This window comes from Eschrichtius robustus, chromosome 6 (assembly GCF_028021215.1).
Source record: "Eschrichtius robustus isolate mEscRob2 chromosome 6, mEscRob2.pri, whole genome shotgun sequence".
Lineage (NCBI taxonomy): Eukaryota > Metazoa > Chordata > Mammalia > Artiodactyla > Eschrichtiidae > Eschrichtius > Eschrichtius robustus.
The window spans coordinates 82,654,219-82,726,307 of record NC_090829.1 but is presented as its reverse complement, the minus strand read 5'-3'; positions in this window follow the sequence as shown (position 1 = coordinate 82,726,307).

The window sequence follows — 72,089 nt, the reverse complement described above, 5'->3', positions numbered from 1 at the left end:
TTCTTTGGAAAGATAGATATGTATGTGTTTGTTTGTGTGGGTGTATGTGTGATTGTATATATATATATATATATATATATATATATATATATATATTTATATATTTATATATTTATATACATATATATATATCTGTGTACACACACACAATTTTTTATTATGAAAATCTAAATTTTCCAAGAAATTTAGACTTTTAGAAGAAAATCTTGTCTCTTATGTGAAATTTAATGGTTGAATTCTCACTTAGTTTTATTTTAGATTTACGTCCACACGAACCACTAATGCCCCCTTCTATCAATCCAGAATAAAATCTGGCTTTAGCATACTCATTCCAATGAGACACAGTTAAAAGATATGGGTGACAGAGACAGAGATAAAAGAAATCGAGGATCACTCCTGTAAGAGTTTCCAGAAAGGAAAACAACCATGGAAGAAAAAAGTGGGAGAGGAATAGGTAGGCCAGCAGAGTTTTGCTTTCTATGCGACATCGGGTACTTATTATTCACATGAGGACTAATTTATAAACCCGGATAGCGTTTATAAACTCCACCGTCCTAATGGAAATGGAAGCATTAATACAACCAGGGGATTCTATACTTTTCAGGTTTTAATTAAAATCACAGGCGTTACAAAGCAAAAGTGTCTTCGTGGAATACAAGTCTAATGAAGTATTTCCTTGCCTAGCACAGAGCTCTGTGTGCACTTCCAGCTTCCTGACACAGCCATTTGAAAATTCGACCCCCAGCTAACCTGGAGAGCTCTCTCTGAAGATTAGAAAGGCAAATTACACCACTTTTTTTTTTCAAATATATACAGTTGCCAAGTCACAGTCAGGAAAAATAATAGCTAGTCATAAGGAAAACACACACACACACACACACACACACACACACACACACACACACAGCCTTACAACATGATATCTTAATTGACTAATGAGAGGACTATAGGCAAATTCGTTTGTTCTATATGCAGAGTAGAAAACTTGAAAGAGCAAGAGAAAAGGGATAGGTTTGGACATAGGAAATGTGGGAATACGGCAAAGGAAATCTAAGAGGGGAGAGAGAAAGGGAAAAAAGGAAAAGAATCGTTCAGAGAAAAATCACACCAGCATAGAATGACTGCACACTAGTTTTGCTACAAATGATGGAGGAAAAAATACACCAAGTTCTAGGAAACAACTTGGACTAAAATGCCCACCAAGTGACTGTTACTCGGCCCACACACACTTCTTTTTATCTCTTAAAGGTATCTCCCAGTTTACACATAAACAAATTAGGGTCGTGGCAAAATTAAACTGGCTTCCCTGTCAGTGAGGCTGCAAAAAGGAACAGTCAGGCTATATCCACAGTCAGATTCCCTCTGCTCTGTTGAGTGATGGCGATGGTTTATGATGATGACGGTATATGCACTTATTAAACGTGAATGTTGTGTTCAGCTATGTGTTTGGTATTTTACAAAGATCTTTTCTAATTCATACAACATGTCTGGGAGGTAGGTGTGTTATTAACCCTTTAGTAGTATATACATATAAACTGCTTCAAATTACACAACTTTTGAGTGAAAGAGCTGTGTTTGAAAGGAGGGCTTGAAAAGAATAGGAGTTTTTTAAAACAGTATTTTTGTTGTCCCTGAAGGCCAAGACACACACACATACACTAATTTTATACAAACACACACACACACACACACACACACATCTATTTCTATGTATATGTGCATGTGTTTAGGGGATAAATGTGAGAATAAACTAACATTTATGAAATGCTGGCTCTTTTGAAGGCATCTGCTGAGTTCATATTTTATCTAAATTCTCACAACGCCTTATAAGATATGATTTTAGCATTCTTTATTGGTGTTTATAGGCTACTGAAGCTCTGAATGGTTAAGAAGTTTTGACTAAATTCAGCAGGAAAGGGCAGAAGCAGTATTTAAATCTAAGTCAGTCTGACCCGAGAAGAGCACTCCACCAAGGAAATATAATGTAGGCTATATATGTCATTTAAACCTTTCTAGAGGCCATATTTTAAAACAGTAAAAACGAACAAGTCCTGGTATACACAGCCATCACAACCTCAGTCACCTGTTGCCTTCTCTTGCTTCCTGCATTGGCCCAGTTTTGAGGATTTTATTTTCCTATGTCTCTGGATATAATACCTCAGGAAAACCCTATGACAGCCCCAAGTAAGTAGTGGAGTAGGGAGTGAGTTTTGGGAGTTGCTACTGCACTTTCTATAGCTACACACACAACTCCAAACCTGGCACGGTCTCAGGCAGAGCAACTATACCCACAGGAACAGACTTCCTCTTTACCAGCCTAAACGTGTGAAGGTATCTCCCTGTCAGTTTATTATACCTTAGTTTAAACGCTCCAATTGGAGAAATAAAATTCCTATGAGAAGCCAGGATATGGAGAGTGAAAAATATATACATATGCCAACTACACTGATTTAAAAATGCAGTGTGAAAATTAAGAGTTGGTGCCACAAAAATATGCAACAATGGCTATGATGATGCAGCTTAATAACAAGCATTTCTCACCTCAACACTGTAACTGTATTCCTAGATATGCTTATTTTAAAAACCATATGGATACACACTGTGATGTGTGTTTTTAGAATGTGAACATTGGCCCCTGATATACTTGTAAAGTGTCCCATGCTGGATTTTCTTAAAGTGGGGTCCATCCTCTAAGGCGTATGTAGGCAAAAGATGGATTTATCCCAGTATCTTTAATTGACTGTAGGCAAGCAGAATATAGAGTAATTAATTACTTATCCATTAGTCCAGCAAAGTTGTTGAAAGGATTGAAATATCCAGTCATTCTTAAACTTGACCACAGACAGACATAGTTTCAGATAAATGGACAGAATAGAAAGTTTATTCGAACACACCCACAGTGGGTTTCACGCCGTGTGTCATGCATACAAAGAGGTGGTCCTTGTCTTTATGGGTTTTCCATTTAAAAACAGACACAGTGATGATGAAAACATTGAAACATACAAAATAATAAATAGTAAATATGAATGATTTTCTTTTCATATTCATATTCTGTGCAGACATGTTCACAAATTGTCTAGCCAATCCTACTCTAAATTTACCTACAGACCATAAAATGAGTGAGTCACTCTTCTTTACTGCCCACCCAGCATATGCTTTATGAGTCTAATTAGCTCTAAATAATAGAACTGAATTCTTAACCAAGCAGATATTTCTCTAGTCAAATCAGGACCCGTTATATTATGCATGTTTTATACCCTTTTTAAAAAATCACTTGATAATTTCACATTTCTCTTTTGATAGTGATTTTAAAAAATCTATTATACATTCTTTGGAATTTTCAGTGATTAAAAATGTCATTTTTTTAAGGTGTAGAATCTGGCACTTATTTAACTCCTACTATATATTAAGCACTATACTAAGTTTGTAAGATATATTGCATCACATCATTTAATCCTTGAGCATCCTAAAACATAGATATCGCTATTGCCATTTCACAGATGAAAAAACTGGGAATCAGAGATATTAACCGATAAACCAACTGACCGAAGAACACACAACTGGTAAGTGGTTGAGCCACGATATAAATCTCAGAACTCTCTGACCTCCATAACCAGAATGTTCTTATGATAAGAAAAAAATAATCTTGAATCAAGCCATAAATAAACTGTGATTGTTCAATCTGGGTAATACTATATGGGCCAAAACTAAAGGCTGATTTTAAAATAATCAGATTGATTCCCTGTGTGATCCTTAACATAATTATACTCCTCCAAAAACAATTTCCGTAGTATGAGCAATAACAACGTTACTAGAATAGTGACCTGGAAATCTACAATAGTCATTTCTATGTATATGTTTTAGTTTACTTATTCAAGCCTTAATCTCATTATTTTATAGTCTTAACTTCTAATTGTCTGGGCTGGGAAGAGGCTGAGAGTAAAATCTATAATTCCTGAAGGTGGATCCAACAGACATTAGCCCTTGAGTGTTTTCCAAAAGGATGACTACAGCATTAATAGAGTAGGCACACCATGCTTGAAGAGCTAAAGGGGTAGCAGACGGTAAAGGCATCACTGCATAACAGCTGAGTCAGTAGGCAAGCTCGCATCAGAAGAAGCCATTGCTATGTTTTTAGCCCATGACCAGGGGTCACTTTCCATGTGTGTAAGGTAAAACTAATAACTCCCAATTCATGCAGATATTATAAAGATCAAAAGAAAATACTATTAGTCATTGTCTGACTGATAGCAAGCATTCAGTGTGAGTACCTCCCCTTCCACCTCACTGAAGCTCACCCATGTCTTGTTCAGCAGGAAAAATTCTCTGAGAGTAAAGACAAATGCAAAATCTACAAATAGCTCATCTACACTGAAGAGTCGCCCTGCCCAGATTGAGAATTCCTATCAATCTGTGAGATTAGTATATTTGTGGTCTCTAATTTAGGGAAAAGTGAAAATGGAACCAAGGACTAGGTTGAAGAAAAGGGATGGTGTCTTGACAGAGTGACTTCATCATTTCGTTCTAAGTGGTACAAAGTGGTATGATGTTCCTTCACAGCTGATATAACCACAATTAAATGGAAACATACATGCTCTCCCTCGCACATTTCAAATGTGAAACCGTGTGATCTGGTAACCACTCCGTGTGCCTGAACGCTATGCTACTGAGCCCCTTGGAGAAGGAACGATGTCAGCAGAAGACTTTGCTACAAAAGTTTTCGTTATATACAAAGATGCCTCTCTTCTCTCCACTACGTCTCTCCAGATGTGTCTTCCCAGAGAAGGATCCAGCCTAAGGAGCGAGGGGGGAGGAAGAGACCGAACAGGAGACACATTAAGAGTGAGACCCAGAACAGATGACAGATATAAACGGCTTCAGGAAGCACCCTTCTTCATCTTTCCACTTCACACTTGGACGGCTGCAACATTTTTAGGAACCCTCCCACCCCCTACCCCACCTCCTGTTAAGGTTTTATGTAACGTCGGCCTATCACTTGTGTGGGCACGATGAACAGGATGGGCACGCTGCCAGCACTCGCCCCGAGGAGGGGCTGGCAAGGCCGGAGCTCGAGAGAATGACTGGCATCATGGAAACACACTTTTCCTAAGGTAAACTGCAATAGAAACATCAGACAGTAAGATCCCGACTCTCAGACGTTTCGTGCAGGGGCTGAATATACCGTTGCTTCTGAAAAGACTGTGGACCAGGGACTGCCTGTCACAGTTCCTGACTCTCTGGTGGGCGGGATGGAGGTAGGAGTGACAGAGCCACACATCAGCCACAATGGACATGATGGATGAGCCAGAAAAACCAGGCAGCGAAGCCCAGCCTCTCCTGCGAATCCATTTGTTATTTCCGGTCTCTCTCTGTCTCTCTCCTACTGCAGCTAATCAGTAGTGATAGATGAGGGTACGGATTCACTCCTTCCTTCAGGCACCCAATTGCATTTTCTCTCCTTTGTCAAAGGTCTCTCATCCATTTCTCAATGAGTCCTTTATTCAAATAAGAAAGGAGCAGAGCCTTCTCCTAAAATTGACTGTTGATGCAAGAGTCCCGGTGTGTTGAAAAAAAAAGGTAGGAAAGGAAGGCAGGATCAAAGGGTTTCATTGTTTGGCTCATAAAGGGACAGAGAGAAAGCATTTCCAGGAGGAGTGCACTGAGTAATTAGGGTTGAATGTTGAAAAGGAAGTTCAAATAAAAACGCAGCAAAATTAGAGGGCCGGGAGTAGCATGATTTGGCAAAAGTCTAGACCTCAGCCCTGTGTCCCTGTTTGAATTGGATGTAGTCATTCCAATTGACCCATTAAGGCAGCCCAGTCACAAGAGTGGCTGATGTTTACAGGACCTTGTCATTTGCACGGCTGTACTGACGACCCACTTAAATAGAAATGGACAAATTGCCAGACATATCTCATTTTTATTTACCATCTTCAACAAGTATGAGCCAGTGAGCACAGCTGAAATGAAGACCATGGCTGACTCTGTATAAATGTGGTGGGGCCAGAACATTCAGTGCCTCACATTGGCGGAGATTCATCTTTAGAACCAAGCCACATGGTGGATACTCAAAACATTGGACCCGGCATCTGCATGTGAGGCCAAAACAGCCTCTCAAGAAACAGCTAGACTGGCTATTTTGATCCTAATAGATTTGGCTGTGCACATGGGGATCATTTTTAATCATGAGATCTAAGGTCTGAGGATGGTGATGGTGCTGAAAATAATAACAGTGATGACAAAAAGATCACCATGTTAATTATGACAACCACGATGGAGACAGACTCGGAAAACAGGGTATATCAGGGCCTCCTCTTCCTCAGTGAACTTTTCTAAATGGATTTAAAGAATTTAGTGGCCACCTTTCCTAAAAAGGACTCTGGTTTATACCTCCAAACCTTAGAAAACAGTGCCTCCTGATAACTAAACTAAAATCTGTGACCTCTTTGCAAATCTATCTTTTCAATAAACACTTCCGGATTCTGCGTCGCCACTGGACAGTAGTCTTCCCACGTTAAAAGCAGGTGGTCTTCCGTTTATATATAAACATTGTTGAATGAAACATGGAAAAATAATTTGGCCATCCTAATTGGCACCACCTTCTTAAGGTCATCTCATAAAAGCCACACAGAGACGTCCCTCCTGTATATGAATGCGTTGATATTATTATCAGATTATCAAGAAGACCGAATTTGCAAACGTTTTTATCTGAATAAAACTAAAATCCAGAAAACCATTTTTTATGTTCTTGCCTTGTACAAAATTAAAATATAAATTCTGGAATATGGAAATTACATAATACATCTGTTTATATATAGATTATATTTCTGTAATCATAATGTATGTCTTTTATTATAATAGGAATCCTGATGGTTAAATAGACAAAGATGCTAGGAATAGATACGTGGTGTCCGCTCATGCCTAGCACTATTTCTAAACTTAAATTGCATTGTTCTCTGTAGTATATAAAATACTCAAACTGGTTCCCCTGATAACTATGATACTTCTGTTCACTTCAACTGTCAATTTGGCAGCATTAATATTGCTTTACAAATAATACTTTAAAAAAATACACTGATCTTATTAGGAAAGTAATACTGGAAAAAATCAATTCAGTGCCATAAATTAGAAGAATGAATGAAGCCTTTTGGAAACTGAAATCATCAGCACCTGACTATCCCTTAGCCTAGAGTCAACATCACCTTCTTTACCCAGTTATCAAATAGGTGCTGCAAACATTACCCTGAAAATAGGTATGACTATGCAGTTGAAAGAACTAGATAATGTTCCCTTCAGTACAGTTATTTAAATTGCTTTGGCAGCCACATTTTCAGCCCAAATTATTTTGTAGCAATCGACCTTTATAAAAGAGGAAAAAGAACCAACTATGAAGCTGACAATTTGATTACCACCTTAGACTATATAATCCATGTTCATGAGTGACCTGGAATTCTCATATAAATTGACTCTTTAGATTGAGAATTCTATTTGTGTTTTTTTTTTTTCTTTCATTCAAGCCATAAATTTATAAACAGGTAATTTAACATTCAGGCCCTTGATTGTCAAATGAGTTTCCAATTCTTAATTCAGTGGATTAATATGCAACCCTAAATGTTGCTTTAATTACACAGAATACATTCTGAGAATTATTTCTATGAATGAGGTTTCAGGAATTGCTGCCATGCAGTGATTTTCTTTCCTTGTTCTATCAGAGTGGCCCTCTCTCCTGGGAAGAGCAGATAACCTACCCAAGCAGCACCGACCTATGAAGGCACCATCCCTCAGCTGTTGTACCCTGAAGGCACAAATGTTTGGCTAAGTATCGACATTTCCCCCTTCATCAATGCTAAAATTTAGCGCTGAGTTTCTACAATAAAGGCTTATGTCTTTGGCCTTTTTCTTATTAATCCTATTACGCTTGTCTTTATGAGCTCTCCTAGTTTCTTTCGCTCCCTCCAGGGCTTAGCTGCAAATGAGATTTCACATCTCAGTATAAAATAACCCGAACATTTTTCTAGAAAATTAAATAAAAGTCCTCCACCCTGGCAGTACATGCCTAGAATCCAATTTCTGGAACCGATGTCTTTCCCAATGCCTCACTGTCTTCTTGCCATCTCACTCTTCTTGGCACTGAGGAGCATCTTTTTGCTTTTGCGTTCAGATGATCTACCACTGCAGGAAGGAGGAGAGGGCAGGGTGGCATGGTGAAAGTAGGGTAGTGGAAGGCAGAAGCAGGGAGTTCCGGGACCACGTTTCTGAAGACGTCTCATGAGTAGGAGTCAAAGCCGGTTATCTCCTGCAGCTTATGCAGCTCATAAGCCACCTGTTCTCCTTTATCCCTTTACACAGGCTCTGCTTCTCTCTGCCAGCCTGTGCCGTGCTTTCAGTGTGAACTAGCCACAAAAAAAAAAATCCTTCAAAGTTTCTCCTTGAAAAGGCATTAGAGTTTCTCAAGAAGAAGGCAACTCAGAGGGAAACAAAAAGTCCTGGGCACACACTGAAAGGTGTAGCCCTTTCAAGGAGTCTCAAGTACCAGAAGCTTCACATCCTAATGGAATTAGGTCTAATCACACAAGTCAACCAAATGTCAGACATCTCAGGAGCCCCTCAAAGCATTCCAGCCAGTGCATCCAGGTGTGATTAGAGGTAAAGAGAACTGTTAACTTTCTTTTTCTAATTCCAGGTAGAATCAATTTCTTATAAATAGTAACAATTTTTAAAAATAACAAAAGAAAATGACTTATTTAAATATTTTGCAGCACCTTCAGGATCTCGCTTCGATTTAGATGGCAGGTGCAATGTTAATAAAATGCAACTTTCGTAAGTTTCCTTATGTATAAGTTGGCAATGGATGGCAATGAATTATGCACATGAAAAATATCAAGTAAATCATAGTGTGGTGAAGGGTATGTAAGATCGTCATCCTAGATACATTCGGAGCCAAGTAGAGACTCCATATTTTTAGATTTCAGAAATTACTTTGGAGGAGATCTTTCACACCCTCTCAGCCTAATATTTTTAATCACTTAAAAAAAAGAAGAGAATCTCTACAGAGACACAAATACAAACTCTTTCACAGTAGGTACCGTCAGGTAGGAAGCAGCTGGGTGAAAGGTGGCAGGGCGTGTTCAGGACTGAAGTAAACCAGACTGTATCCTTACATCTAACCTAAAGACATTTATATACTCGAGCAGAATAATATAAAATTCATGGCAAACAACTTGTGGCTGCTGGCCACCTGTTAGGAAACCTTGGAAGCAATGAAGCCTAAAGCTTCTTCTAACATTCTATGATTCTACTATAACTTATTTCTTCTGGAATTGAGAAATAACTGGTGAACAGGGACTAGGTGATATAAATATTAGACGGCCCTAAAAAGTTTCAATGGAATTAAAATAACCCACTAATATCGGGCAAGGCTTACTAGATTCTTCTTCCTTGGGAGTTCAATCCAAAATTGTTGGATAATTGCTGGTTGGATTAAAAAAAAAAATGCTTCTTACTGCAAAGAATTCTCTTCTGTAGAAAACAGAATCTTACTGGGAAAAGTGTCATCATTAATTAGAAATATTCTAGCCATGATGACTTCATATGAAGGAGGCTGAATGTATATTTAATTCAAGTTCTAAAAGAGGGGTTGACTGCAGATATGGAAGGCTCAGAAAGAGTACTTGGAAATATAAATGTGCATATATGCTACCGATATTTTCTATATCATATTATAAACAAAGTGAAGTACATTGAGAATCCATTCTGGAGAAGCTGCTTTGTAACTGACCATGTTATATAGCAAATCTAGCATATTAAGCAGCAAATGTATTTTGATGACACAACTTCCAGAGAATTTGTTCAGGCAAATACATAGAGAATACATCAGGCCTAAAATTGAGGCACGTCCAATCAATAGTAATCATTTTCAAAGCATCATAGCCAAAGTGTTTCTAGGCTTCATTGATGGAATGGCATAATTACATCACCTTTTGGAATTTCAAAGACAGTTTTTTTAAAAGGCTTAGGTAAAAAAATATTTTACTGTCCCCTTCCTTTGGTATTTCTCCTAGAATGAACAAGAAGCCCCTAAGACTCCTGGTGGATTTACAAAACGTTCAGTGATTACTGTACTGGCCTATCATGACTCTATGTCCCTTCACAGAACAGAAGACACTACGTTGATTTGGCCTCTGTATAAAAGAGAGGTCACTTTGGGATCTTAAGCCTAAAACTCATGTGTCAAGCAAGTGTAAACATGAGTTCACATCTCAAAACTGACAGTTTATACTGTTTCTGGGTGAATCCCTACTTTCTACGTGCCAGCTCTCTAATGACAAGTAGAATATTCAGGAGCTTCTGGTCAACTGGCACACGAAATCGAACTGCTTTGCCCAACCTTTTTATAAGTCTTCTATCATCTGACCTTATCCTATCCACCTTCTAAAGAAATCAGGTTCAGGTTCTCACCTTCTGTGGCGCACAGCTAACTATAGCCCAAAACCTTTCCTCACACTTTTCCTCTTGCTAATCATTCCCTTTCTTGTCCTTCACCCAATGAAATACCAGCCATCCTTTAGCTCAAGCTCAAGTTCACTCTCCCATGAAGGCTGAGCTGACAGCCCTAACCTCACCTGATCTCCCCGGCATTTCCACAGGACATAGAATTTACATGTCCCAAACTAACTATAAAGTATATTCTCTCTCTTTGAATATTTTAATCTTTTCTCCCCAAGTATATTGTGATCTCCTTGCCATCTGGGCTCACATTTTATAATTCTTTGAAATGTCTCACTGTGTTTAGTAGGACTCTAATTATATAGCAGGTTTTCAATATGAACTGAATGAAAAAGATGGTCACTGAACATGAAATGATGAATATTTTAGGAAACCGATGTTGCCAAACAATTAGAAAAGAATATGTCTGTTTATGGTAAGATATGGAGCTGTTCAACTTTCAAGAGATGTTAAAAGTATACAACTGGCTTGCTTGGAATGGCAGCAGTGTGAGAGCTGGCAGGCTGAGCCATCTTTGGACTGACGGACCCCTGGAACCTTTCCTAACTAGGGATGGTCACCTCCTTAGAAAGGATTGATATGAGCAACTAAAATCAGAGTAGACTTAGAACTATGAGGCAGCAACCACTGTCCCAGATATAGTTTACACTATATTGAGACACTCCCCTTTCTTTGATTGTAAAACACCTGGGAAATTAACAAAGTGAATATTAATAATAGATACGCAAGACCAAGGTCCTTTCTTGACTGAAGTAGAAAGTGAAAAGATCTGAACCCCTCACATTCCTCAAAATGAACCGTTACTCCTGTGTAGACACTAACATGACTCCTATTTCTTTTGTAATTATATCCAGTTCTGATAAAGGTTTCAAGGTTTATTACTCAGGTTTAAAACATAAAACTGTACATTCACCAAATTTATCAAAAGAACACAAGTACCAAAATAAACACATTTTAGGGTTTGCAAATAAAAATGTTTTAAAATTACGTTTCTGAACTTCCATCTTGCTTTGGAGAAAAAAAAAAAAAAAGCACCTTCTTAGATTATGTGACCTCCTGGGTCTCTGTGTTAATGAAGCCTGGAGACTCCTCGTCTCACTGGGATGGCTATATGCCTTCCTGCTGAATAAAGATTTCCTCAACATAATTATCATATGAGGAAGCCCTGATACTGAAACAAAAAGGATAAGGTGATATTGGTTAAGCCATCCCTGTTGAGGGGTGGGGGGGTGGTCTTTGAAACTTGCTGCTGCTAACATACAACCATCTTGAACAGAAGCCAGACCCCGTTTAACTAATTTTACATTTAGGTATTAATAATGCATAATAAGCCATGTCTGATGTGACAAATTACAATAACTATTAAACCATTTGCCCATCCAATATACTTGATTAATCATGACACACCATGTGACAAAGACAAACCTCTCAATTTTTTTAAAAGAAAGGTAAGTGAATTGAAAGCTAGACTAAACCCAGTATTTCTCATTGGTATTAATGAAGCTGATTCCAGCTTCCCGTATTGCCTTGATAGGGAGAGCAGAAGAAATCCGGTTATTTCCTTCCTTCAATTCTCCTGTGTGCTCCTCTAGCTCCTGAGCGAAAGGCAATGCTATCTTACAATCATTTCTGTGTTGGAGGCACTTTTCTCCATGAATGCAGGGAGCTGAAAAGACCGCGCCTCAAAAGTCCCAGAGGAAAAGCAAGTGTAGTCTGTCAGTGGTTTCACCCTTAAGAATATCCCCTATACTGGGTCTCACTAGAAGAGTTCCACGGGAACAAACGGAGAATGAATCCTCAAGCATTCAAAGTAGTATCTAAAATGCTACCCAGGGTTGTCAAAAGCAAAGCGCCTAACTGCTCACGCTGCAGCAGTGGGAAACAGCCTGGACACAATATCCTAAGTCTGTACCTTTTCTCCTTATACTCTGCTGTAGCTACACTGGAATTTGCCACTGAAACATCTACACGTGCACTTGAGCGCACATGCCCCCTGTGGTCCCCAATGTTATCTTGCCACTCATGCCTGTATGTATAAAAATAGTTTGCTTATTTAAAAAAGATATATGCTACTTTCCAGTCTATTCGATATTTCTAGGAGAGCTTAGCTATTTGGACAATGAAATAATAAAGTACACTCAGCTGCTTAGTCAAGGCTTCCCTACCTGTACATGAAATAGAAAAATATAAAGTTTCCACAAGGCAAGTTTTAGAAACCCAAACACAGAAAGATAAAAAAATATTCTTATTCTGTGTAATCTTGGACAATTTACCAGTCGTCTTTTTGACTCACTTCTCATTGACAAACTAAAGATATTAATAGTATTATATACATTTATCAATATTAAAAAGTGCTGTCACAAAGTGAAGGTCCATAAATATTATCCATTATTAATACTATTGTGGTGAATAGACCCAAAGGTGACCCAATAATCCTGCCTACTGGTGTTCACACATTTGCATAATCCTCTTTCCTTGAGTTTAGGCAGGACCTGCAACTTGGTTCTAACAGAACATGGCAAAAATGATGGGATGTCATTCCTGTGATTAGGTTGTATTACATAGCAAAGGTTATGAGAAAGGTCACTTCCATGATTATGTCACATTATCTAAGACCCCATTTTAGGACACTGATGCTAGAGACTCCTCGGGGGCGAGATGAAGCAAGCAGTCATGCTGGGAAAGCCCACATGGCAAGGAACTGCAGACAGCCACTAGGAAATGAGGGCAGGCTCCAGTCAATAGTCAGCAAAAGGTTGGGGCCCTTAGTGCTCTGTGATGACCTAGATGGGTGGGATAGGGGTGGGGGAGGGAGGTCTAAGAGGGAGGGGATATAGGTATACATACAGCTGATTCACTTCATTGTACAACAGAAAGTAACACAACATTGTGAAGAAATTATACTCCGATAAAAAAAATGTCTTTAACAAACAAACAAACAAACAAAAGGAAATGAATTCTGCCAACAACCTAAAAAAGCTTGAATATGGTGGATTCTTTCCCAGTTGAGCCTCCAGAGAGAGCACAACCCATGCGGCAAAGTGATTGTAGTCTCTTGAGATCCAAAATAGGGGACCCAACTAATCCAGGCCCAGTCTTCTTAGCCACAGAAACTGTGAGATAATAAATGTGTTGTTCTAAACTGCTACATCTGTGGTGATTCATTACACAGCAATAGATAGCTAGTATAATGAAGGCAAAATGATAGGCAACATGAAAAACATTCTTCTTACATAAAGAAAACACTGCCTAAGACTTTTGAATAGATATTAAGCAGGGTTGAGAAATCTTGAATTCTCTTAAACATTTCACAGAACTTCAAGGTGGAAGGGATGCATCTTAGAAGTGATCTGGTCTAACCCCTCTCCTCCATCATCTTTCAAGTAAAACCTCCAGCCTCTAAAATGGTTATATAACTGGCTCAAAGTCATGTGACCAGCTAACTGTAGAGCTGGAACTTGAACCCAAGTCTTGTGACCTAATGTTTCATATCACCACACTGTTGCCAAAGCTATGATTTCCCATTTTGGTGAGAATTTGTTGATTCTGTGTTAGTAGCATTTAAATCAAACAAAGAGCAAAGATCAATGCTGACTAGATCTTAGATGATCATTTGACTTAATAGTTATGCAACTTCATCTGCAGTTCACTTACTATCATTCTGATATGGCTCGTTTTCAAGGTAACATTGGATTGATGTGCTACCTGTCAAACTCCAACCGTAGAAGAAACACAGTAAAAATCCAGTAAATGCAGAGCAACCAAGGCTCTGTCAGAGAGTATAAAAGCATTGAGATAAAGGGTAAAAGGTTCAGTTAATACATGAAAATGTCACCATACACTTGGGATCTTCGCCTGAAGGTTAAGTGTCACAGACTATTGTCAGATGGTGCCAGCAGCCAGAATGGCTAAATCCACCTGGGTGATGAGTGTGGTAACAGGTGCTATAATCACATTGCCTGTATGCTCAAGTCAGATGATGTGACCATATTACAATCAGAATGTAATTCCAAGCAGCAATATTTTGTCCTAATTTTTATAGTGGTTGGTTAATCAGATTCTCCCTATCAAAATTAAAAAGGTTCAACATGTCTCCATTTCCCCTTGACCAACATCTCCCCAGATGGAGATGTTCTGGATATCTAATGCACAACAATGTGACTTGTTAATACTGTACTGTATACTTGAAGTTTGCTAAAAGGGTCGATCCTAAATGTTCTCACCATGGGAAAAAAGAAAAAGGTAAGTATGTGAGGTGATGCAAATGTAAATTAGCTTAATTATGGTGATTATTTCACTATGTATATGTATATCAAAACATCAACTTGCACTCATTAAACACATATATCTCTTTTTAATTGTCAATTATACCTTAACAAAGCTGGGTAAAAGGTTCAAGAGATATTATATCCAGACTACATCTGCGAATTTTTACATAGAACATTTTTTAAAAATATAATTGAATATGTATTCTGACAACGGGGCAGCATTTTAGAACTCAGGATTATTCTGAGTGACATCCGTGTCGTGTGTCTGTTTTTCCTTCTCTTCTAACTATTCCCTGTACTAGTTTGAATCACAATGATTTTACTTACTATCTGGGTAATTTTGAAGAGTTATTTTACCACCCCAACTTTGAACCTCTTCATGTACATATATGCTTGCTGGAAGATGGCTTTTTGGTATAAATAGAGTCATATATATGTAAAATATTTAGCATAGTATTTATTGCATAAATTGTTGCCTTTGCCTTTTCTTCTAACTTTCCCCATGGAAAGCAACTTTCTATTTCCCTGAAGTCTTCTGGACCTTTGAACAGAAGAGCACAGCAATCCCAAACTTTATAAGGTATATTTACATTTTTTGTATAGAGAAGCATTTGCTATTATGGTGAAAGGTTCAAGTTCAATCTAGCTATGTCTTAAGGTTTACATGGTGCCTATATGGACAGCACTGAGTCAAGCATGGACCTACAATGTGTGTTTTGTCCAAGCATGGTAAAGGGCAAAGATCCATTCCATGCTTTAAGACAGCCAACCTTTTAGCAAATGAAGGGGAAAATTGAATTTAAGTCAGAAAGGGGAAACAAATCCTCCTGTCCAGTAAACTTCTTTAATCAACAAAGTGCTTTTTCAAGACTCTCATTCAATCTCACAAAGCTCGCTAAGTCTCCCCACCCCACCCAGGTACACAAGGTCACAGCAAGTTCTTATTTCAGAAAAATCCAGAATAGAACCTCTTAGGAAGAAAGATAGAAAATTACACTGGCAAAAGAATTTGCCAAGATAGCATAAAGGTGTTTAAAAATATTTAACATACCCTCATTTATCTTTAAATCAAGTTTAGAATAGAAACAGAATCAATACAAAAGAAATATTATTAGTAGACTTGTCAACTATTAAGAACTGCACTTACTGTAATTCTCTGGCTCTCTCCCATGGTCCAACTATATGAATGTTTGAAAAAAATAGGGTAAAAGCACATGTAATTTACCCAGTGATGTATCACAGCTTGCTCTGCTAGGAAAGGTAAGTAAATGAGCAAACCTGTCAGTAAGCCCAGCATGAAATGAGGGTGGAGCTGGGATTACAAAGTAGTTATGTGGCATTCAAACACTTTAAGAAAAATACTGGTAATACACAAATTTAAGTCTGAAAAATAAAGAGCTTCTATTCACATATTTTATTTTTTATCCTATTTTCTTTTTATACATTTCCTAATATTCTTTTTAGGTTTTCTTTTACACTGTGTCTGTACAATACTCAGACATTTGAATGAAGATTAAACTGATAATTTAAATATGTGAGTGTATTACCTATTCAACCCTAAGCATGTAGATATTCTGAAATATCTTAATATTCAGAAATATCCAGCTATTTCATGACATTTAGAAGAAACAATCATGTATTAAACTAAAATTTAAACATCAGTATCATATACTTAAGTAAATACTTCTATTTGTACATTTACTTTTGAGGTTTTCTTTTTTTTCCATAAGCTAGTGGTCAATTTCCTACTTATAATTTATAATATATATTTTTAAATTTTCTAGATTAAAAACTATCTTCTCCACCATTACCTTGATTATCTTTTTAATTATTTTGGCAACTACTGTTTCCTCTTCTTTCCCTACTCTGCTTCCAGATCTTGTTCTCTAAATTTGCCCACTGAGTATGTTGTTTAGTCTCTTTCTCTTTTGGAAAAAATTCTCAGAAAGCAGTATTTTCTTTCTATAACTGTTATTGTAAGACTGGGAAGGAGAAAAAGGCAAAAGGGCATATACCTCTCAGCAATCAGTATTGCTGACATCTTTAGGGGATGTTTCTCCCTTTTCTTTAGCAGGAAGTGAGGGTGGGGTGGGCATGACCAGGGCAGGCAACATTATGGCCCATCCACAGAGCTATACAATTGGTGTTTTGTTTCTCTTTTACACGCAGATGTAAGAGTTCCATAGACAGCAGAGGAGTTTACCTAGTCCATGGCGCAAAAGTAATGGGATTGCATCATTTATGTGACATTTTAATAAACTAGCTGTTTGTTTATAGACTATATAAACAGACATAAATCTATATTTTCTAATTGATTAGGTAATTAAACACAATTCATGAGTAAATGACTATTTTATATGAAGTGTGATTTCTGTAAACTTTATTTTTCAGAGTATGGCCTCCTCGCATTAAACTTTCTCCAATGGATTTTCACAAACCTCCAGACTCTGAAGCATAAATCAGAAATCTGTTCTTCTGGCCCAATGCTTGAAGAACACTCTGTGACTGTCAGATTTCTCTGCTAGCAGCTTTAGTTACCATAGCTTCTCAAGCCATTATTTTTTTTTTTCATGTTCCCCCACAGAGAAATGTACAACAGACCCTCTGTTCTCTTTTCTGCTCCATCACTGATTTAAGGTTGACCTACAAAATACTAAAAGTTTAATTCTGAGTCAACTGCTAAGTGCATGTTTAAGGGAGAGGTGAGTCCAACTCGACATGCATGTTGGCTGAGTCTACACATGTAAAATGAAGGGAAGGAATGAGACAGCATCTAGACATATTAAGGCAAAAACATATGTCTGAACCATCTTGAGGACTGAGGCCAGACTTTGTAAAATGTTACTTTTGGGTAGGACTAAAATGCATATGGATTTTCCATTTCACTTTGCATGAGAAGAGGAAACCTATGATAATGATTTGCTTGTATCTATTACTTTCTTTCTTTATAGAACTCAAAAGATTTAAAAGACACTGTTTAATCATGTCAAGTACGTTCTTTTTTATTTGTCTCTCAATTGTCACTCAAACTTTTAAAAACTGTAAAATTAATTTTTCATTAAACTGATTTTGACACTAGACTTAAAGTAGTAAAATTCCATAGTAGTAAAAATATAGAAGACATTAGTAGAAGTTCGTTGTATAATCAGAACCAGTCCTGCTGGGTACACTGGTGACCTAAATATTAGTATGCCTCTATCTCCTAGTCGGCATTTTACTTGGTGATTTCTCTTAAACCCCTATCCCCTAACACACACACATGCTTATACACACAGGTACACACACACACCCCTCTCTAGTACTTATGCCTTAGGCTCTCTGAATTTCTGCGTCCCAATCAAAACAAAGGGATAAATTAGGAGTTTGGGATTAACATATACACACTACTATATATAAAATAGATAAACAGCAAGGACCTACTATGGATGGATGGATGGATGGATAGATGGATAGACAGACAGGTAGATAGACAGATAAACTGAATTACTTTATATATATATGTATATATATACATATATATATAAATAAACTGAATCACTTTGTTGCACAACTGAAACTAATACAACATTGCAAATCAACTATACTCCAATAAAAAAAAAGCACTGTTCTAAAAAAATAAAAAGTAATATGTAAATAATGCTAAAAAATAAAAAAGTGATTTCATAATGAAAAATAAAAACAAAGTTCAGGAAAATGTTTTGATAAATCCACTTACACTGAGGTTAAATGGCTGATCATATTTAACTCACTTTACTAGGGTAAACTCTTAGGTATCTCCAAATCTGGTTTTAAAAATGTTAGTATAGGGTGAAAGGTAGATAGGAATTTTTCAGGTGCTTAAGATAATATCACTTATCTTTTCCATCTTAGATCCAGGTTTTTGCTCAGAGTTTAATTTGTTTTGAGCAATGTAAAATTCTTTATGCTATACCTTTATAAAAGAGATTATGATGACTTAATCTCTATATAAGTAATCATACATCCTCATTGGCATCTGTAATTTCTAATACTTTATTAATAATATCTTGTTTCACTCTAAATAGTACCCCATATTGGACAATAAATTAAATGTCAACCTATGAATAAGAGAAAAATTTAGTTGCTATATGTAGTCATCCGATGCCTTTCCCCTACCCTCTTTCTCTCTCTTGCATAAAAATGGGAGTTTTTTTTTGAGGAAATGCCTCACACCTCTCATATCACTTCTTATAACCATAGAACCCCTTCCCATTTTATTCCCTGGTTACTACACTCTTCCATCTCATGCTAGATATTCTCACCTCTCATTTCCTCCTCTTAGTCACAAACAACCAGGGCGAAATAAAAGGCAGGCAAAGAGGTTCACAGAGAAGACTTGGCACTAAGAAACTCTAAAGTAACTCAAAACTTAACAGGCATCTGTTCCTACCCTATCCTGTTTGGTACCCAGTATTCTACTCCCAAACAAATCTGCTTTCAAAACAGTATCTAAGACAAATAATTTCTCTTATCACTGTCCTTAAGTACCAGACACTGTCTGTAAGTAAATGAGGGTGGAGTTCATAGTTGTGTGGCATGTAATAAGGGCTTCAAAACGTATATACGTATATATAAACATACCAAGTATACCCATATTTGGTTACTTCTGTGCCAATTAAAATAACATTCAAAGAGTAAGAAAGACCTTTCATTTTCAGCTTATCCTATTTTCTACTGCTTTGATTTAATACAGGAAAAGTTAGAGAAAGTAAGAAAGTACTTTAAGGCTGATGTCAAAAGCTGGGGAGAAGCATTTTCTATTCCTTATTATAAATAGTCACAACTGGGGAGAAAAGATAAAGTAAACCAAGGTATAGTCCTATTCCTTAATATTCAGGCAAGCTTACCTTGTCCTGAAATACTTCTAAAGGTAGAAAGGGGAATCCCAGCCAAATCACTGTTTCATCCCTAGAAGCTATACATGCTGACCATAATAATACCAGGCATAAGACACCTGCCATTTCCATTGTACCTTACAAATTGTATCTGAGTCTATTTCTACATCCTCTTGGTTGGTTCCCAATGAGGACCAACTATCACCTTATTTGTAAACCCTCTACTGAGAGTAGAAATCCTTTAAATTTTATTTACCCTGAGTGAATGACTTTTCTGATGTTATGAACCATATGTAAAATTACTAATTGTCAACAATTGGAAAAGAGAGACCTCAAGTTTCCACCCCCCCAAAAAAAAGATGGAGTGCTTTTGGCTTTACAGAATAGTGCAGGTTCCAGGATAGGAAGGGGTAAACATTTAGGGAAAATCAGATGAGGACATCAGAACCTGAGAGGACAACTATAATACATAGATTTGGCAGAAGGGATGCAGAGAAGTGGGCATTCTTTCATTTATCTATTAGTTATTGAGTAGTCTGTGCTCAGCATTTTTCTAGATGATGGGGATTCACCAGTGAATAAGATCGGCACAGATCCACGGGAAGAGTCAGACAACAAAAATAACGTCAAGTGGCAATAAATTCTATGAAGACACTAAACAAGAATGATAGGATAAAAAGTGCTGGAGTCATTTTGATTAGTTGGTTAAAAAAGGCCTCTCAGAAGGTGGTATTTGAGTTGAAACCAAAATGACAAAAAAAAGAATCAGTCATAAGAAGATCCAGGTACAGACTTCCCTGGTGGCACAGTGGTTAACAATACACCTGCCAATGCAGGGGACATGGGTTCGAGCCCTGGTCCGGGAAGATCCCACATGCCACGGAGCAACTAAGCCCGTGTGCCACAACTACTGAGCCCGTGAGCCACAACTACTGAGCCCACGTGCCACAACTACTGAAGCCCGTGGTCCTAGAGCCCGTGCTTCCCAACGAGAAGCCACTGCAATGAAAAGCCTGCGCACCACAACGGAGAGTAGCCCCCGCTCGCCGCAACTAGAGGAAGCCTGCACGCAGCAACGAAGACCCAACGCAGCCAAAAATAAATAAATTTATTAAAAAAAAAAAAAAAAAGAAGATCCAGGTAAATATTTAGGGCAGAAAAACAAACAGCAGAAAAGAAAGAGGATGCAGGGTACATAGGGGTCCAAGCACAGGAATCCCTCATAGATGTTGACCATTCTTGGCATCTAGACAGACCCAGCTAGATCAAGGGCCTTCATTAGGTTCAGTATACTAAGATGAACAAAACTAGTTGCCTAAACTTTACATTGCCAAGTCCAAGAAAAACAAAAGCAAAACAAAACAAGAAGTAAATTATTCTGATTGCCTTTAAAAAGACTGACTTGAAGACTTACTTCAAAGAGATTTGGACAGATAAGGATATGGACTGATTTTGAGGCTATCACTAACTGGAGCAAATGTCAAATCCTTGGGTAGCAGCAGGAAGCAGTGTTTTGACTGCTCTTCAGGAGGAAGAGCTGCAGCTAGACCCCATCCCCTGGATGACCCTAGGTTTCCCATCTGCCTCCTTTCTGACCACTTTCTCCTCCCAGGACTTTTCTCACTCTTTCATTCTCTAGCAGGCTGCTCTAACGTTTCTCTTTTCTCCAGGCCTACTCCTGCCCCACCAAGCTTGCTTGTCATAAAGGTTTACTATTTACATATTCAGGAACTTTTGAAAACATCTGTTTTACAGTAGTTTTCTTTCCAAAAGATTGTTTTTATCCATATCAGCGAAATAGACTATATAAGGGCTGTCAGGAGGATTTGGAAATAGTCTTATTATACAAAACCAGATGTTAAAATGGCATTTGTGAAAATTGAATTTTACCTGTGTAGAATTTATTATGCATTCTTTCTTCATATAATATTATCTTATTTTCTCATTTTTATATGTGTTCTTTTACTGAATGGGTATGTTCAAATGCAGCCGACTACAGGGTACCAAAAGATTTAATTCATCCATTACTTTCGAGTTATACTTCTCCAAAAGAAGAAATATACTTCTAATTGTTGGCTACTGACATTTATTGCCCAGCACAGATGAAGAGAACCCACTTTTTGGTCCTGACATATGTGACTGCTTATACGTGAGGATGGCCTTCTCCTCAACTCATTTGAAGACCCAGGGATAAATAAATGCTCAGCCTTTCATTGCCCAAGGTGTATTACCTCCAAATGCCATAAAAATCAGTAATTCCTATAAACGAAATAGAAGGAAAAGGAGAAAACTGAAGTGTCCCAACTCATTAAATTAGAAAACAGTGCTCTCTTCAATGTATATGGCAACAAATTGGGCTCTAGAAGCTCCTCAGCCTACCAAGTTTATCAGACATAATCTTATCCATGGTGGTTAATTAGAGTAAACTGTTGAAATAGTAAGACATTACTGGTACCATGCTTCAGATTCATATCTGTATAAACATGATTTTGTGGAAACTGAATGTGGAATATTATTCTGATGGCAAAATGTATTCCAAGTTCCAAACTGCCTTCCAAATTAATTTGTGCTGTGAAATGGATCTGCAAATTAGAAGCTTACAAGGACAGAATGTGTCTTAGTTTTTCCTCCTATTAAGAGCAGGTAGAAAATACTTTACACATAACAAGGGTTCAGTGTGTACCTACTCTGTGTTCTGTACAAGTGTCTGTGGGGAGTAAATAACACAGGCTGATATAGTTTCTCTCCTGAAAAAATACAACTTGAGAAAACAGTATACACATATTTAACATAATGAGAGGATAATACAATGTTGTACATAATTAAATGCTAACAAAATCATTGTCCATTCTTAACAGAACTCCACTGAAATCACACTAACCTGATGTTAGCAAGTGGTTAAATATGCCAAGCTCAAAATACCTTTTACAGTCAACTCATGTCTTTGCAAGCTTGGCTAATTTCACTCTGTCTGATTCTCCATGGCTGCCCATACAATTGCACTACCGGGACTAGAAAATGCCCCAGGTGACTGAAAGAAACACTCTCTGCATCCCTAGGTATTATCTCCCCACATTGCTAGATAGACTTAGCTAAATTTAACCACTTAGGATGAGTTGGCGGAAGTGCAGAGAGAACGGTTTCAAGCAAAGCTGAGGATGCTTTGGAAAAAGAAGAGTCCTTCTCAAGGCATCGTGAAGACAGGAAGCAGCTGGCCAATGGTACTTCTTGGGGAGCAGGGACAGACCTATTGTGTCCAATCCCCAGGTGTTCTCCTCTATCTTTCCGAGCACAAAAGGGAGTGGTTTTACGCTCTCTTCCCTTCTCTGTTCTGAAAGGTTCCTGTTGAATGGTGCCCCCTGGAGCCGGGGAATGGGGCAGTGCAGCAGGTGCTCTTTACTCAGAAGGACAGGTCAAGTTCAGGGTTTGTTTTGAATTTTTATGTTAGTTTTCCTCTTCATACCAAACACTGACCTGTTTTCCATGATAATGTGCCCTGTGGATCATTCTGTCAACAGTGATAATGTATGACAGTGAGTCAACAGCACCACTGCAAGGACACCACAGCCTTGTTGTCAGGCACATTAAGAAGCACCTGATGGGAATCTGGAAAGCAGTCTGGGCACATAGAAAAGAGTCTCTACCTTAGAAGGATAACTTAATCTTATTTTCAAAGAGAAGAACCTCTGCCTTCTTAGCCAATAATCAAAACAATGAAGACACTGAAAATAGCACCGAAGGAAAGGAGGTCCATGACACAGATAGAAACAACCTCAGCTACTATTTTTACTTGAAGCTTGGTGATTGAGCAGTCTTTTCTTACACATTATTTAAGGGCATTCTTTTCTCTGTAAGTTCGTCAAGTGCAATATTGACTCATCATAAATTCTTTTCAAGTCTTCCTGACTCTCTTTAAAATTTCTCAGTTTACTAAAGCAAAACAGAGGAGTGAGACTTTGAGATGATTCATGTCCATTTCTGTTCTGGGAGCTAAGGATTCTCAAATTGCACGTCGGCTTCCTAATTTTCTGCAGAGCTAAAATATTTCCTAACTATATCCAACTACCTTTGCTACTAACTCCTCGTTTGGCCTACTCCACATGACCATAATTGCAAACTACAGGGCTAATGTGCCTCACTAATCACTTAGATGAACTATAATTTCTTATCCTAGGCAAGAGTCCATCAAACTAGGTTAGGGATGGTAAATAAGTTTGAGTTAGCATGCCAATAGGTGGTGATTGCCTAGAGAGATGAGTTGAGAAGAATTCAGAGGCCAAGTCCCAGTGCAGAGGAAATAGGTACTAGTAGTAGTACCGGTGAACAAGGGAATTGCACTGGATTCCCATTGAGTCTCCTCAACACCAAGATAACCAGTTTTATTTAAACAAATAAAACAAGAAAATTGATCAAAAACTTATTTGGAATTATGAATATGAAAAATAGACTTTAATACTATTTCTTTTTTCATTTAGCAGTAAAGACTTGTAAAGACTTGGCAAATATCTGAGTGAGGGTAGATCTTGCTTAGACAACAGAAGTCAGAAATAGAGCAGACACATCTCTCAGATCATTCTATTCACTCGAAAACTAAGTTAAGATCTTAGTGAAACGATATGTATCTTCAATTCACCTTACTAAAAATTAATATAACAGGGAAAAACAAATATAAAAAAACTTTTGGCAGATATCTGAAGTATTAAATATGAATTCACAATTTAAAAGTATATTTATACACACACACACTAAGTTATGTTCATTGAAAGTTTCTGGAAGCAATGGCTTCCAGGCAGCAGTGGACACATCTAGCATCCATATCTTGCTTTCTAAATACCATTCATCAATAGAAGGAAACATGGCTCCTTGGATAAATGACTGATTCCAGATCAGGATTAGGGAAAGTGCAACATAAACCCAGAATCTTGTGCTGGAAAGCGAGAAAGTTCTCAGAGATCAACAGAGATGCATGGAAAAGACATAGGAGCCAGTTTTAAGAGGCTCTCAACTGTTCAAACAATTTGGTCATCAAAAAGAATAATGGCCATAATGGACTATATGACACTAATTAGAAAGTTTGTGTCCATTTTGCTACTACAGATAAAGAGAGAACATAAAATTAACACACATAAAATATATTCTATACTTAGAGGTGACTTTTACACCAATTTCATGCTCTGAAAATTTATATTTGAATGGAAAGAATCAAACAGTTATCCTACTTTTATAGTAAGGAGCAGAGTTCATCCCTATCATGTTGAGGGAAAAACATAATTAGAGAAAAATGCCAGAGATCAATGTAGAAGAAATGATAAAATGAGAAAACCACCACTCAGCAACCATGAATGAAATAACTGATTCAGAAAGCCAGAATGATCAATGAGTATAAAAACCACTATGTCAAAATTTGATAATGCTAAAGCATCAACCCAAAGTTTGCTTGCTAATATTGAAGAGGGAATATATAATAAGAGATCTCCTAGACATCATCTCAACCAATTGAACAAATTTAGTGTCACTGAAATTAGGACAATCTGACATCATCTATTTCTTACATGTATATGTAATATGAAGTACTCAGCATTATTTATAAAGTATTTTTGCCAAATATGTTTTATATGAGTTTGATTAAACTTTGATATTAAGTTTGATACAAGCTTTGATTTATAGGCAGTACAGAGGATAAAGGGACAAGTTAAAAATCACCACCAGAAAACAGACAAATGAAGAATGTGGTACATGTCACAACAAAATTGATCTAGTTTCCTAAAAACATAAAGTCAGGAAAGAAAATAAAAACAAACTTGGAGCTCTTTCAGAGATTAAAAGAAACAAAACAAATCAAAGATCAGAAAATTGCTTGGCTATTAGTTGAAAAAATTTATAAAAAATATTGACAATTGGGAGAATGAATAAATATACAATATAGATGTTATAAAGAATAACTATTTCTTTTCTTAGGTGTGATAATAGTATTGTAGATATATATGAATCTGCCATTCTTGAGAGATGTCTAGTAAGTACTTAGTGGTATCTATTTGGAAAAGCAACATTAGTGGTAATTGTGTCCAAATGTTAGCAACTTCTAAATTTTGGTGGTGAGTCCACAGGTGATCATTATTCCATTCTCTCAACTATTCTGTATTTGGGGAAAACTAAAAAGTAAAAAAAAAAAAAAATCAATATAATGTTAGCTTCCTAAAGTGGATAAAAAGCCTGAAGCACAAAGAAAAATGGTGACTCACAGAGGCCTTTTATCGTCTCAGCAGAACACAGAGCCCCATATATGGCACTAGGCTTCTTTTGCATTCTCGACTCCTTGATGATTTCTTCCATCTATATGCTAGTGATAAAATATTAGGGGCTTTGATTCTTGACTCATTAAATACAGCATATTCTCACTTCACTGTGACCTGTGCTAGGGCCAGTTTAAGGAACAATCTGTCGTCAGATCATTAATACAGCAACTGGCTAGGAAGGTGAAGATATTCATCTAAAATTAATTTCTTGACCTTTTCCACGAGGACGTAGAAGGGAATATTTTAGCGTTCGTAACTGGGGGAGCAGCTCCACTTATACCCTGTGTTTCCTAAATGTGGTAATTAGAGAAACAGAGCCAAGAAGTAGGGACGCATGGGGCAATCAATGTTTCAGGAACCCTCTTGTTGAGAGAATGCCTCAGGCTACCTGCGAAGGGTCAGTTTGGAGAGAAGCAAAGGAGGTTACTCACTCACCAACAGCTAACCTAACGTATGGCCTTAGCCAACTCTACGAGGCTAGAGAGAGGACAGGCAGAAATAAAATCCAATGGAAACAGGCTGTGGCTGCAAAACATCTCAGAAGACTCAAGCTGCTGTAGGGGTCAGTGTCAAATGATTCAACCTTAATCCAGCACAGCCAAGAGCTATCTAATAAATGAGACAATGCCTTACTTTCATCATAGTCAAAGACAAATATGAATACAAAGCCAAACATCTAGCAAATGCCAGTAAACTCTGAGTCAGGAACGCAAATCCTCAGATTCATGAGTAACCTTTACGGGGAACTCAGCGATGCCATTTCCAAGGTGAAATAGATATAATAAGAAATCCTCTGATCCTCAGAGAAACACATTTAAAAATGAAAACCAACACTTATCTGCTCTCCCCTCTCATCTCTTTGTAATCTCCAAGTTGTAGAGCGCTCTGGGAGTACATATAGGGGCCAGTGAAAATTCACAATAATTTCTTCTTTTTATTTCTCTCATTGTTCCTAAACCTTAACCTTTTCAATGATTGCTAATATGGAATGAAATTCCGGTTTCACAGCATCTTTGCCACATAGCCAAAGATGCACCCTTTGAGAGGGGACAAGAAGTCACAAAGTGGTGATTTGGATAATCTAAAAAAATTTTTTGAAGGATGCCATGGCCTTGTCATCACTCTGTACTATTGCAGATTGAATTTTAGAACAAACACTGACTACCAGATATTGGCTGGTCACCAGGCAACATATAATCTATAAAAAGTAAACATATATGAATATGACCTAGTATACAGTAACTGTTCTATAAGTGTTAAATTAAATTCACTTAAATTTAACCTGAATTGGAGAAGGGAGTAGGCCAATGGGTCTCTGCTAATTCATGAGATAAAGGAGCTAGGGCTTGGTTGTAATGATGCAATATTCTCTACCATCATTATTATAGTAACTGACTCATCAATTTGTTGTGAGAAATAACAAGCATAGTCAACATAGTTCATTTAGTTCATATGAATTATACCTACTAATTATCACAATAAACAAATAAGTATTATTTTTTCCATTGTGATTATGAGAAAACTGAATTTTAGAAAAGACAGGTTAAGCAACTTGCTCAAGGTTATAGAAGCATGAAGTGATAGAAGTATCAATAGGATTTAAATCCAGATCTCTATGAATTCAAATTTAGGTCTAAAGTTCTCCATTTCTCAAAAAATATTTCCCCAGAGGTATCATACAGTGACTTAAATTCCCACCATGATGAAAGGACACTACAATATCATCTACTATTAGCTTACTTCACCAGCCATGGATACCCTGCTGGGAGCAGCTATGTGAAGAAGGTAAGTGTTGATCCTGAGTAGAAATTTTGGAATGATCTCAATGTTCATAAGGATGGAAAGATTAGGAAGATTTTTGCAGAAGGAGGTCTTGGAAGTTTTAGGATAGACTACTGGGTGAGGGTACAAGTGGTAGTGATGAGGATGGAAATTCAGGAAGTTGATGGTAAGAACACAACGTACTCTGAAGATCGTGCTTAAATTGTTGCTCACTTCTTTATTTTCTACCCTGAACCCTGATGAGACTCATGGATCACCAATCAGATCACAGAGATTGTCCCTAAATTTTATCTTTTTATAATGTAAAAGTTGGCCAAACTCATTTAAAATTTTCGAAAATGCAGCATTTAAAAAACATGAAAAAAATTATCTGCCAAAATATGACAACTGTTAACATTTTTATCTATTTCCTTCCAGCTTTTTTTTTCTCCCTATGCCTATAATTTGGGATTTTTAAAAAACAGTTAAGATGATAAAACTTGCACACATTTGAATCTTGTTTTATGTTACATTATAAGCATTTCCCACGTTATTTCTCCATAGGATTTCACAGTCTGAGATCACAGCCAAGTTGTTTCCCCCTCCCCGACATAAGTTGCTTCTCTCTCTTTTACTCATTCTCTGTTGCCCTCTCCCCGACCCGATCCCTGCCAAAGCAGCAGTTAAAACATTGTAAATTATTGGAAGGGGGTGGAACCATCATCACAAGGGCCCTAGGAGCTGGACCACAATCTCACAAACCATGGCTCTCTTGTGCAAGAGGTCACTTTGGACTGACTGCCCATTTGTCTTTACCTTCCTCTTCTAAAGGATAAAAAGGTGATGAACCAAAAGGAAGAAAAACATAAAATGAAACTTTCTGAGGTCATGCTGCTGACCTATTGCATTTAGCTCCCTCTAGGGAGGGGGTACATTATCCATTCTACTCAAATCACTTGGGATATCTGGGCCATGATCCCCTGGAATGTGAACAGGTGATGTTCAAAATGTTATGGCTCAATCATTATTCAATCTTTGCAATAAGAGTGGATTATAAATCCATTTTTATATTAGTGCTGTATTGCAAAAGTCACTTCCAATGATCTATTTACTGATTCATTCTGTGATTCTCATCACAGGTGAATACTGAGTAAACAAATAGTCACAATACAATAAGAAGAACTCTGTTGCCTCTGACACTGAAAAGGGTGATTTTTAATACTGAAAAAGAGGCAAATTTCATAGGTTAAAATAATAGATTTATCTCAAATTTACTATTGGTCTTGCAACAGAAACCAACATTGTTAACATGCTTTGTTGTCACTGTTTGCTTTCGGATTTATTTTTGTTTTTGCTTTTTGGTGATGACAGAAAAAAAAATACAAATAAAGTATTTAGGTTTCACTATTGCCTCTTGAGGATATATGAGAGAGACCCTTAACTGTTCAAATTACACAAAGAGATGAGAGAAGAAATTACCAGAGTTTTCTGTGAATTAAGATTTGAAAGTTCATCCCCATTAACATGAATGGAGAAGAGCATATCACTATAGGCAAATGCATTAAATGAACATGGAAATTCACAAAGTAGATGGCTTAGAAATGCTACTCATTCTGTGAAGATCTTTTTTTTTTTTTTACAAAAAAGAAAATATTTCTTTCAATACCATTCTCCATTGAAAAATGTAAATATAATGACAGTATGAATGAAAATGGACAGTATGAATTTCAAGAATATGTCTATAAGAAAAAGCAGGATACACATGTAGTCTATGTAATCTGTTATTGCCAGTATAGATTTCTAGAAATCTGTCCATATGACACAGTTCCTATACTGTAAACAACCTTAATTTTACCTTTTCATTCAAGATTATGCCTATAAATTCAATGTTATAACATTACTGGCCAACACTTGGTCCATACCATGCAGCCTTATGCAAGAATGCCATCTTCTCGTGGTCATCAGTGCCCAGGTACATACTCTAGCCCTGAATAGCTATTTGTTCAGCTTCTGTTGGCAGCTTACTTCTATGATCCATTAATACCTACAATAAATCAATAATCTCAGGGCCAACCACCAACCCGGTGGATGTCAACTTTTGTGTGTTTGAGAGTGGTGGTGTGTGATGGTGAATGAGGAAAGGAGAGACATATCAAAATCAGCTAGAAACATCTAAAAATACCCTTAGGCCCTGCTCCTCTGCTTTGATAGACAGTTAAGGTGGAAGGGGTCATGAATAAAATTATATTTATCAATACATTGTTAAAATCTCCAAAGACAATTATGATTAATTTCCTACAGTAAGTACCACTGCCTTAATCATCAAATAAAATGCATCTGAATAAGTCTTTGGTAACTGAGTTTAAGATATAGCTCCTGCATTACCAACTCTGAGTCTGATGAGTTGTGAAACCGTGGTCATGTATCTTAATTGTTCTATGTCTTAGTTTCTCATCTGTAAAATAAAAGTGTTTCTCACTTACAGGTTGTTTCCAGGATTAAATACGTGTATACTTAGAACAATACCTAATACATAGTTTGCACCCAGTGAATTTTATTTTCTCAAAAATTTTATTATGCCGTGAAAAAGAAGGGCAAAGATTCCTTTCAAAATCTTCCATCTCTCAGATATAAATCTTTAGTTCAAATCTCTCTAATGAGCCCGAGATCCAAAATCCTCCCAACTACCCATTGGTCCTGGATGTCTCAATGGCACCATAAACTGAACTTAATCTCTGTCTGCTCTTAATTACAATAGTTGTTCTTCCCACTCTTAAAGGTCCCCAGCAGTCTTCTAGTTACCCAAGCCAGAGACCTGAGAACCTTCTGAACACTTCCTCCTCCCTCTCCAAATTAAAATATTTAATGTTACCATGTTCTCTTGATTCTGGCTCCTAAATATCTCTTGAATATATGTCCTCTCCAATTTTTGTGCTACCACAGTGTTAGGCTATCACATTTCTCACTTGAATAATACTTCTCTGTTTAACCAGTATTTGTCAGGGACCAGGGGACAGGGTAGGAGTTGACTACAAAGGCACAGCAAGAGGAAATGGGGTGGGGGACTGTTGGAATTGATCTGTATCTTGATCGTGGGTGTAATTACCATGACTATGCATTTTTCAAACTGTAAAACAGAAAGAATGAATTTTACTTTAGGTAAAGTTTAAAAAGTAGAAAACAACAAAACGCACACAAACCACCCCACAAATTCTCTTCCCTTACTTCCCAATGCCTTTGTAATACAAAGAAACATCTGAGTGTGGCCTACAGAGCCCCTCAGCATCTGGCCTCTGCCCACTTCTCTAGGTCCATCTCCCACCTGTCTCCCCTTAGCTCTCTCCACACTAGCTGCATTGGTCTTTGTTCCATCCCCTCAAAGCACTGTTCTTCTCATCCTAGAACCGTTGTGTCTGTGCACAATGTTCTTCTCTGGTTCCTTCCACCTTTTGGCAAGTTAACTACTATACATCCATTAGATTTCAGTTCAAATATCACATTCTCAAAGATAGCATGCCAAGAAATCTTAAGGAACTCAAGGTATAGACAACTGATCTTTGTGCCAATGAAAATTAAAATCACCACCACCACCACCTTAGTGGAGGTGTTACAAAAAGGATGGATTAGCTATTGTACGGATTATGTACCAATATGCAACACTGTTAGAACTTTTTTGGTACTTTTTGTCAGTTCTAAGGGCACCCTGTATTTATCTTCATGGCATTTATCACAGTGTCAAATCACATTGTTCATCTGTGTGATTTTTTTTTTTTTTAATAGCAGGTCTCCACCACTAGATTGCAAGCTTCAGAAATCATAGCTATCATCCCACCATTACATTCTCCCAGTTTCTAGCACAGAGATTAACCAAATACATAATGAACAATGGAATGAATGAATGGTGAGTGATATTTTCAAAAAGCAGTGCAAAGCCAATACTATTCAATGACTTCCCTCAGACTCTTTCACTTTCTTAATGTGAATCCAATACTTGGTGATTTAAGGCCTCCAAACATCTGCTTTGTCCTGGTCTTCTGCATGGTATTTTTTTTTTTTTAACCCTTTTTGTAGGCTGAAAAATGACCCTCTGACGAATATACACATCCTAATCCCTAGAACGTATAAGTATTACCTTATATGAGGAAAGAAAAAAAAAAGGTCTTTGCAGATATACATTATGGATCTTGAGATGAGGAGATTATTCTGGTTTATCCAGGTAGGCCCTAAGTGCAATCGCACAGGTCCTTGGAGAGGCAGAGGAAGATTTCACACATAGGTGTGAAGAGGGAGGTAGAGATCGAAGCAAAGTAGCTGCAAGTCAAGGAGTGTCAGAAGCCACCAGAGGCTGGAAGAGGCAAGGAAACAGATTCTCCCCTAGAGGCTCAGAGGGAACGCAACCCTGCAGACACCTTGATTTCCAGTGACACTGATTTCAGACTTCTAGCCTCTAGAACTGTGAAAGAGTAAAGTTCTGTTTAAGACAGCCAGTTTGTGGCTAAACTGTTTCAGCAGCCATCAGTAACCCATTACTCCCCAGAACTTTCTGACTCTGCCTAACTCTTCCAAGACCCACACAATTATCACCTCTACTAGTACTACTCTCCGCCCTTTTCTTCTTTAGACCTTCAAGGTTGCAGTTCCTATCTGTTCCCACATAAAAAGATTAGTATAATGGAAAGAACATGGTTTCTAAAATCAGACAGATCTGGGTTTTAATCTTGACTCAATTAGAAATTGTACGATCTTGGGGAAATTAGTCAATCTTTCTGAATATCAGATTCCTCGGCTTTAAAATGAGTGCAGTAATCTTTATATTGTTGTGTTATAAGTACTTCTTGAAATACCCAGTGAAGAATAATGCTTTGCAAAATGCTTGGTGTCTAATAAGTACCTAATAACATTTCTTTCTTCTCACCTCCAATTAACTGACTAAATTAATCCTACTCAAAAATCACCTTTAGGGAAACAGTTCTGACTAAACTACCTAAATTAGCATCCCTCTGAATCTTCATTCCCATTGCCCTCTCATCCCTTAGCCCATTTTAGTTTCTTCATAGCCCTAATCTCAATGGCACAGTATACATGTGTACATGTGTGCTTATGGTCTGCACTGCCCCCCACCAACCAGATGTAAGTTCCCTGAGGGCAAGGACTTTTCTGCCATTTTTCTGAGGTACATTTCTGTACCTCAGCGCCTAGAAGATAACCACATACAGACAAGCTCATCAGTCAATGTTTCTGAGTGGGGAGATTTTCTTCTCAGCTATTTGTTCATAGTGCACTTCACTTTTCTGTGGAGACCCAACTTAATAACTTGAAAGTGTTTAACAGAAAGCTGCCATTGTGTTATTACAGAACTAAGCCCAGAAATGAACAATGGAAACACAGTTTTATAAAAGTAAATGAAACCAACAGGCATTATAAAGGTAATTAAAGTCATAACTATGTCTCCATTATACATAATCTTAACTGCAGACCTCACAAATAGCTAGACGTCTATAAGCATACCTATGTAAAATCCACATTATAGTAACATTTGATAAATGCCCAGATGTCAGCTGATATGTCACCATTATTTCAAACCTATGATCATCAGCATAATAGAATATTCTGCTTCATTTTTCCTTTGTAACAAATGGGGTCCATGTTCTTTGAAATTCTTTCATTTTGTCCTTTAGCCAGTCCAAAAAAAAAAAAAAAAACATTTAAAAATATGTATTACACTGTTGCCACATACTTGGCTAAAATTTTATTTTACGCCTAAATCATTTCAATCCTTTTGGAACCTCCTAGAGATTTTCTTAACAACTTTTATCCCCATAACTCCTAAATATGTCACATGGGGCATTTTGCAGGTGGTAGCTAAATCTTTAGGAACCAGGGTATTTTAAGTTAACAGAGATATAATTTTCCTAGGCTAAATTCTAGAAAGTTAAGTTTAGTACATTTATTTTTCCAAACAAATGTTGACACCATTTTCTCTTTATTATTGTGATTTGCTCTCAGATGCTTTCTTCTCATTTATGCACAGAAAATACTAGCTAAATATCCTGCTAATCTTGGAAAGGAGTTTACCTTATGTTCCTTTTAGCTTTTCTAACTCTTCCCTCCAAATTAGGGGAAAAGGGAGAAAAATGCTTGGAATGGCTTTTTTGAACTTTTAAACTATCTCATGTTTAGGACAATGGGAATAAGTTAAAGAGAAGAAAGAAAATAAGAAAAAGTAGAGGAAGTGGCACCGAGAGGAAAGGAGTGAGAAGGGGACGGGAGCTTATGGAGTAAGTATGACACTTAGAGCAATGTAGAGGTGTGTTTTAATCCTGGCTGTGCTGCTTATTAGTTATGGAACTCTAGGCATTTGGACCTCTGAGGATCAGACTTCTCCTCTGAAAAACTGAACAATAATAACTACATCATAGGGAGGGTCTCAGCAAATGTTGATTCCACTCTTCTTTGGAGTCACTCTTTCCTCCTTCAACGGTTTTCCCCTCAGACATCCACCACAATAATCCTTATTTAAAAGCTACATGTTGATTTATCCCCTTTCATCTTGGTCTCACACCTCCTGAACTTCATAAATTCCAATGACCTGCTACTTCAGCCACCCTTACTTTAGCCCCCATGATCTCTACCTTAGCTCTCAAAAGATCTAAATCCATAATCCTCACCTCTTTAATTCTAAATGTATGTCTTCCCTTCTACCTCCCCATACCCTGCCTGTTATTTGACCTTTTCTCACTGTTACCTCTAGTCAGAATTCAACTCTTCCAAAGCATTACAGGCAGGCGTCCTGGGACTATTTATCTCTCATTTGCAATAGATACTTCCATTCAGCAAATATTTAGTGGCTCCTATTACCTGCCCCTCAGTGATCCAAGCACAAGAAATATAAAGATGAACAAAACTGATCAAGACCCTGCCCTCAAGAAGCTTTACTTATATTTTAGTGGTAAAAGATAAAGGAAAACATGACTATAAATATATTGCTAAGTAGTGATTAAGAAGTTGCATAGGGGGACAGAGTATGGGAGTGGCACTGTTTTAGATGGGGTTGCTGAGAAAGCCTCTCTGGGAGGAGAAGTGGATGATGGAAGCACCATGCAGCTGTCTGGAGGAAGAGCATCCCAGAACAGTGATTTTCTTAATCACACTTAGCAATAAATTTATGTTTTCATTTATCTTTCACCACCAAAATGTAAGTAAAGCTTCTTGAGGGCAGCCTTTTGATTAGATGGTTCATCTTTGTATTTCTTGGGCTTGGATCACTGACTGGCAGGTAATAGGACCCACTAAATATTTGCTGGGTGGCAGTATTTATTCTAAAATGAGACTAACCACTTCCATCATGCACACTCTCCATTCTGAATCCATTACTTTCTCGTTGTCCTACACGTCTTGGGTAAGGCCACAGTTGTCTTTCTCTACATCTGGGCTTCTGAGTTATGCCTGAGAAAAATCACAAAGATGAACTGATTGGCCCTACTGCAAATTATTACCAAGGTGTCTGGAAACTCTGACAAAGCCTGGTACGGAGTACGCACTCAATACATTTTTGTCGAATGAATGAATTTGCAGAATCCTATGCCTGACCATACTTTTCCCAAAACAACTATTATCATAAATCTTGTCATAAACTCAAACTAACAGCTTAAGGATTTAGAGCTCCAAGATTCTCTTTTAACGTTACATTTTTTTTCTAATATATAAGTTACTCTTCTTTATACACATTAAAGAAGAAAAAAAGAAACTTTCAGAGGCAGTTTTCCAAAACCAGAAAGTATTATTGAAAATTATTCAAGTTCAATTTTGAATAAAATCCCCTGAGGTTCCTGTAAAATCTCTGCTGAATAAGTTCACAATTCTGAGAGTACCATTTTTAGTATAATCTTCTCTTGGCTTACTTGGTAATTCAGCACTCTGAAATAGGAGGGTGTGAAGATTAAGCAAAAAAGTCCTACTTGAGCAAAGTCCCTAACTTTGGATTTTAGAAAAAATCTGGTAAAACTTATTCTTTGTTACAAGTTAAGTTTGGGGAAAAGTACTTCTCTGTTTATTGGCAGTGAAATCTGGGCCCGCTGAACAGTTCTGGATCATCAATTGCCTGATTAGTCCAAAATGCCTCCAAACTAATGCAGACATAATACTTCCCTCAGCAAAGTGCTTTCTAAGTATTTAGAAAACTGACAGAATCACTGTAAGCCGAAGTAATTTTAGAGAACTTCCTCGTCAAGGTCCTCAATCGCAAAACACGATGCTAAGAAAAAGAATTTTAAAGTCCTTTCTTTTCTTCCTGGCCCATTTTATGGAGTACAACAATGGGATATTCACATAAGTAATCAATTATGGTTCAGCTTCCAAGGGCAACATGAGCCCTTCATTGGTAGGATGTATACTTGGAATTGCTTTCCTTGTAGTGCACTAGAAGGAACCAGAGGCATTCCAGTGTGGGACACTGTGCCCTTAGTTGGGATGGAGACTTTGGTCCAGATATTTTAGAAGAAAGCTCAGGAAGGTGGAGAAATATCCTCAACTTCTCCCTCATCCTTACCCCAACATCTGCCACAGATATCGAATCATTCCTACGTTGAACCCGGTTAATTATGTGACAAAGACACGTATTTTCAGGATGGTTAAACAGTATTCAGAGGTATATCTCATGGCCCTGGAATAGAGCTTAGTTAGTTCATTCACCCAATCATTTATTCAATGAGCATTTCTTGTGTACGTATGCCAGGCACTGTCCTAAGCATTAAGATATAAAGTTGAAAGCAACTTTATGCCTGACCTTAAGGAGCCCGTGATTTAAAGGGAAAATAGACCTATTAAAAAATGGAAATACTATTATGTTAAACTCCATTTTAGATATTTTAACATGGTGTTAAGAGAGCACAGAGGAAAAACCAACATACTTAGAAGTCACTTAATAGTTTCACTGGGAGCTAATATTCAATTCAGATCCAGAGGCTCTAGCCTAGAAATGCAGATGAAGCAAGCAAGCTTATTTGGTCGAAATGTTAGAGCATGCCTCTTATGTTGGCCTAAACCATACAACTGGACTTCTGCTTGGGCTTTCTAGGGAACTGAAGATGTGGCTGGAGCCCAGCTGAACTACATGACTCCCTGACACCCTCCCTTGCCCTTCCATATACTCTACTCCCCTATTGTGAGTTCATGGCTAGGTTCCTTCTTGGAGATACTTGAGCCCCTTGAAAATCACCACACTGTCAAGCTGTCACTAATGTGACTTCAGGTGTTATGACAATGCCTGCAGTGCTGCTCCCATGCCCTACCAACTGGATTGGCCTTCCTTAGATATACAAATAGATGCTGGCTCAAAGGCATATACCCTGGCTAAAACCTGACTTGAGTTCATTATCCCCTTTCATTTGCTCTACATAATAAAGTGCCTATCCACCCTGACCCTCACCTTGGGAACCATTTCTATATTCCATTCAGGTCCCTCCCCTGCCCCACGTGGTCTCAGGTCCTTCATTCCTCTGTAGGAACTTGTGAGATCCAGAAACTTGTGAGATCCAGAAACTCTGATACTACACATGATGCAAAACACATCATTATTCTCAACAAATGGTATTTATAAAGGAAACCCACACATAGGATATTGAGGTGCGTCACAGGTTTGAAAACCAACAGGGACTCAGATAGATTACCCCTTGTCCAAGACTGCCCACATAGCAGGAATAAAAACTGACGCTCCAAGCCATATTTTCTAACTCCAAATTCAGTTGTCTTTTGCCTGACCACACAGTATGGGCCAGGAGGAGAGGTCTGGCCCCTCTCCCCAAGGAAGCATAGTGGAATTCATCTTGTTGAGGTTATTACCCTAGATTAAAGAAACAAAAACTTAACAGGAAAGCAACATAAAAATCAAGATCTAAATTGGAAAAAAATAGCAATAAAGGAGAGATTAGGCCAAAAGATTAGGATAAACAAGGCTTCAGACTGAGAAGTCAAGTATACAGCATATTCAAGAAGAGCAAAGCACCCAGGCCTGAAGGTTTGAGGCAGCCTGGAAGATCACCTAACTGTCTCACCTTAAGGTTCCAAATACTAAGCCTTGCTTGGCCATCCATTCAAAAGCAATAACAAAATCAGATATGGCTGGGATGAAATAATAGATTTCCTACCTACTAGTCAAGACTACAGGTGGTCAAGATATATGGTTATTAGAAATTTTAGACAGAACATGAGAGGATAGAACTTATGATTGTTTTGAAATATTATTTCAATTTGAAGAAGCAGAGAGGATAGCATTTCATATTGAGGAAACTGCATGGACAAAGACACTTGTTTTAAACCAGTTAAATATAACAGTATAAAGTATATATATACAGGTGCCCATTCCAATTTGAACTAAAATATCCTAACTCAAATAATCACTAGCATATTTATGAATTATGCCTCCATTGTCAACTAAAAACATCCATTTATTTAAAATGAGGTGGTTTTAGTTTATTACAGTCATTACTAGCTATCAAAAAAGAGATAACGCTCTTGAATATCCTCAAGTATGTATAAACTGTACATACATTACCTAGCAGGGGTCCACTCTCAATCAATATTTTCTCAGAACGACATTTGTCAGGAAGGAAGAAGATCTTAGTGAAGCTAACAAATTATTAGCTCTTCACAGGAGAACTCCAGACAGAACCTTAATTAATGAATTGGCTTAATAGCAGTTCCTTGTTTATAACTCGTAACATACACACACTTATAAACAGTGGGAAGCAGGCATGCAAGGAGCAGCCTTAGGAAGTGGGTGTAAAGAGAAAGGAGTGTAGTGTAAAAGATGAAACCAGACAAAGGAGAATAGTTATGTCAAAGAAACTATGGCAAGAAAACCACCTAAGAGGCTCTATGTCATACAACTGGACTCTGCCCGCACTGCATAAAAGGAGAGAGACTCAAGGAGAAGAAAATCTTTTTCTTGTAATCACAAATGCCATTTATGGCTGCTTTGATTCACTTCATGGTCTTAAGGACAATTATTTGGCTTTCATTGCTAAAGGTTCTCTTTAAAACAAAAGACTTAAGAGTAAAGAATTCATTTATTTCCCAGTAGCACTGTACATTAATTTGGAGTGTGCTTTGTTCTTATAGGTGCAATTTCAAATTACTTCCAATCCATTGTAATGCCATTTTTGCAATTGATAATGTAAGTTTCAATTCATTTTTTGCTGCTTTGCCAAATAAATACAGAAAAATGATGTCTTGGTCATATATAATGATGGTGCTGTTTGGGAAAATAATTAAATGATACCATAGTTGCTACTTAATTATACTGGCTCTGCTGGGTATTTTAAGATTAAGTTACTGTTCTTTTCACCATTCATTTCATATTTCTGTCATTAATTCCACCAATTCATTTCAGGTTCTTTCACAGATCTTTCTCAGTGTTTTGCCCTCTCCTTTTCTCCATACCCCATAAAGAAAGCATGTGACCATAACAGCTATCCAGTTTTCAAGGGTTATGGACTGAAAAAATAATGAGAAATATGTGATCTGATTTGGACCATCTGCATTTAACATCTACTATTAATATTGATAATGATAAATTCTAGAATGGCACTAATTATTTACCAAATTCACAAAGAGCAAAAATAGCCTCTGTGTGGATTAGGCCAGTTATTCTCTCTCACATAACCTTCTCTTGCCTGCATTTAAATCACTCTGTGATACCCACTGAGTTAGATAGGAAGGTCCTTTCCACACCCTACAAAGGCCAGGTCACAGAACCCACAATCTAAATGTGGATGTCAAGTCTCACTCTCCACCCAGCCCTATTCAATTATATTCCTAAGGGGATTCTGAGTTTTTTCTCTAAGATATGAAATGAAGAGAGGTCTAGATATTTCCCCAAATCTCTGAGAAATCATTGGGTTTGCCAAAAAGTACCTTCGGTTTTTAAGTAAAAATAAAAGACACATTTTTCATTTTCGCCAAGAACTTTATTGAACGTGTTCACCCTTTTGTTCCACTACCTTCTGCCATTTTTCAGGCAGCTTCATAATTCCATCTTCCCAAAACTTTTTATCTTTTTGAGCAAAGAACTGTTCCAGGTGCCTTTTACAGTCTTCCAGGGAATTGAACGTTTTCTATTAAGAGAATTTTGTAAAGACCTAAATATATGGAAATCCGAAGGTGTAATGTCTGGTGAATACGGTGGATGAGTCAGAACTTCCCAGCCAAACTGTAACAGTTTTTGCCTGGTCATCAAAGAAACGTGGTCTTGCGTTATCCCGATGGAAGATTATGCATTTTCTGTTGACTAATTCTGGATGCTTTTTGTCGAGTGCTGCTTTCAGTTGGTCTAATTGGGAGCAGTGCTTGTTGGAATTAATCGTTTCGTTTTCCAGAAGGAGCTCATAACAGAGGACTCCCTTCCATTCCCACCATATACACAACATCACCTTCTTTGGATGAAGACCAGCCGTTGGTATGGTTGGTGGTGGTTCATTTCGCTTGCTCCACGATCTCTTCCATTCCACATTATTGTACAATATCCACTTTTCATCTCCCGTCACAATTTGTTTTAAAGCCGGAACGTTTTCTTTACGTTTAAGTAGAGAATCGCAAGCAGAAATACGGTCAAGAAGGTTTTGTTCACTTAACTTATGTGGAACCCAAACATCAAAGTGATTAACATAACCAAACTGGTGCAAATGATTTTCAACGCTTGATTTGGATATTTTGAGTATGTCGGCTATCTCCCGAGTGTTATGACGTTGATGGTTCTCAATTAATGTCTCGATTTGATTGCTGTCAACTTCAACTGGTCTACCCGACTGTGGAGCATCATCCAGCAAGAAATGTCCAGCACGAAACTTCGCAAACCACTTTTGACACATTCAATCAGTCACAGCACCTTCTCCATACACGGCGCAAATCTTTTATTGTGTTTCAGTGGCATTTTTACCTTTCTTGAAATAATAAAGCATAATATGCCGAAAATGTTGGTTTTTTTCTTCCATCTTCAATATTAAAATGGCTACACAGTAATTCACCAATTTTGATAAGTCTTTTTTTAAATGCATGTTGATATGACAGCTGTCACATACAATCTAACAAAATTGTTTAGAATGAAGTTAAAGACAAGTAAGTCCTACTAGAGCCATCTGATGGAAAAAACGAATGAACCTTTTGGCCAACCCAATACACTAGGCAACATTAGGCAATGATATATATTAACCATGCCTGGCTTATAACCATCTAATTAACTCAGATCACCCATAAGTATTTTGGAGCATGTACTTTTTATTCCATATTGCTTTTCTGTAATTCACATTTTCAAAGAATGGTTCAACATTGTTAAATTTGGGTTGAGTCATCTCAGTCAATACCTGTTATATTAAAAAGTAGATATTAATTGAATGCGTTGTATGCACTTAGTACCAAGCACTTTAGAAGTACAGATTACTAAATATACATTTTATGTAATAATTTAATGTGATCACTAAATACTTATAATTTATCAGAAGATATTACAGATCCAAATTCTTGTCCCACTGTTCTATAGAAAATGTTGTTTCAAGATGATCTTGAACAAGAAGAAACAAAACTATTGTAGAGAAAATCCTTATAAGAAATTCTGATAACTGTGTGTGTATGTGTGTATGTGTGTGCCTGTGTTGGGGGGTGAGAAGGAAGTAGAATGTAGTTATTTTTTGCCTCACAATACTTATAAAATAATTTGTGTCCCTTTCTGCTACCAACACCACAGGAAAACCCTATACTAGAAATATTGGTGATTGGTGATGCTGAATTTATAGCAATCATTTAGTTGAAATACTTCTTTTGTGTTTTCTAGTGCTTCTGAGACCAGTCAAAAAAGCATAGTGTCCTTAGATACACAGAGCGTTGCCTGAAAATGATTCATCTTCTTCATTTGTTAAATAAAATCCATTATCAAATTTTGTAAATGATTCTAATGCAAGAGTATTAGTTTCATCTAGGCTGCTTCAACCCTATTTCAAACCTCTATGGACCTAAACTATAAGAGATCTATTATCACAGTTCTTTCTAATTCAGATGAGCTCTCCTGCAGGTTACTACCAAATATTACTCCAGTTCACTCACTGGAGCTCTTCTTTTATCTTCATATAACTTTGAAGTTCCTTTTGGAAATAAAAGTTTATCTTCCCATGAAACTCAGAAAGATTTTATAGATGTGAAACAAAGAGCCTAAGATTTCAGCCATTTATTTCAGAGTATCTAAACTTTCTATTCATAAAGCTACCCCCGACTTTTGAATAGGAATAGGAATAAAGCTCTACTTTAAACTGAATAAACACTAAATGATTACTAAAAAAAATGAAGGAATGAAAAAATGAAGAAATTTTAACAGTTAACTGTTAGGATATTTTCCCCCTCTGGTTTGCTAAGTTTCTTGTCTGAGGTGTCTATTCATACCATTTATTTCAAATGTATCGAGATGTGATTTATGTTGTAAAGTAGTATTTCCCAAATACTATTCTCTGAAGACTATATTCTGGAAGATGGTAATAGGTATGTGAAAAAAGTTAAATAATATCTGGGAAACTGTACAGAATGTATTCCTCCATGCTCTTTAACATCAAAACCTATGGGAATTTCTGTAATAAAGAAATCTGTTTAATTTTGTTTAACACAGCATTTCTCAAAAATATTTTACTATAGAACACTATCAGTTTTTCCTAGTACATAGTCATCCTTGGAACACTGGTTAAAAAAGAATGTTATAGGAGATTTCCTCCTATTTTAAGCACTGAGCTTTCCAAACACCGTTTCTTAAGCCAATTGTTTTAAGAATGTTTAAAAAAAATCATTTTAAGAAAATTTCTAACTGAAGTACTGTTGCCTTCTAATATCTGGAACATTAGTAGAAACTGTCAAATGATCTCATAAAAACAACAAAAAATAACAATGTGAAGTAACAAAATATTAAGTGGTGAGGTTGGGGATGGTAATTACACTTACCAGGCCATATTCATTCCTTGATTTCTTCATTGACTGATTGACTCAATGCATTTATTCAAGATATTCTATGTGGCAGCAACTGTGCTGGGTCACTTTTTATATTTAGTTTATTTATGAGGATTGCCAATACACCAGCCATCATTGCCTGATGTCATGGTTGGCTAATTGTAGCCCACAAGGCAAACCTGGGCCATTGCCTGTTTTTTTGTTTGTTTGTTTTTTATTTATTATTTATTTTTGGCTGCATTTGGTCTTTGTTGCTGCGTGCGGCTTTCTCTAGTTGTGGCGAGTGGGGGCTACTCTTCGTTGTGGTGTGTGGGCTTCTCACTGCAGTGGCTTCTCTTGTTGCAGAGCTCAGGCTCTAGGAGTGTGGGCTTCAGTAGTTGTGACATGTGGGTTCAGTAGTTGTGGCTTACAGGCTCTAGAGCGCAGGCTCAGTAGCTGTGGTGCACGGGCTTAGTTGCTCCACGGCATGTGGGATCTTCCCAGACCAGGGTTTGAACCCGTGTCCCCTGCATTGGCAGGCAGATTCTTAACCACTGCACCACCAGGGAAGCCCAACTGCCTGTTTCTGTAAATAAAGTTTTATTGAAACACAAACAGCCTTTGCTACATATCGCCTATGACTGCTTTTGCACTACAAAGGCAGAGTTGAGCAACTGCAAAAGAGACCATGTGGTCTGCAAAGCCCAAAATATTTATTATCTGGCCCTTTACAGAAAAAGTTCACTGACTCCTGTCCTAGATCACCTTCATGTTATGTCATATAATACTTGCAACAAACCTTTGAAGAATGTATTGCTCTCCTTATTTCATAAATTAGGAAGTTATATTTCAAGCTAGCATGAGCCATTTGCCCTGTGTTACTCAGGTAGTAAGTAGTAAATCTGGATTCAAATCCACATGGTTGACAATAAATTCCATGAGCTTTCTTCCATATTCCAGGCAACATAATGGTACTAAGCACGTTTATTCCTTTGGGGAATTAAAACATTTCTAAAATATCTCTGTTATCTATTAGAGTAAGCAAAGTAAATTCTACTTTAGAAACCGCCTAGTCTTCTATTTTCATGGATCTTATTAACACGTTTCAAAACAATGCATTTGTACTCAATTTTGAGTATCTGCCTCTCCATCATAGGCACTGCTCTGCCTAAATAGCTCCTTTGTTTCATGCCTAATAGCTCTCCCTCCCTGAACTCCTCCTTATGCAGACCACATTTTGAGAAACATTGCTATGTTATACAAAGATAAAACATTCCTATATTTGACATATGGTTCAATTTTTCATTCTTGTTAAAGATCTGAAAAACTGCTTCCCTTTGATGGCTCTCAATTTAACTTAGCGTTTGATTTATTTATTTGATTAAATATCTTGGTCTTTAGAGTATTGTTTTTGTTGATTCATCTAAAAAGGGATATTTCGCTATTTTATCTTTATAGGTTTGACTCATTTTCATTTAGGTTTGTTTTTATTTTTTCAACATTGAAGGTAGAAAAGCAAGTCTTTGTTTTGAAGCACTGGGTATATGCTTGGTCTCTGGAGAACGTGAAAGATTTAGCCACTTCTAGAATGGAATAAAGACAGGAGTCAATACCAAGAGGTTCAGAGAAGCTTCCCAATTCTAATCAATTCACTTTAATAAGAATCTATTGAACATCTGGGACTTCTCTGGTGGTGCTGTGGTTAAGAATCCGCCTGCCAATGCAGGGGACAGGGGCTAGATCCCTGGTCCGGGAAGATCCCACATGCCGCAGAGCAACTAAGCCCGTGTGCCAACTACTGAGCGTGCACTCGAGAGCCTGCGATCCACAACTCCTGAGCCCGTGTGCCACAACTACTGAAGCCTGCACACCTAGAGCCTGTGCTCTGCAACAAAGAGAAGCCACCACAATGAGAAGCCCACGCACCACAACGAAGAGTAGCCTCCACTCACTGCAACTAGAGAAAGCCTGCGCACAGCAATGAAGACCCAACACAGCCAAAAATAAACAAATAAATTTATTTTAAAAATAAATATAAAAAACGAATCTACTGAACATCTAAGTGCTGTGGAGCTATATATGGAACAAAGGACAGTGCCTGCCCAAAGGAGGTAATACTCTCCTATGGGGGAGACTTGCTATGCCCTGGGGAAACAAACAGAGATGGTCAAAGCAGCTTCTGCATAAATGCTATGAGGTATCAATGGCCTATAAATCTATTTTTTTTAAAGCCTGAAGATTTCTGATGGTCTTTTACTTACAAGCAATAGTAATGGCATATATAAACTAATGCAAAGATCAACCACCATATTGGTGCCAAACATCAAGGTCCCTGACTCTGACTTCAACACAATCTGATGTTCTATCCACTAGGATTGGGAGTCTTTGTTCATTCCTTTTAAATAAATATTTATTCAACCAGTTATTCTATGTGAGTACTTATTAACAATTAATAGGCATAGTCATAAGCATTTTTATGAGTTTACAATAAACTATTTGGAAAAATAGGAAAATAGAATTTTAGACCTGGAAGAAACACTCACTCAACACATGTTTCATGCCTGCTGTGTCAGGCACTGTGCTTGACCCCAGGGAACACATAAATAAGATTCTGTCTGCATGTGCTTGAGAATGTGCTGCCTAGTAAAAGAGATAATGGTGTTACAAAAACATAACAAGGTGAAAAAGAAAATCTTAACAGCTAACACTTAATAGGCACTTGTGGGAAGAGAACTATTTTTGAAAATGTGCCTGGATAAACCACTTAATATAGCAGATGAGCCCCAAACCATAGGTGCTTTAAAATACTTGGTAATTGAGTATAGAGTTAAAATGCCTTTGAAAAGTAGAATAATGAAAGGAAGGGACTCATTCAGAAAGCACCAGAAAGGAAGTTGCTAAGTAGGGGGTGAAATTAGCTGAGAATCTTTAGTTGTAGGACAGCCACAAGAATATTTAAGGATAGAAATGTCTAATAAACAATCTTAAACTGAGTCTGTATGCTGGGGAAATCAGAACCCCCCACCCTCGTGACTTATCACATACATGTTTGGTGGGTGGTTGTTTTTGTATAGTTCATTTCTACTTTGAACGTTTGATGAATTGATTGATTGATCTTACGAGAAATGAGAAGGTCTAAGTTTCATATTTGAATACATGTTGCTTAGAAAAGACAGCTTTCAGTACTCCAGAGGCAGAAGTGAACAAGAAACATAAGCCCTCTGGACATTCACAGAAATCTTAGGGAGTCTGAGAAGCGTTTTCGTTTTCTACAGGGCTATTGGACACAGAAACTTGAAGCCAGAAGACCTTATTTGTTGACTAATATAAGTAATATGTTATCTAATTGTGCAATATGAAAACTGAAATGCAGCTTAGAAAGCAATGCCTCTTCCCCACCCCACATATGTGTATTCATATAACAAATTGTTAGTTAACATACTATATACATTATGAAAAATGATGGATTATTTCCACCTGGTGTAGAATTCTAGAAGGCTAAGTAGAATAGTAGTGATATGGAGACGATCTCAAGAAGGACAATGAATAGTACTATGCAAGACAAAAATGCACATTAAACAGTAATTCAGTCTTGCTGGACCAAGAAATGCTTAAAAGATATCAGAAAAGACTAGAAAGAAATGGTTGTGACTTAATCATGCATTGCCTTAGATTCTAAACTATGGAGTTTGGACTTTATTCTACAGACAACGAAGAGAAATTACAACTTCTATAGAAGGTGGTGATATGATCAGAGTTGTAAATAAAAATTAATCTAACAGTAATGGTGCCTAACAGACAGTGGTTGGAGGACAAAAAAAGAGTGGGTGAGAAAGAATGATGGTCAAAATGACAAACGTATGGACACCAAGGGGGGAAAGCTGCGAGGGGGGGGAAGTGATGGTGGTGGGATGAATTGGGCGATTGGGATTGACATGTATACACTGATGTGTATAAAACGGATGACTAACAAGAACCTGCTGTATAAAAAAATAAAATTAAATTAAAAAATTAAAAAAAAAATGATGGTAGTTGTAGCTACAATGGGAGATCATAATGGTTTCAAGAGATACGATGGAGAGAACAAAGGATATTTATTAACTTTTTGTGATCCACATCTGAATAACCTCTTCTAATTTGGAGATTCCCCCATTGTTTGAGTATTGTTGGGAACTAGGACCCCACCTTCTGTTTTAGACCTTCATCCTTCCTGTCCCTGGTTCAGGGCAAAGACATGGCACTTAGGTCCAACTAATACATTGTTTTCTCGGAGCACTTTAAATCTGGACCGTATAATTCAAAGACAGGTAATAAGAAGAGATCTGAGACGGTGGCAACATCATCTAGCATCAGTGGTTTAACAATATTTCCTGGAAGAGTTGTGTATACTTTGTGTCTCCACATTCTCAGCTCCCATTCTCTCCTCCATCCCCTTCAACTGGGTTCTCATCATTATCACTTGACTGAAAGAGCATTTACTGAACCCCTCAGTGGCCCACATCTTGCTAAAGACAATGGTTCACTTGATAGATCAGCAAGATTTGGCAAGGTTGGCTGCTCCTTAATTCTTGAATCACTTTCTTTGTAAATTTCCAGATTTCCTCCTATATCACTGGAGTCTCATTCTCTGCTTATTTCAAGGTTTCTCTTATGAGAGCTCTCTAAATATTAGAGTACTTTGGGATTAAGCCCTCAGCTCTCTTCCCTTCTCAATTTGTGCTCACAACTTGCAAGATGTCATTCTATTTGATGGCTTTAAATACCACACAATATGCTTATAAAGACCCAAATTATATTTTCAGTCCTTTCTTTCCCCCTGAAATCCATGCATTTCTATGTGATTGCTTAATAATCATTTCAAATTCAGTATATCCAAAACTGAATTACTGATTCTCACTCTGTCTGGTTCCTCCCCAAAGTGAGTGCCTATGCAGTCCAATGCAAGCTCTAGAAAGCAGAGACCTTCACCCTTGTTTACTACTGCTACCTAAAGCCTAGAATACTGACTAGCATGGAGAAGGTACAAAATAAATATCCAATGAATAAATGAATTTTTATATGAGGATATCTCAAAGGTAGTTAGAAATTCCGCCTTCATTTTACTGATGAAGATACTGAGGTAGATTTAAATAAAGTGGATTTTCTGAGGTCACGGCACCATCAGCAGCAGACTTGGCCTACTCACTCTTTGATCAAATAAAACAGTTTCAGTTGCTCTCATTACCACTTTGTCTCCTTACTTTCAAGCCTGTCGAAAGTGCCTTGGGATTCCATGGGTCTGTTGAAAAGATTCCTCCACTGTTCCTGAGTTTGGTCAACATACAAGAGAGGAACACAGTTGAGATTTCAGGAAGAACCAAAGGCTTCCCAACTGTACTAGATATCTATGATGTTTTTCTGACTGATCGGTACCTGAATTCTCTTTCTTTTTCAAGGATGTGCTTGCATGCACACATTTTGGCTAAGACAGGACTCTTCTTCATGCTACAAAAGCTAAAAAGGTTCAAGCATCCCCTTCTCTTTTCCTCTGGCAGACAGGTTACTCTATCAACTGGAGGCCCCTGCCCAGGACTCTGAATCTGAACATAGGGACACAAGGACATGGGATTCTCACAGAGCAAGAATTCATGGTGCTGGTGGTGGACATAACATAGGGAAGGGGCAGATGGGCATACTTTCCAGTGATGAGGTATCAGGGGTAGCATTCTAGGCAGACTTGTTGTGGCCTGACAGCTGGGCCCCCTGCTGCACACCCATCCTTCATTCCTAGCTGGGCTCGTTGTCCCCTAATTCTGCTTAAATTAGCCAGAGTTTTCTTTTGTTTGCACCTGAAGTGCTGACTGATTCATCAATGACCTCCAAACCATTCTTCAGTGTCACCCACTGACTCACCAGCACTGATGCTGGTCCCCTCCCCACACCTAAACCTATCTTGTCTACCTCATGTTACCTCAGACACCAGTTTCATGATTGGCTTCCTAACCCAATAGCCAGATTCAAAGTGCAGAAACAACAGCCTGAAAAAGAAGTCATCCACCAATCACATCTTGTTCTGGCATCAAAACTGCCTTCTAGATCCCAAGCTAAATAGAGGTAAATATTTTAGATATCACTTGAAGAAAAGATACTTCTGAGGCAGGGAAACGTTTACCACCAGACGTTTTCCAAACCCATCCTTTGCCATTGTTTCTTCAGTGAAAACTCATTTATGGTTTAAATCTCAGCTTGTTCAAAAGTTTCCTGAGCATCACCCCATGCCTATACTCTATCACCAAAATTAAAGGGGCTGCTATCCCTCACCACCACCCCAGTAAATCTCTCCAGCAAAAAGGGAATAGGACTGGCTAATTTGATTTTAAAAAATAGGTCATTGTTTGGCCAAATTTATTCATGGGATGGATGGTAGTTAAGATTGGGCCTTAAGAAGGAAAGAGTCCTGGCTTGGATCTGGTTCTAAGTCAAGTGTCCAGGCAGCTTTAACAGAAAGTTTTGCATTAGATATTAGGGCCCATAGTTTAATTTTGTCCTTTTCATGTAGAGCTCTTTTGGCAACTTCATATGAGAGAAGCAGCTGGGACAAGGCAACATTTATAAATTTCTGGGCCTTTACCTGTAAGATCTTCTTACCTCAACCCAATTCCTAATGATGCCTTATGTCAATGGTTCTTAACTTGATGTGTGTCATATTTCTTTAAAATACAATTTAAATTAAAATGGACTTTTTCTTAAGGAAAAAAGTACACACACACACACATGCACATACACTTACACATGCACATACACTTACACACAAACTTTTGCATAAATTGGAGTTCACAGTTTAACTCCTAAGCACATTCATTACAATAAGTCATCACCCAGCTTATACAGTCATTTGTTACAATACTTGGACCACTGTACTTTTCTTGTTTACAGGATTCTTACTATTAATATTTGAGGTCCATGAGGGCAGGGTATCTTATTATCTTATTTATCTTTTTATCCAGAACACCTGAACACTATCTGGCATATCTTGGATGCTTAATAAATGTATGTTCAAGGAAAGAATAATTCAATCTTTTAAATTGCTTCACACAGATGATATTAGTCAGGTACCTCATTATTCCACCTATGCATATTTAATCAACCTGTACTTCAAAGATCTTACCTGTGAAGAGGGTATACAATTCTCCTCTTATTTACTACGGGGTTATAAGCATTGCATCTAATAACAACTATTAACAGGCACTCTACAAATGTCAAGAGGAAAAACTGTGTTGATGAAATAATAACAATTTATATAATTTGGGTAAATACATATTCACTTGTCTTCCTGGGCATTGCAAGGAACAGAAAAATAGACATGGAGGCATTCCAAAATAATCCTATTCCTCCAACAAAGCAAGAACATCTTTGTCAGTAAAGACAAGCACCATATCCAATCTGTTTTTAATAGCATTTCCTTCTGCTTGTTTTCCAGATCTTGGGATATCCACTTAATCATCTATGTAAAGGCTGAGACAAATGAGGTGAACAAGACAAATGCCTTCATTTCACTGAGACATGAGAGTAACTCCGAATAAAAAAAGGCTTGTTACCCCATGACTCCTACACTGAGCTTATAAAGATGTGCACCGTGTAAAAATGGATCTCATACTTCACACATCTGAGAAACTTCCAAAGCCAGAGAGTGTTTCCTCCATGTACAAGATCTCGCAGTTGGTCCAGTGCACACCATCCAGAATGAGTCTAATGCCAGCCTTAGAGGCAGGGCAATGGATTCCCAGAAAGACTGGCCTGATGAAACACTAGACCCAAATCCTCTAAACCAAGGACAGCACATGCACAGGTTGCTAATTGGCCTCCTGTCTATCTAGCCTGCATGGGACTTGCCTGGCATGTCTGCATCATCCACTGGTTGCCAATTTTCTCATCTCAAGAAGGTGCAGCCAGGAAATGCAAAGGGCTCCCAAAATGTACCTGCCCTCTGTGCCTACCACAACACACCTGGGAGCACTAATTTTAGGTTTTCATCAGCTGTGACAGCAAAGCTGCAGCATCACTTAATTCATAATCAGTGAAGGGTAAGTGTGTTTATAGATTGCATGTTAGGAAGTCAAGAGGAAACTTGTACAGCTTTTCACTTAAGTGTCATCATGGGCTGGGGGATGGCTTCAGGGGAAGTAGTGTTAGGTATACAATTGTCTAGGAGGAAAAATGAGTATCTCAGCAGGAAGGAAGGAAGGAAGGAAGAAAGGAACGAACGAACGAACGAACGAACGAACAAACGAAGGTAGGAAGGAAGGAAGGAAGAAAGAAACTACTCTGGTGTATATCTGGGGACTTCTGTTATAGACACATAAAATTTCCATGATATTTCCTTTTGTAAAATTATATAATCCAGATATGTCTAAGAGAACAATTCTAAATACATTTAAATTGTGGAATATAACAAAAAACAAATATAAAACATTGAATACCTTCACTTGTGTAAACTTAGGCAAATTACTTGGTCCCTCTGAACTTTTTTTTTTAATTAAAGTACAGTTGACTTACAATGTTGTGTTAGTTTCAGGTGTACAGCAAAGTAATTCAGTTACGCATACATATATATACTTTTTTTCAGATTATTTTCCCTTAGAGGTTATTACAAAATATTGAGTATAGTTCCCTGTGCTATACAATAGGTCCTTGTTCGTTATCTATTTTATATAGTAGTGTGCATATGTTAATCCCAAACTTCTAATTTATTCCTCCCCTCACCCTTTCCCCTTCAGTAACCATAACTTTGTTTTCTATGTCTGTGGATCTATTTCTGTTTTGTATATAAGTTCATTTGTATCATTTTTTTGGTCCCTCTGAACTTTAATGGCCTCATCTTTTAAAATGAAGATGGAAAATAACTACCTTACAAGATTATTTTGCTTGGCACATAGTAGGCACATAAAAATGCTATGTTCACTTCTCTACTGTCAAGTCTAATAAATTATTCATTTAAAGCTAAAATCCGCTGCCTCCACTTCACAACCCATCCATGACTTTCAATAGTGTGTTTGACTTTTATATATTCACAAACATTTCACATAATTTACATTTCAACAACTAGATCTGAGGTGCAATGAATGTATTCAGTACTGAACGCTGCAATCAAGGCAAGACACCTCACTTAAGCTAACAAATGATTACCCTTCACTGCAGACCTATAATTCATCAATTTGTTCCTTACAGAATCAGAAAGACACAAACTAAAGCAACTGAGGGCATAACGACGCAGTAAACTCTCCTTAGATGCTTCCCCAACATCTAGCAGTTACTCTCAGTGTCTGTCTTCTACACCTTCCCTGTCTGTCTTCTCTAGCTCAATAATAAAAAATAGATTGGGGAGTCCATGGAATTGCCTTACACCTACCCAGATTTCCTGTTAAATGTTTAAGGCATTGCATGAGTGGGTCTTTCATACCGATCGTATGAGTCACTGCCTCACCACAGTTCTTGAGTATGTCAGAATGTAAGGTCTTAGAGTAAGAAAATGGGAAAGGCAGCATGTGGCTAAGAACCCATTCTTCACTCTCTCCCCTGATAAGAAAGCCGAAAAGTGGCCCTCATTGGTAGAAAGAAAAAGTCTAACAAGACAATCAGACTCGTTTAAGAGCGATCTTTAGGGAGGTTGTCTACGGAAATCAGAGAAGAGCCAAGATTTCAAGAATAACTTATGGTAGTCAGGTTGGGAATCTTGTTGATCTCCTCAAATTCATTATTAGGTCTTCTCTACCTTTAAGCTTTTACTTATAGCCAAAGTCAGAAGCTGGGAAGTAAAGAATACCCAAGCACACTTTAGAGGAGAGAGAATGTATAGGGCAATTGTTACCGTGAACACAAAACTGAGCATGAGTAAGGTACCATTACAGTTTCTTCCTCTGAGTTGTTTATTTGTTTATTTTATATTCCTACCTTATCTATGTGGGTATATGCATGTTCAAATGTTTTGTCCTTATTTTCCAGTAAAAGAATGTGGCAAACACTGTTCATCAGTTAACTTTCTCATGTTCTCAAGCTCCTTCTCCCATGTCACCTCTACATTAGAGAGTGGGAGAGCAAAGCAGTCATTTTTTATCATCCTTTGTAGCCAGGAGGATATGCATGAGATATAGAACTGATGAATGACATGGCCAGTGAGATACAAGCAGAAGTCACCTGAAGGCTTCTGTGAAGGCTTTTGGTTTTCCTAATGAAAGGGGCAGAAGGGTGACATGATTCCTTTTGCTTTTCCCTACTCCTTTCTATCTTGAATGTAAACATCATGCCTAGAGCTGAGGCAGCCATCTTGGGACTATGAGGCAATAATCATTATGGAAAGTCCAAAAGAATGGCAGAAATATTTACTCACTATGACATTATTGAGCTACTAACCAACAATAGACATCAACTACTAATCTCATTACGTAAGAAAAATAAACTTTTATTTAAGACATTTAACTCAGATTTTAGGTTACTATTGCAAATACATTACTACTCATACACAGTAATTCTGAGTGACTTCTTCCTTGTTTCCTGTGAATACTTTAATACATTTTCACTAAAAGAGTTAATTCTTGCATATTAGACCGGTCATTGCTACACAAGATCATTTGCTATCTTTTGCTGGACCTTCTCTTGAAGGCCATAAGAACTATTAATAAGGAAAGAGTTCCACAGACTATATGAAATTACTAATTAGGGGTGATCTGTTTAAATGTAAGTATCAGTAGACAGGAAGTAGGAAAAAAAAAGAAGGAAATTCTAAGACAAACAGGAAATGGGTTAAGCAAAAGAGAGACAGTCAGTCAGACAGACAGGAAGACAGACAGGGGAGAGCCAAAATGAAAAGCTAATGAGAAAGATAAATGGAAAGCAGAATTCGAAAACTGAATTCTTAAACTCCAACCTGGAGGTACTGTAAAAAAGACTAGTTAAGGGGACTGTCCTTGACTCCATTACTATGCTAATCTTTTCTCCTCACCATTTCTGATGGGCAGCTCCCACCATGTGCCCTCACTCCTCACTTCCCTTCCAGTTTCCTCCTCCCCACACCCATTCACAACTCCCGATTACTTGTATTGACTGATATTCCCTCAGGATGCCAACAGAAAGAAGCAGTGATACAGTAAGTGTGACAAGAAAAAGTCAACAGCATCAAAAAAAGGCAAGCCACGTCTTCCTCACCGAGAGGATGAAACAAGGACCATGGGATTTAGCACATTTCAAATCCTGCTATTGGATGGGCAGTATGTGAAACTGCTCCCTTGGCTTAAGCTGTGAGGAAACAGGGTCTTAAGTACAGGCTGTAGGAGCAGAGAGCTTCTATATTCCTTAGCCTTCCTACCTCAAAAGAAAAGTAGAACAGAAACTATCCATCCGATAAAACAAACATGCACTCAAATCTATAGCATTATGCACCTCTCAACTAAAACTGCTAAAAGGAAAGGTAGAAAACTCAATCTCTGTATTAAAATTAATTATAACGATTCTGTTTATGTACTCAATATAAAAGGGTTTGCAGTTTTTCTAATTCATAGAATCCCCTTCATTTAAATCTAGTGATAAAAATGATAAAGAGTAAACTATGAAAAATAAAAGCCTTGAATTAATTTTTTAATGAAGTTTTATTTTAGAGAAAAGGAAAAACATAGTAAAAGATGCTATTCTATGTTTGAGATTACTACCTGCAAATAGAAAATTAAAAATATACAAAAACAAGAAAGAAAGCATACATGTAACAAAGGACAGATATGTTTTTGTGTAAGGTTTTTGTTTTAGAAAGTGTTATTTACCACATTTATTTTATCCCTACCACTTTCTGCTCTTTATACAAAATCCAAAACCATTTGAGGGAAACACAACATGAAATCCCATAATTCATATAGACTCTATTCCACAAATTAACATCACCATTATAAGAACAATATTTAGAAACCTAATTAATATATTGCTTTTTGGTGGCAGAACCGAAAAATAAGGCACAGCTTACTAAGTTCATGTTCTTTGATGTGTGAAGCACAAGTTGTACAGTCTGAAACCATAATATCAGCATATGCTATCTCCACATCCCATGGGGACTAGGAAAGCAACATGATAAAAAAGAAACCTCAGTAGAAATTGTGTAGAAGAGGAAATGAGCAGAATTTACAGAAGTTTTATATAGCTCAGTAGCATATTGTATAAGAGGGAAATATGCAATAGTTTTGTTTTGTTTTGAAAAAAGCTACTTAATCTTAACACAGCATTAAGAGAGAGAGAAGAAAAAAGGCATATCTCTGCTATAGTTGATAGAACACAGAACGACAACAACAAAAAGATCATAGATTTGAAATCCAGGTTAACTGGGTTTTAGTCCTGACTATATTAATACCCTATGCTACCTAGGCTATAAGTTCATAACCTGAAATTCTATGCAAAAATATTTATAAATTTTCATATACATTTCTACAGGAGAGGCACTATAGATATTAATCAAATATTTACACTTTGCTGACAGCTGAAACTAACACAACATTGTTAGTCAACTATGCTCCAATATAAACTAAAAATTTTTTAGAAATTTAAAAAAAGAGTCTATCACCCAGAAAATGTTAAGAATATTATTATGCAAATTAATCCATCTTTGCCTTGGTTTTCTCATCTTTATGATGGGAAACCAACATCTATCCAACTTTAATCATTGTGAAGATTTAAAAAGAATCCTGAGGAGATAAAATACTTTGAAGTGTTAATTTGTTATTTAAATATTTTAGTTTTATTCCTTTCATATATTTGATAGAAAATTACTTTTAATATGATCATGGAGTTTTCTATAAATTCATCAAACAGTTCAAAACTTTGGCTTTTTCTTGAACCTGTGTATGAAATTCTTGGGGGTAACATCAGTAAAGAAAGAAATATCTTTATATGAGAATATATTTGCTTTTTCTAAGGTGTCATTATTAAAGGTTAATAACAGCATTGCCTATTCAGTAGTCACCGAACAATTTATAGGAACCTCTTATTTGGGATCATACATATCAGTGTATGTTGTTCACACAGAATGTGACAAATGTAAACCAAGAAATAAGATTTTTTTAATGACACTACCATGTAAAACAATGCAACTAATTCGTCTAACAGAAAGTTATGGTCAAAAGTGATTCTCAGAGTCCTTCAGGCACCACTTTGCACATTGACATGTTCAAAATCTGATGAGCAAGCCTGTGCTTTTAGTTGCTATGATTTACTAACAATTGATAAGGGAAACATTTGATTAAACCTCTCATTAATAGATTTTTGTTTCCCTTTCTGAGACAAACTCTTAGAAATTTGCTGTAAACATCTCATTAATAGGAATACAGCAAGGGAGGATAATTAGTTTGTATCACCAATCAAGTTTTCACCTTCTACCCCAGTCAATGCTCTCAACACTCTTTCAGTATTTAAAGTACAGGAAAGCAAAAGGAACTCAGTGTTTGTGAAGCTGTACAAGTATCAGTTGTAAATTAACTTACTTGGAACAAACCAACTCTGAGAACCTGCCATGGGCATCAGTAAATTTTGTGCAAATCCTATGGTAATTGACTGGAAAGATACCATCTCTTCAGAATTTCTAATTATGATCCTATGAAAACATTGACACAACATAAGAAACAATTTTGGAAGTGAGTAAGCTTTATATCTAATATGAAATTGATACAGTATAGAGCAGCTAATTCATTGTGTGAATGATCACTAAATGGTTTGTTTTTAATTTGACACTTACAGGTACTGGTCTACTAGAGTTATACACCTGTACAACAAGCTAGGATTCCAAAGATTAAAAGCAACAGAGATGAGAGTGCAGGGGTAGAGCAAAAATCTCACACACGTCATATGCCTTGGCTGCACACAAGAGACCTCAGTTAGTGGAGAGAAATTAAATCATAGGAGATAGGTCAAGATGGCAGAGTAAGAGGATGCTGAACTCACCTTCCTCCAAGAATACATCAAAAATACATCTACATGTGGAATAATCCACACTGAGAACTAACTGGAAAATGGCAGAAGGACTCTGGTACAACTAAGGCTGTAAGAAAGATACACGCTTAATCAGGGAGGAAGGGAAGAAAACAATCAGGTTGGGATCTGTGCCACTGGGAGGGGACTCAGAGGAACCGGGAGATTACATGGGTGGAGACCCACACGAGGGAGTGAGTGGTGAGAGCCACAAATTGGGCGTCCCCAGTTCTGGGGTCCTATGCAGGGGAGACGAGCCCCCTGGGCTGGCTGGAGTGCTGGTGGGACCAACACGAGTGAAGTGGGAAGCCTGGACTCTACTCATGAAGACTGCACGTGCTGGCTTGCCAGCTTTCCCACGACCACCTCAGCATGGGCCCTAGCCTGAGCCAAGTAAATGCTCTGGCCCCATTCACTCCACATCAGAGTGCAGCACTGGATCTGGGGTGGCCACAGCCAGAGAGAAGACCTGACTGTGGGACACAGGGGTTAGCCAGCCCCTGTGTGGAGACTGGGTTGGCAGAGGCAGCCATTGTTGGCACTTAATCAAGCAGCGCATCAAAAGCAGCCCAGATCTCTGATGGTGGCTTCTCCACCACAGCTCACCTCTCAACACATGCCTAGAGTCCGCGTGGGCCCCCCTGCCTTGTGGTGTGGCTCCACGACAGGGCTGAGGCCGCAGAGGCCAGGGGCACTGATCGGCTGTGAGGGACAAAGGGGACTTGCACGCGAGGCTGCATCTGAGTAGAGCGAGGAAAACAACCGTGGGCGCTTGCTCAGGCAGCAGCACGTCGGAGATAGCTCAGATTTCTGTCTTCAGCTGACATGATCCAAGAGCCTGCACGAGCCCCACTTGCTTCAGCGCCCCCTGCTTCGGGGGCAAGCGTCCCAGTTCCGAGAGGGTGGAAAACAAACACTTAAATAGAACAGAGCCAGCTCGGTACTGACCATCAGGGCTTCCGCTTCAGCAACTTGGTATCAGACCCCCATTCCCATTAGGGCAGTGTTAGTCACTGATCAGAGGGGAAGTCTGGCCTCACACCCAGCTCCAGCTCTAGCCCCTCTATCTCTAGCCTCAACCCTACCAGGTGATAGCTGCCAGCATACCCTCAGGAAGGACATGACTTGCATCCATATCAAATCCAGCTCTTCCACCAAAGGTATCGGGCACAGACAGTCTGTACAGGGACACTCCCACAAAAGAACAACCCTACCAGACCGCAATAGGTAACCGACCTAAATTCACAAAGGCAGAGAAAGTTAAGCAAAATCAAAAGGCAGAGGAACTGCTCCTGAAAAGATAATGAAACAGAAATAAATGATTTACCAGATAAAGAATTCAAAGCATTGGTTATAAAAATGTTAACTGAATTAGGGAAAAGAATAAAGTACACAGTGATAGTTTTAATAAGGAACTAGAAAATATAAAAAATACATATTCATAAATGAAGAATTCAATAGCTGAAATAAAAAACACACTAGGAGAAATGAATAAAAGAATAAATGACACAGAAAAACACATAAATACTCTGGAAGATAGAATAACGGTAATGGTAATCACACAATCAGAACAGCAAAAAGAAAAGCAAATTAAAAATATGAAAATAGTCTAAGAGATATCTGAAATAATATCAAGTATACCAGCATTCTCATTATAGGGGTCCCAGAAAAAGAAGAGACAGAGAAGGGAGCCAAAAATGTATTTGATGAAATTATAGCTGAAAACTTAGCAAACCTGAAGAAGGAAACAGATATCCAGATACAGGAAGCACAGAGAGTTCCAAACAAGGTGAACTCAAACAGACCCACACCGAGACATATAACTAAAATGGCAAAAGTTAAAAAGAGACAATTCTAAAGGCAGCTAGAGAGAAACAAAGAATCGTATAATACAAGGGAATCCCCATAAGGTTATCAGCCGATCTTTCTGCAGAAACTTCACAGGCCAGAAGGGAGAGACATGAGAATTCAAGAATAAGGCTTCCTACTAAAGAGAGATTTGAAGTAAACTTGAGTTTGGAGTTGAATATCATGATATCATCCTATAACCAAGGATTCCAGTTGAGAAAACAGCCCCTGAAAGGTTGGAACATAATCCTCTCCAACCCCAAGAGCCAAGGACTGGTTGAGTTGGTATTTAGACTCCATGTTCTCAGACATAAGCATGTCACCCACCAACATCCAAGAATCTTTTAGGTTATAAGCCCTTAGGGAACTTGTAATTTCATTTCTTGTGAAAGAAAAAATAATTTTTTAAAAACCCACAGAAATAGCTATTGTTGAGTTGGATGTAACTGAACATTAAAATGAAGGACAATCCCAGTTCTGTCAGGAGTGAATTAAATGAGAAACTAGCACCTGGCTGAACTACCAATGAAAAATAATAAAGCCACATTCTTAGTGCCACCTAAAATTGGAAGAAAACCTTTTTTTTTTCTTTTTCTTCCAGGATCTGGAACAATATTAAGAGAGAGAGATGGAAGCCTACCCATGTTCTGCATTAAACCCACCTTCCTAACAGAAAGGAAAAGAAGAGGGAAAAAAATTACTTTATTACTCCTTTATTTCATACTTCCTGGCTTGGAGATCCAAGCTCTTTGACAAATAGAAAACTAGGCAACCATCCCCTTATGTATGGCACAATTCCTTTTCTCTCTTTCTTTAAAACAGAGTACTGGCTGACTAAAATTGTGTTTTTTAATTAGGTTTAATGCTTTTTTCTTTTTTAAATTTCAAAAAAAGACTTTAGAAAATTTAGGAAAAACAAAAATTTGGTAATTTTTATTTTCTCTTTACTCTTTTAAAATATATATTTTTAAAAACAAGAGCATAGGCAGAGGCCATAAAATTAAATCAGTGAAGAAATGTTAATATAACTGATCAATGTTTTTTAAAGTGTATCTCTACTAAATATCAAATAAATGAAAATTAAAATAATGAGATAAGTTTATCAAATTGACAAACATTTAAAAACTGATAGCTAGTTTTAGGATAAGTTTAGATAACACTGTTATATTCACTTGATGTAAATATAGATTGAAATCAATTTTCTGGAAAGAAGTTTGTCAATAATATTGTAGTAAGGGCCCTGAAAATTTTCATATTATTAGAAACAGTAGTATTTTCACACCTAAGATTTTATCTTAAGTATATAATCAAAGACACAGAGTAATATTTATACAAAATTATATTTATTACAATATTATTAACATAGGAAAATTGTATTAGGGTTAAAACTATCAAATAACAAGTTAATATTTGTATAAATTACATCTGATGGAATATTATTCAGTCAAGGTTTTTAAAATAATGATAGGGAAAAAATGCCTGCCACATCAATAAAAAGACAACTGTTTATATAATATGGCCCATATTTTTAAGAATATATGTGCATAATTGATGAAAATATACAAAGAGGCTTATAAAAAGGCTTGCAGTTATCTGTTTTTTGAGATTATGGGGATCATTATTAACAATTCTTCCTACCTCCCTATGTTTTCTAAATATTAATATATTTTTTAAATAACTTGACTCAAATATGCAGTCAGAGCTGGGGAGAAATTTCAAAACCACAGAAGCACTTAGGCAAAGCTGGATAGGTGGGGTTGTACCCGATGTAAGTGATGACAGCATGGCTGGGGCAAAGGGTATACAGGCTGCGGGGAGTTAGACATGTAACTGGACAGCTAAAGCATGCACATATTTCAGAAAGCCTAGAACATCCAGATGAACCACTGACATTCTTGAGTCAAATAGTGATTTGCTGAATGCAAAGTTCCACTTGGATTCATAGACAGCAATGCAGCAAGAGGACTAGGTGGAGTGAGGGAGTGGAGATATAGGAAAGAGTTATTAATTCAATCTACTAAATGCCTCTGCGAATGAAATGACAATTAAGAAACATTCTGTATTCCTCCTCTTGACAAAAGGCATCGTCAGAGAATCTGCACAAATTCCCAAAGGAGAGCTCTGGAGAGATTATTCAAGAACATCAAGATGGTGTTGAAAGGGTGTCATCCACAAGAGAGATTTAGGTTTTTCCTCTAATTTACCTTCTTTTGGTGTAATATCTGAGAATCAGAGTTCTTCGCCATTCTGAATCTTACTCCCATTGCCTCTGATCCTGCCTGTCTGTCTCCCAACATGATGAACTTGCTTCTCTCTACTTGAGACATATTTCCGTTTTTTTTTACTTCCAGCTGTCTAGAACTGGAATGTCTCTAAGACCTCATCTCAATTAGTTTGCAGATTCCAGACATACGTGATTTGAAGCTTGGTTCGCTCTTCACTAATTAAACGACCTCGAGTACGTTATTTAGTCTCAGTTTCTTTATAAGTAAAATGAAAATGATGTTACCAATTTTGACGGGTAGTTATGAGTACTAAACTAAATGAGATTATGGGATGTATCTGAAACATACTAGAGGCATTTATTTTTATTATTTCCTTCACCCCTCATTTCATCCTCTGATACCAGAATGTGGGAGTTCCTAACAAAGGCAAGAGGAGATACAGGTAGAGTTGATACAATGGGGGACCAGAGTTGTCCCTGTTGCTATTATTATTGTTTATTGTTTGTTTTTCTTTGTAATGGTTACTATGCCACTTTATCAGTCCAGGGGAGGTAACTAGAATACTCAGGTGCAAATTTTCATTATTCAAAAGACGGTTCTTGTAACTTTGCCTACCTGTGAAATACAAATGATTTGTAAAGAACTTTTGAGTCCATATGTGCACTTTATTCTGTCCATACTTCTTAGAAATAAGGTTTAATGACCTAGAAAGTAAGGTACTTTCCTTGCTTTCCTTTCTTTGCTTGTTTTATTTTCAGAAGAAATGAGTAAAAATGGATCTATCCACCTTGTCTGTCTCACTCCCTATTGTTATGACTAACTTTCCATGCTGTTCCCTTGGTCAGACCAAGAAATCTGTGGCCACGAAATAGTGAATTAAAGGATATGTAAGGAAATAAAATGCATGCTTTTTGGCTTCAGTGCCACCACATATTGAGTTCAACTGGCCACAGTGAGACCAAATGAGGGGAAATGTTCTAACTGCTTCAATGCCACGGAGAGTTTAAATGTGATGAAGCCTTGAAGATTGCTGCAGGACAGCATCGAGTATTTTACCATATTTATTTATCATGAGTTCTCTCTTGCCTGGCTTTGTAAAACATTCATCCCAATAAATGATTTACCATAGCAGGAAAGTTACAGGAAATTGATCTGAGCTCACCTTCAAACATTATGAAGGCTCTGAAGTCTAATCAGATTCCAGAGAGGATTCTGAGGTAGCAGACATTTATGAACAGAAAAGGGGAAAAACGCACTAGGAAAACATCGCAGAGACTTATCTGTCTTTCATTTTAACATATGCCCATTCTGAATGTTCCTGCTTTGAAGGAAGGCCATTCACTTGAAATTTATTTTTAGTTAATGAAGGTAACCTTTTAAACTCCATTAGCTGCTTCTTTCTCAGCCTAAGTGTAGAGAAGCCTGTGGGATTTGAGAGATACCCAGCTGCTCTCTAGGAAGTATGTTTTTAATAGTGACCCAGGGCTCTGCTTCCACAAAAGCAAGAACACTCCAGAAAGCCCACGTGGACTCTCCAAGAACCAAAGTCTTAGGTTTAGAAAACTGTTTAATTTTTGAGAAATAAAAGTACACTAGCACCCCAGAGTCCCAGATTCTCTTCATCTTTTACCAGGAAGTCTCATTCCAAGAGGGCACCATGTTTTCAGGGAGAAAGAAGAGTTGATTCTTGGAATAGCTATGTACTCTTTTACTAAGCCCTGTGGAGCTCTGGCTATAGAAGGGTAAGCAGAGTCTTAGAGCTTGAGCTTGGGAGAGAACCAAACTCATGAATGTGGTATGCAAAACTGGGTGTGGCAAAATTGATTCACACAGTGTAACAGGATCATTGAGTCTGGAAGTCAGACAGGGATTCAAATCACAGCTTGTCGACTTATATACTAAAGGAGCTATTATTCGACATCCATTTGATACTCTAGCTTAAGTCTTATGCAGAAATTCATAAGAGTTGTAGAAGAGTTGAGATAAGGATAATGAATCATTGTGCTTAAAAAAAAAAAAAAAAAATCACCACTGATATTCTCACTAGTTACCTCTGAGACCTTCTCTAATTTCCAGACTCTCGAATATTATATTATTTCTCCCATAAAATGTAAAGTGACTCTTTCAGACCCTTAATGAGAATTCCAGAGTCCGTGGAAGTAATGGGGGACCATGAATTTCATGTTGAAGTGTGGTCCTGGGTAATGGGCTGGTGACTGACTTCCATAAACCTAGCTCCCAGCATGTGCTTCAAATCCTATCCTTGGCAAAGCTATAAATTATTCCTTGAAATTGCCCTTTGGGTTGTTCACAAATCTTTAAAACTCAGACTGTTAAATCCTGAAATTCTAAGTACCTACTGTACTTCAGAAGATATATTCAGTAATATAAATTAGTTTCCTCTCTATTTAGAATACATCCCTGAATTGCATCTTGTTGGGATTTAGGTGACAAAGACATAATGCCCTTTCGAAAAATAATTTGGGGGAAGGGATAAACGAGTCCTTAACAGAGGGGTGAACCACTCAACAGTCATTTTGCTGACAGACATTTGTGATTTTGCCTGTGTGATTCTGAAGAGTTAATTTAGATTATATCAGCAAATATGGTAATCCCAATAGCAAGATGTGTTATACCCATAAGTGAATCATAATGTTATCATTAACGTACATTCCCTCAGAATATACCATGGGTGTGAAATCATACTGAAAAAATTAGTCTTTATAAAGTCACCTGATTTGATCATTTACTTGAGGCCTAAAGGCAGAAAAAGAAAAAATAAACACTTCCCAAATATGGACCATATTCATTTAAAAAAATTAACCTGTCAATCATTATGCAATTTTAAGAAACTCTGGACAAACTTACCCAATAGTTATCTGAACCTAGACCCCAGCTTCACCCCACTTTCACTAAGTGCTTTAGCTTTGATAGTAGGGAATGTTATATATATTAGTCAAAGAGTATAGGAAATCCATCCTCCTATACATCTTGGGTCTCACCTACGCAGTTAGTTATGTGTGAAATTCTCTTACCTCTCTGAAATATATTCTCTCAAATGAGGGCAGTAAAGTAGTCAGTCATTCTTTCCTTTCTGTCATATATACATTTTGAAAACAAACAATACTTCTCTTTCCTTGCATAGGCCATCTCTTGAATAACCAAATATTTCCTTGGTCAATTATTCAAACTACATTGCCCTTTTTCTTCAATCTATGTGCAATAGTTCATCTATTGGCAACCACAGAGGTGTCTCTTTCCAGGGACATATAAATACGGTAGTAGAACAATGTGGTAATGGTAAGCACCGTTTGTCAGATTCTTTGGAGGTTTATGGTGATAACACTATTGGCTGAGCTTCCGTTGCTGCAAGAGAGTTATGCCCATGAGACCTGTACAGCCCACTGAGATAACAGCCTTGAGTCCCTTGTATTCAAGCCAACAAGAGCTTTTGGTAAAGTGAGGGTGTATTCATTTTGCCAAGCCATCAGTGTGATCCTTGTGAACCTGCATTATCAAGTCAGACATTAGTAGTTACTTGGCACAGAAACAGCTAGAATTTAGGAAGCACAATAGTCCAAATGGATTGGACTCGTTACACGTAAACACTCCCTCTTATTTCACCTCATGCTTTCACTATCCTGCCTCTTTATTTCCATTTCCCTACATGCAGCCTTCTTTTATTTTCCTGGAAAACCACAGCTTTTCTTTCACTCCTGTGTATCACCTCCCCCCCCCGCCAAAGCCTTTGACTTTAATTGCTAACCTCTCACTTCTTCCTTTCCCTTATCAACTTGTGCCTTATTCTCTTCCTATAAGTATTTTAAAGTAGTATTTTGATTTTTTTAAATTCATGCCTGTTCCGAAGTTCATATACAATGCTCTATAGACTTCAGAGTACTTTCTCTCACTTTAATGAAGCTGATGCTTTACACAATACTATGACGTTGCAACAACAGATGCTGTCTTCTTTATATAAATAAAGATGAAGACACAGGTTCAGACAGATTAATTCTGCCCAAGTTTTCCCAGTCTGTAACGCTCTGATCTGGAATTAGAACCCTAGTCCCCTTATATTTCTGCCTTATCATAGCTGCCTATCTCTCTCCATCTCTGACTGCTATGGCTGTGCATCAAATCTCCTGAAACGTAAGAAAACACACACACTAGAAAAAACAGACTACGTCTTTAAGACAGTTGGCCCTGCTAATGGCAGAGCTGCAGAAAACTATCGACTAATCCTCTGAGCCTTGGAACTTGTGAGATGTGCTGCAAAATACATCTTAATTAACCACAGAATCAAGAGATCAATGTGAGCCATTAGAAGCGCAGTGCTGCACCAAGTACAGCGCATTGTGGGAAAGCAGGTAAATCCACACTGTTCACCCAAAAATGCAGATGTGCACCAGTACACTTATCCAGCCTGAGGATCACACTGTGACAAGCTGAGCAGTTAACTTCAAGAGCAGGGGCCCATGACACTACGATTTTATTTTTTAAAGACTGACTACAACACTTCATTGTCTGCATGTCATTTGACACAAATGTACATCCTATGATAATAAACCTGGATTAAGTAAACAATTATCTGAGACCTTTTGTAAGTACTTTCCCACCCTGAAGTTACCCTTCCATTTTTAAGGTTTAGCTGATTTCTAAAGTTCTCTAGTTTCAACTGATACACATGTAAAATTAACTACACAATCCAGTAGTTTCACATATAAAAAGTACATTTGCATGCTAGTGATTCTTTTCAATATTTCCGATTTATTTTGCAAAAGTAGGTTTGATTAGTGGACCTTCAAACTCACTCCCTGAAATCACTTGTTAATTTCCTCATTTTCTTTGTTTGAGAAGTTGATAAGAAAATTCATCATCAAGGCAAAATCTAACGTCCAGGTAAGTCCAAAATGAAGTATAGTGCTATAATCTATTTCACACAGAAGGCATCATCACGTTCTTGCAAATACTGGGCTGCACTATCTCCTACACCAATCATGGTTCACTCTGGAAATGTACTAATCTTTCTAGAATGTTCTAAACCCAATTTGTACCAACTGCTGCATTTCACAGCAGCATAATTGAAAGTATATCAATTCAGAAAATCTCTCATTTCGATCAGAATAAATAAATGTAAACAAATTCCCTTCTGGCCACAACCATGAAGAAAAACATTGGCATGAAATGCTAAAGCCTAGCTTTAATACACATACATGTATGTGTCATCTGGCTTTTCCAGAACTTTATAGTGGATTGAAAGACGATGGCAAAAAGAAATTTTTCTGAGCATTAAATTGATTTATATATTGATGTTTAATTTAAGGATGCAGAACCCCTTGAAATTAATAGAAGGATCTCCATAAAGAAAACATATTTTAAAAAATAATCTTAACAGATGTGGGGAAAAATGAGGAGGTACAGTATAAAAGTCATAATGATTTGGATTCTGGACCCTTTGCCTGGACAAATCATTGCAAAAAGCAGGGGCAAGTAAAGAGGCAGAGATGGGTGTTTTTTTATTGATTATCTATACTATCTTGTGTCACGTGGTGGGTTTTTCTTTTTAACATCTTAATTGGAGTATAATTGCTTTACACTGTTGTGTTAGTTTCTGCTGTATAACAAAGTGAGTCAGCTATACATATACATATGTCCCCATATCTCTTCCCTCTTGCATCTCCCTCCCACCCTCCTTATCCCACAGCTCCACGTGGTCGCAAAGCACCGAGCTGATCTCCCTGTGCTATGCCGCTACTTCCCACTAGCTATCTACTTTACATTTGGTAGTGTATGTATATCAATGCCACTCTCTCACTTCGTCCCAGCTTACACTTCCCCCTCCCCATGTCGTCAAGTCCATTCTCTACGTCTGCATCTTTATTTCAGTCCTACCCCTAGGTTCTTCAAAACCATTTTTGTTTTTTTAGATTCCATATATATGTGTTAGCATACAGTATTTATTTTTCTCCTTCTGACTTACTTCACTCTGTATGACACACTCTAGGTCCATCCACCTCACTACAAATAACTCAATTTCGTTTCCTTTTATGACTGAGTAATATTCCATTATATACAGGTGCCACATCTTCTTTACCCATTCATCTGTCGATGGACACTTAAGTTGCTTCCATGTCCTGGCTATTGTAAATAGTGCTGCAATCAACATTGTGCTACAGACTCTTTTTGAATTACAGTTTTCTCAGGGTATATACGGAGTAGGGGGATTCCTGGGTCATATGGTAGTTCTATTTTTAGTTCTTTATGGAAGCTCAATACTGTTCTCCATAGTGGCTGTATCAATTTACATTCCCACCAACAGTGCAAGAGGGTTCCCTTTTCTCCACACCCTCTCCAGCATTTATTGTTTCTAGATTTTTTTGATGATGGCCATTCTGACCAGTGTGAGGTGATACCTCATTGTAGTTTTGATTTGCATTTCTCTAATGCTTAATGATGTTGAGCATTCTTTCATGTGTTTGTTGGCAATCTGTATATCTTCTTTGGAGAAATGTCTATTTAGGTCTTCTGCCCATTTTTGGATTGGGTTGTTTGTTGTTTTGATATTGAGCTGCATGAGCTGCTTGTATATTTTGGAGATTAATCCTTTGCCAGTTGCTTCATTTATAAATATTTTCTCCCATTCTAAGAGTTGTCTTTTTGTCTTGTTTATGGTTTCCTTTGCTGTGCAAAAGATTTTAAGTTTCACTAGGTCCCATTTGTTTATTTTTGCTTTTATTTCCATTTCTCTAGGAGGTGGGTCAAAAAGGATCTTGCTGCGATTTATGTCATAGAGTGTTCTGCCTATGTTTTCCTCTAAGAGTTTGATAGTGTCTGGCCTTACATTTAGGTCTTTAATCCATTTTGCGTTTATTTTTGTGTATGGTGTTAGGGAGTGTTCTAATTTCATTCTTTTACATGTAGCTGTCCAGTTTTCCCAGCACCACTTATTGAAGAGGCTGTCTTTTCTCCACTGTATATGCTTGCCTCCTTTATCAAAGACAAGGTGACCATATGTGCGTGGGTTTATCTCTGGGCTTTCTATCCTGTTCCATTGATCTATATTTCTCTTTTTGTGCCAGTACCATACTGTCTTGATTCCTGTAGCTTTGTAGTATAGTCTGAAGTCAGGGAGCCCGATTCCTCCAGCTCCGTTTTTCTTTCTCAAGATTGCTTTGGCTATTCGGGGTCTTTTGTGTTTCCATACAAATTGTGAAATTTTTTGTTGTAGTTCTGTAAAAAACGTCAGTGGTACTTTGATACGGATTGCACTGAATCTGTAGATTGCTTTGGGTAGTAGAGTCATTTTCACAATATTGATTCTTCCAATCCAAGAACATGGTATATCTCTCCATCTATTTGTATCATCTTTAATTTCTTTCATCAGTGTCTTATAATTTTCTGCATACAGGTCTTTTGTCTCCTTAGGTAGGTTTTCTAGTGTATTTTTCATTTCATTTATTCTATTGTTCATCTCTGTTTGTCTGTTCTTTCATTCTTCTAGGTCTTTGTTAAACATTTCTTGCATCTTCTCTAGCTTTGCCTCCTTTCTTTTTCTGAGGTCCTGGATCATCTTCAATATCACTATTCTGAATTCTTTTTCTGGAAGGTTGCCTATCTCCACTCCATTTAGTTGTTTTTCTGGGCTTTTATCTTGTTCCTTCATCTGGTGCATAGCCCTCTGCCTTTTCATCTTGTGTATCTTTCTGTGAATGTGGTTTTTTTTCCCACAGGCTGCAGGACTGTAGTTCTCCTTGCTTCTGCTCTCTGCCCTCTGGTGGATGAGGCTATCTAAGAGGCTTGTGCAAGTTTCCTGATGGGAGGGACTGGTGGTGGGTAGAGCTGGCTGTTGCTCTGGTGGGCAGAGCTCAGTAAAACTTTAATCCACTTGACTGCTGATGGGTGGGGCTGCGTTCCCTCCCTGTTGGTTGTTTGGCCTGAGGTGACCCAACACTGGACCTTACCTGGGCTCTTTCGTGGGGCCAATGGCAGACTCTGGGAGGGCTCACACCAAGGAGCATTTCCTGGAACCTCCACCACCAGCGTCCCTGTCCTCACAGTGAGACAGAGCCACCCCGCGCCTCTGCAGGAGACCCTTCAACACTAGCAGGTAGGTCTGGTTCAGTCTCCTATGGGGTCACTGCTCCTTCCCCTGGGTCCTGATGCACACACTATTTTGTGCGTGCGCTCCAAGAGTGGAGTCTCTGTTTCCCCCAGTCCTGTCGAAGTCCTGCAATCAAATCCCGCTAGCATTCAAAGTCTGATTCTCTTGGAATTCCTCCTCCCATTGCTGCACCCCCAGGTTGGGAAGCCTGACGTGGTGCTCAGACCCTTCACTCCAGTGGGTGGACTTCTGTGGTATAAGTGTTCTCCAGTTTGTGAGTCACACATCCAGCAGTTATGGGATTTGATTTTATTGTGATTGTACCCCTTCTACCGTCTCATTGTGGCTTCTCCTTTGTCTTTGGATGTGGGGTATCTTTTTTGGTTGTTTCCAGTGTCTTCCTGTTGATGATTGCTCAGCAGTTAGTTGTGATTCTGGTGTTCTCACAGGAGGGAGAGCACGCCCTTCTCCACCACCATCTTGAACCAATCTAAAGTACCCTACTATCATTGTGTTACTGTCGATTTCCCCTTTTATGGCTGTTAGAATTTGCCTAATGTTTTGAGGTGCTCCTATGTTGGGTGCATATATATTTACAATTGTTATATCTTCTTCTTGGATTGATTCCTTGATCATTATATAGTGTCCTTGTCTCTTATAATAGTCTTTATTTTAAAGTCTGTTTTGTCTGATATGAGAATTGTCACTCCAGCTTTCTTTTGATTTCCATTTGCATGGAATATCTTTTTCCATCCCCTCACTTTCAGTCTGTATGTGTCCCTAGGTCTGAAGTGGGTCTCTTGTAGACAACATATATATGGGTCTTGTTTTTGTATCCATTCAGCCAGTCTATGTCTTTTGGTTGGAGCATTTAATCCATCTACATTTAAGGTAATTATCAATATGTATGTTCCTATTACCATTGTCTTAATTGTTTTGGGTTTGTTATTGTAGGTTCTTTCCTTCTCTTGTGTTTCCTGCCTAGACAAGTTCCTTTAGCATTTGTTGTAAAGCTGGTTTTGTGGTGTTGAATTCTCTTAGCTTTTGCTTGTCTGTAAAGCTTTTGATTTCTCCATCAAATCTGAATGAGATCCTTACTGGGTAGAGTAATCTTGGTTGTAGGTTTTTCCCTTTCATCACTTTAAATATGTCCTGCCACTCCCTTCTGGCTTGCAGAGTTTCTGCTGAAAGATCAGCTGTTAACCTTATGGGGATTCCCTTGTATGTTATTTCTTGCTTTTCCTTTGCTGCTTTTAATTTTTTTCTCTGTATTTAATTTTTGATAGTTTGATTAATATGTGTCTTGGTGTGTTTGTCCTTGGTTTTATCCTGTATGGGATTCTCTGTGCTTCCGGGACTTGACTGACTATTTCTTTTCCCATATTAGGGAAGTTTTCAACTATAATCTCTTCAAATATTTTCTCAGTCCCTTTCTTTTTCTCTTCCTCTTCTGCGACCCCTATAATTCAAATGTTGGTGCATTTCATGTTGTTCCAGAGGTCTCTGAGACTTTCCTCAATTCTTTTCATTCTTTTTTCTTTGTTCTGCTCTGTGGTAGTTATTTCCCCTATTTTATCTTCCATGTCACTTATCCGTTCTTCTGCCTCAGTTATTCTGCTATTAATTCCTTCTAGAGAATTTTTAATTTCATTTACTGTGTGGTTCATCACTGTTTGTTTTCTCTTTAGTTCTTCTAGGTCCTTGTTAAACGTTTCTTATATTTTCTCCATTCTATTTCCAAGATTTTGGATCATCTTTACTACCATTACTCTGATTTCTTTTTCAGATGGACTGCCTATTTCTTTTTCATTTGTTTGGTCTAGTGGGTTTTTACCTTGCTCCTTCATCTGCTGCATATTTCTCTGTCTTCTCATTTTGCTTAACTTACTGTGTTTGGGGTCTCCTCTTCGCAGGCTGCAGGTTCATAGTTCCCGTTGTTTTTGGTGTCTGCCCCCAGTGGGTAAGGTTGGTTCAGTGGGATGTGTAGGCTTCCTGGTGGAGGAGACTGGTGCCTGTGTTCTGGTGGATGAGGCTGGATCTTGTCTTTCTGGTGGGCAGGCCCTCGTCTGGTGGTGTGTTTTGGGGTGTCTGCGAACTTATTATGATTTTAGGCAGCCTCTCTGCTCATAGTTGGGTTTGTGTTCCTATCCTGCTAGTTGTTTGGCATGGGGTGTCCAGCACTGGAGCTTGCTGATCATTGAGTGGAGCTGGGTCTTAGCGTTGAGATGGAGAGCTATGGGAGAGCTCTCACTGATTGATATTATGTGAGGCCATCTCTGGTGGTCCAATGTCCTGAACTTGGCTCTCCCACCTCTGAGGCTCAGGGCTGACACCAAGCCAGAGCACCAAGATCCATCCTGTCAGTTACAAGGTAGAGATAGGATAAAGTGCTGAAAAATCCCAGCCTTTTCTTCTGTTCAGGAGACCTTGTTCTTCTGTGTAGTAACTGTACTCGAGACACATGACTGGATGTTCTCGACTGCAATTCCTTTATCCTTTGGGGTTTCAAGTGGGGCCGGAGGTGTAGACAGGTCTAGTAGAAGGCCCAGGGTCATACCATCCCACCTCTGCTTGGCCTGGAAAGTTTCATACCAACTCTTCCAAGCTGGAAAACCCCATGAGAGGGAAGAAAGGACTTCTAGTGTCTCCAACCAGGTATGGTTGTCCAAGGCACAGCACACCTGGTTGCTAAGATGCTGAAGTTTGCAGCAAAGAGAGTTTGCATGGGGAGTGGTGGGAAGGGTGATTCTCGTTTTGGTTTTTGACTTACTGATTAGTCACTGAATTTCCCTTCAGTACTTACACGAAACATCTTGATCTATATAATCAGGTTACTAAGCTTCCAAGAGAATTCATTTGTTGTAGTTCAAATTTGTTTCTAAAAATGCTTGAAACTAAACTATACTGTTTATTAAAATAAGAGGAATAAATATGTGGAAGGAAATTTTTTAAGAGAGACAAATAAAATTCAATAACCTTCATAAAAATAACTACTTTTTATTGAGTGTTCAGCATGTACTGTTTGATTTTCTTAATGCTTTACATATACTAATTAATTTAATCCTCACAACCACTCTGTAAGTTAAATACTACAGCCTCACAGAGGTAAATTTGCCTTTGATTATAAAGCTTTAAGTAGCAGAACTGCATTTAAACTCAGGTTACCCAGTTCCACAGTCTGTTTTAACCACAAAACAGTATGGCCTCTCTCTTACCTAGTTTTCTAAACTCCATATTTTAAAGTTCAAAAGTATGGTGGCATTGGTGCCACCATAAATTTATGATCTTCAAACTCA